The sequence below is a fragment of the Epinephelus lanceolatus genome, chromosome 3, assembly GCF_041903045.1.
Source record: "Epinephelus lanceolatus isolate andai-2023 chromosome 3, ASM4190304v1, whole genome shotgun sequence".
Classification (NCBI taxonomy): Eukaryota; Metazoa; Chordata; class Actinopteri; order Perciformes; family Serranidae; genus Epinephelus; species Epinephelus lanceolatus.
In genome coordinates, this window is record NC_135736.1 from 24,445,165 (window position 1) to 24,517,253 (window position 72,089).

Below are 72,089 nucleotides of genomic sequence, written 5' to 3' on the forward strand. Positions count from 1 at the left end.
AAAACTCCAGTGTCACTCACAGCTCTTCATTTTGTACATAAAAGCTGGCACTGCATTGTTATGACAGATGTTGTGGAGAAGCTGACATAACGGAACAGAGAAAAATGGTGGAAAAGAGAAAATGAAGGAGAGCAGAATAAGGAATGACACAGTGAAGGACGTAGAGGAGCAGAGATGCAAGATAAGAGTCAGAGGCTACATCCAAGCCTATACAAGTTGACATCATCATTTTTCTACCAGCCTAGACATGATTATTTAACTGCGTGACAATGTATATTATGACTTAAATGAATCCTTAGAAATGATCAGTTTCATACATAAACATTAGCTATGTGGAATGTGTTTATTTTGTACATATATATAAGTATGTAACATGAAAACAAACAGCGCAAAACAAGTGACCTGCATATGACACAGCAAAAGACAAGTGGTGGAACTAGTCTCATACAAACCGGAAAAAAAACCCAAACCAAAACAAGCAAAACAAAAAACAAATACTTAGAAGGTCTTTAAAAGTTGGTTTAGATTTTCTTATTGACGTTCACATGTGTTTTGGTGTGTCTGTGGGTGTGTCAGTGTGTGTTTGTGTGGGTGTATGGGTGGATCTAAAGGATATAAAACGGAGAGAGAGAGAGAGAAAGAGAGAGAGAGCAAATGGAGGACATTAATGACCAAAGGAAGACAGGAAGATAGATATGATGAGAAAAAAACAAAAACAAAATAAAACTTAACGACCATGCTCTTGGACTGCATATCTGGTTGGGCACTGAGGATGAAGAGGCACAGGGGCGGATCTGATGCAGGCCAGAACAGCTGGGTCAAGGCAGGATTTTATGTTTTTTTTTCTTTTCTCCTATTTTTTATATTTATTTCAAGAATAAAAATAACTGGAATTACCACCATGTGGTTGTATGCCTCTGCGCACCAGTTAAGTTGCATTTACAGTGTACGTCCATGGCAGTAAAAACATGGATGCTTCTCACACACCTTCCCCCGACAGCACAGAAGAACTATACAATCAGCACAGTTTGGAGTGGTGGACACCCACCATTAGTGTCAACCAGGCAATATTTGACAAAATGTCTCCCCTTTTGTTCCTGAGATATGACATTGCGTAATGGCCAGAAAAGTGTTTCTGCAGAACATAATGAGTGAAGTTTGACTTTTGACTCTTTGGATATAAAATGTCATCACTTCATAAGTGTATTCTATTACATATTTGTGTGAAATTTTGTCATAACTAGTATATGAATTCTTGAGTTATGGCCAAAAACACGTTTTGTGAGGTCACGGTGACCTTGACCTTTGATTAACAAATTCTAATCAGTTTATTGTTGAGTCTAAGTGGACATTTGTGTCAAATTTGAAGAAATTTCCTTAAGGTGTTATTGAAATATCACGTTTATGAGAATGAGATGCAAGGTCACAGTGTCCTTGACCTCTGACTACCAAAATCTTGTCAGTTCATCCTTCAGTCCAAGTGAACGTTTGTGCCAAATTTGAAAAGAAAATCCCTAAGGCATTCTTGAGCTATAGCCTTCACAGAAATTACATGGATGCAAGTTCACAGTGACCTTGACCTTTGACCACCAAAATCTGATCATTCCATCTTTGAGTCTAAGTGAACGTTTGTGCTAAATTTGAAGAATTTCCTTAAGGGTGTTCTTGAAGTATTGTGTTCACAAGAATGAGATAGACACGGTCACAGTTACCTTGACTATTGACCTATGACCACCAAAATCGAACCAATTTATCCATGAGTCCAAGTGAACGTTTGTTCCAAATATAAAATTCCCCTAAGGCATTCTTGAGATAAAGCGTTCACGAGAATGACATGTATGGATATATGTACAGAGGGTGGGACGGACAGACAGCCCAAAAACATAATACCTTCAGCTATGGCTATAGCTGGTTGCCTCTTCATCCTTAGGTCCCCCGTAGTGACACATCTACAAAGAATTATCACCAAACTCTGCAGTGCTACTTTTTAGCCTCTAGAATTCCATTCTCATAAACCCTACTTGCCAATCACAACAGGCAACAGTTTACAACAAGAAAATCAGCAGACAAATAAAGCACCTAGTTGTAGAATAAGGTTTAAAAGCTAGGAAGCAAAGCACAGGAAGGCTATTTCTCTCAGGAGTAGGCGGTAACTTAAACAGAGCTAAAGTTTGATTAAAGTAGATTTCATTCATCATACTGAACAAAAACACAGATCCACTTGAATGCTAATGCTGCTCCATGAGTTTTTGGCTAAGCAGATTGTTTGCCATTAGAGCTTTAAAAGGTGTGAGAGTTTTTCAGGTTGATGTGGAGTATCTCTGCTTTCAGGTCGCCCAAAATCATTAATGCAGCGACAACGCTATGGTCTCCCAGTGTCATGTACAAGATGCTAAGATATATGTTATATATAAAACTGACATACAGCACTGAAAACCAGACACAAACTTTATTGTCTATGTGAATCAGGTTTTCAGGTTCCCCATATTGAGGAGTCGCTCCTTTAAAAGTTGTCACCCTGTCAGTTACTTTCAAACTAATGACAATACTTCATGTTCAGCACATCTGCACGGCACAGTATGCGGCACGGCTTGCTATTTTTCTCTCTTCAGATGAGGAGTCAGCAGCTGTCGCACATCCAGAGGCAGCTCACACCAGCAGAGGCTGTAGTTGTATAATGAGTCAAACACTGTAATTACAGCAGCAGGACACGAGGATGCTTTTGGGCAATCAGAGTGCTAATTTCTCTGCCTATCTCTGCCTCTTGCTATTTCCTAAAGTGTGAAGCTGCAGTAGGTGGAACTTGATGAAATGTGGTTTCTAAAAGACAAACAGCAAATGTATTTTGCCTCAGGGACTCTCTTTAAAATGGAATCTGTCTTCCAATAACTTCAAATAGTAGACTTGATGAAATAATTATAACCAAACATTTTACTATCTCCCAGATAGGCTATAATCTTTAACAACATTCCACACATGCTTTTAAACATCCCCAAGATATTAGCAAACTATCCAATAAGATATTGGATGGATTGCCATTAAATTTGGTACAGACATTCATGGTTCCCAGAGGATGAAGTCTAATCACTTTGGTGATCCCATTACTTTTCCTTCAGTGCCACCAGGATGTTTCAAGGGAAATGTCTTGACAGTTATTGTATGGATTGTTATGAAATTTGGGTTAGACACTCATGCCCCTCTTAGAATGAACTGTAATAACTGCAATAATCATCAAGGCTGTTCCTTGCTAATTAGCAAATGTTAGCTTGCTACCACACTAAACTAACATCATACCTGCTAAACATCGGGTACATGTGTAAGTGTGTGTGATTCCATTGTCACATTTCTGCAACCAGCACAAATGTTCCTACATTTTGATGTATAAATTGTGTTTGTAGGGTCAGAATTGTGGCAGTGGGAGCAGTTTGGTCAGAAAATCTTCCAGCTCCTCCTCACTCTAGCGATGATGTCACCACTCTAGCGCTCTCCCATAGACACCCATTATAAAATCTGAAACGTATGTAAAACATCATGAAATGTAAACTGCATTTTCTTAAAAATCGTACTAGATATCAAAATGCCACTTTGGTCCAATAAAGTCAAGAGTCACGCGAGCTGTTTAAACTCTGAATCATTTTTCTACGTGGCGATTTGATGTGGCCTCAAAGAAGAGTAATTTTTGCTGTTTTCATGTCATTTTCTTGACAATCTCCCATTACTTTGAATGGGAATTTCTATGTAGTTTTTTTTTACGATTTTCGCAAAAACAGCTAGGTGAATCTCTCAGAAAAGTGATAGCACCCCATTCCCGATCACTCTGCACAATTTGGTGTATTGTTTGTGATCATGCTGGCAATGCTGCAAGATGAATTTCTCTGCAAAATTATAGTATGGAAGAAAAATAATAATAAGAAACTCGCAGGATTATATAGTTGCCTTGATGTTGCACAGTAGACACCAAACTAATAAAGTATATATGCATGTGTAATGATTTTAATAATTTCTGTAATGGGACCATTGTGATACACTGCAGAGTATGCATTGGTGCATGATGACGTGGGTGTAGTTGGATAATTTACTGAGGGGGAGGTGGGTTTACTCTGCCATATATTACAATAGCTTTTTGGCTGACAGGTGGGTATACTGTAAACGGCCAGTATACCCGTTCACCTGCGTAAACCCTCCCCTACACCTCTGAGAGTATGATCCATTGCTACAGGCAACCCTGATATTGAAGCATCTGATCTGACTCTTGGAGCTCATAGCCTCGCACATCTCTCTGCTTTTCCTTATCAGGGCATGGAGCGCAGGCAGAGTGGCTTACGCTCGTTATGCAACATACCTCTTCATGTTTCCCACGTGTGTCTTCCAAACACAATTACTGATAGACACTCTCTCTGGAACACATTTCTAATATTACTCTGCACTTCATCCACCTCAGTACCCTTCACTGGTGTTGGTAAGCCAGGCCTCTCCTGTGTGACTGCTGAGTGGACTGATAAGTGGTGTCGTGGCTGATGAAATGTTACATAGCTGGATGCTGATGTGATGTCTGCCAGAACGCACACTAGAAGAGCAGGATGGAAGATGAGACACAACCAACATAGACGCAACATAAAAGACAAGGAGTAAGAGCTGGGGAAAGAAGAAAATTGATAAAGAGCACAATGGACTGTGAGGGAGTGAGATGAGAGTGTGTACAGAGGAGAACAGTCTGAAGGGGACAATGAGAAGTGACGTGACCGAGAGTAAGAGCATCTTTAAGAGGATGTGATGCCAGAGAACTGGTGGATATGCCAGCTGGCTCAGACTGGGTCACATGAACCTGCCTTTCAGGCTCACGCTATCAGGTGTTTTGTGAGAAAACACGCATTCTCAACTAAGGAGAGAAGTTCTTTTTTCGGGGTGGTAAACTACGCTTAATATTAATCTTCGTTTTTTCCTTAAAGAAAAGTTTGTCTTTATTTAAACTAGCAAACAGCACATTCAGCTTTTGTGTTTTTATTCTAGGACCAAAAGTAAAAACAACACAACTACCATATAAAACAATCAACCACAGTGCAACAATACTACACAAACTATTGCAATACATGGTGCTGCATTGTTAACTCTTAATCGTATCTGCCTCATTAATCGCATGAAAAAACATAATGTATTTAGAAAGTACCCCTGAACATGACTGATGTATCGCAGTGACAGTCTAGTCCAGTATCTCCTGTCCTACTATATTCACCTGAATTTATGATCCGTAGCTGATGACAGTGTTTTAAAGCATCATTAAGCAGAAGCTGTGATTGAAACGTTATTCATCCTATGAAAAGTTACAACAGAACAATCTACAATACATAAATTCTACTTGAACATTTTGCTAACAAAAAGCTAAACTAGTGCCAAAGACGAATTTTACTTGAAGCTGGGGATGTTCTCTCACTCTGAGTAGCTTCCACACTTACACAACCAAGTAGTGACACAAACAAACAAACAAACCGAAACACAAGCAAACATGTAACGATAACACTGCGATCATTGTATTCTGGTGGAACATGTTTGTTTATCTTGAAGATAAAGAAGAAGTCCTGACAGTTTTGGACGTCCCACATCTCAACGCCTCACTTGAGATACTCAGGTGTTAGGGTTAGGTAAGGGATTCTGGGATTCTGAAATATATAAGCATTTGCCACTGTTGTGTTTTGAAGCACATTTCCATCCTTGAAGTATATGGAGTTTCAAGATGTTCTGAAGTCAGCCAGTAGAGGGCATCGCAGGGACCATCTCAATTGATTCATCACTTTTAAATTCTATCACCACTCCTATTGTAGCCTACTCCAACATACACTGAGAAAACAACTTTGGTGTGAATTTGCAACAGGACCTCCACACCTCAGCACATTTACCTAATTATTAAAATGATCTGTGACCCAGTGTTTCTGTCTTTAAGATACACAATTCAAGATTAAACACATTTCTTGACACCAATAACTGGACATTCTTTTTGTCCTTTTACAGGTTTATAACTCACAACAGCGCCCATTCTGATGTCTTTTTTCCTGTCTCTGCTCAGCAGTAGAGAAACCAGCTGGGGTTGCTTATACAGAGCTGGCAGAATCAGCCGCATTACCAGCTCTTTCCATCATCTACTTGCTAATGAGCCTGTTAGGAAAAGTATTTATGAAAAAAAAGAAAAGATCTGCATCAGAATTCTGTCCTTGATTTATTGTTAAAGCTTTAAATCCTCTTCATAGATTTTCAGCTTCTTCTTGGGCTTGTAATTAAGTAATGGCTCAATTAATCCTATCAGACCTGCATTGCCAGAGAGGGGGGCACGGGCATTCATTAGGAGGCAACAGGAGGAGATTAATGCAGACCAAACATACAATAGTGGTGGTACACTGTGTTCATGATGGTGCAAATAATGACGTTTAGAAATGTGTATAAATGAATAAACAGCCTGTCTCGACCCCCCTGAGACTCTGCACATTGATCTAACAGCAAAAATGACAGTCAGTCAGAGGAAAAACATTGAAACAGAATAATTTAAGAGTTAAGGGAATAAATGGGTTTAAGTTAGATGAATAACACTATTTACTTTCTGCTTCCTCCAAACAGGATGAGCAGCAGAGAAAATTACAGCTGTCACAGTCGCAAAGCTATCACACGTCTTTCACTACTCAGTTCCAGCATGCTGTGTCACAGCCAGGACATTTTTTAGCACAAACATTTCACAGGAAATGGCAATAATAGTTATATACAAGTAGCAAATTGTCCTGCTATCATTGGGGCAAAGCAATCTGTCCAGGCTGAGAATTTTTTAGGATGAGGAATGTGACCCATGAATCTCCCTTTTTCCTTCTTTGGTAACAGCTCTGCTCCACCACATCAAAAGAGACCTAAATCGCTAAATCAGTTTTGACCACATGACCCGGAGAAATATTTGTGTATTCAGCCAAAGGGGGATGAACTTATTAAAGAGAAGTGAACAGGAGAAAAATGTCACGGGTGTTTATTTACTCATGAAATCCACTAAATCCCTCTGAAATAATAGATCTTATTGCTTTATTTTCTTTGGTCACATTTTTGCTTCTTATATTTTTGGTTTGTTTCTTTGTTTGAGGATACTGTGCTCTGTTGGGCAATGCTGATATCGAACCAAAACCTACAAATCATGTGAGAAAATGCTAAAAAGTCTGCAGCCAGTTGTAATTAAAAGAATAAGTCTGGGCTTTCTGCGATATAATGACACTGCTGAATGAAGATGATGAGAAGCAGCTAACGTACTGTCCTTGACTTTGAACCATACAGAGAGACTTGCTGTGTATGGTGCTTCTAATTATCCTGTTTGTATGTTCAAAGGAACCATTACACCTCAAACATTCCCTCAACCCATATGGCTGTTTAAATCAAGACAGCACTAAGTCCCATCTGCTAACTATCACTGACAGGCTGTTGGTGCTGCCAGACTGTTGTAGCCGAAGCTTAAGGTGCTGGCACAAAGCTCTGCCTGCCTTCCACGCACTCCGTTTGGTGTTAGTTTGGTGTAATCTCCCTCTGAATAGGCCACTTGTCTCACAGCTTTTAGCACATGGTCAAAGCCTCGCAGTGTCAACTCTTTACACAAGATGTCCCTGCAAAAGCGGGGGACAATGCTGAAGGCACTGTCTGTAAACTGCAGGCACAGATCTCATCACATAGCCCTTCAAAGACAATGTGAGAAGCTAAGATTTAGTTAACATGACAATAGCAATTTGCAGCTTGTTCATTCCAGCATATTGACATACAGTACACAAAGGCCAAAACAACTTTTATATTGTCCTGTTAACATTTACTAGCATGAAACAAGCAAATGACGACTACAGTCATGCTTGAATCATTCCTTAAAGCAGCTCTAATCAATATTATTATATCAGCAATGAGCTATGGGTCATGTGAAATGTGTCAATCTGTGGTAATGAACCCACAGAGAATTAATATCAAGCAGTTGCAGCAGTTTTAGCCTGTTTTAGCTTGAATGTTTTGGTTCATGCTCGCTTCTCTCACCTGATATTGCCAATGAATAAGCTCTGAAAAACCAACAGTACACAACCTGCTCAGCACCAAACAGTAGACAAAACTAGTGACTAACTGATGGACAAAGTGGAGCATCCCATTCTCACTTACTTGTCAAATAATTAGTGACGCTGGCATCAGACACTGACACACAGAAGCACCTTTCATGGCGGTATCATACACACTGGGATTGTTAGTTTTAGAAGCAGCAGACAACAGCTCAACTCGTCAGATACCGCAGCTTTTTCAGTGGATGTCGGCTTCAGACATGGATGCACAGAGATGCATGGATGCAAAAGGCCTGCCTTTTCGGCAGTTTGACGTGCACTGGGCGGCGTCAGTTTGTAGCGCCTGCAACTAGCATAATGCTGGATGGGTCAAACAAACTCTGGACTTTCACCTGGGAGGCTGGTGTTCGTTTTCTGTGTGAACTGTAAGCGAAACCATGATGTTTTTTTTTTTTTTTTTTGTAAACCTAACCACATACTTTTGTTGCCCAAACTGGAAATAAACCCCAAAACAAAGTGTTTTACTTATGTTGTAAGCTTATTTTGAAAAAAAGAGTGAATGCATGTAATGAGCAGAAACTGAAGGCCACATGTCCTGTTAAAACAGAAGCATATTTTGAAATGACACAATGCATGTTCCATCCATCCATCCATCCATCCATCCATCCATCCATCCATCCATCCATTTTCATCTGCTTATCCGGGGCTAGGTCACGGGGGCAGCAGGCCGAGCAAAGCACCCCAGATGTCCTTCTCCCCAGCGACACTTTACCACTTCTCCTGGGGCACCCTAAGGCCAGACGAGATATGTAATCTTTCCTGCATGTTTTGGGTCTGGGCACTCTACCAGTGGGACATGCCTGGAAAACCTCTAATGGGAGGCGCCCAGGAGGCATCCCAATTAGACGTCCAAACCACCTCAACTGACCCTTTGTATGTTACAGCCGTAAACTGACATGCTGTCCCTGAATGTCCAAAGCAGATGCAGGAGGTAACTTAAGTGCATCATATTTAGATGTCTATGTCCACTGACAAAGCAGTATTTAACAAGTTGGGATGAGAACGTGTTGCGCGCATTTAGCAGCTAAAGACAAAATACCACAGAAGTTGGTGGCAACTAAAACAAAGCTAAAAGGAGAGTGGGTATTGGACTTGCATATGACAGATGTCCAAAAATAAATTTAATTTAAATTAATGCTGTGTTACTCCATATCTTCTGGATGCTGAATAAGTCCACTCTTGCTAATAAATCATCAACTTTAGAAAAGGATGCAAAGATAATTTTGTGTTTGCAGCTTGTTTCTGCTGCCCCCAGGTGGCCCAAAAAAGCAGTTCATGCAGATTTAAATCTCTGGTTCCTGTGTCTATACACATTATGTCTATTATATGTGATGCATCTACAAATATTTGCCCTGTTTTTCTGAATTAACAAGATTATCATCTCAGAATTCTGTGAAAAGTTTTTACTCAAAAAAATCTACTCTTGTCTTTGCTGAGATCTTAATCTCATTAATTCTTGTTTTTCTGAATTAGAAAAACAAGATTAGATTTTTCCCTGTGAAAGCATTTGTCAGAACTCTAAGTTAATAATCTCCTTAATTCAAAGAGAAGATTTTTTCCCCTCAAATAAATCCAATTTGTTATGTCATTACAAAAAGCAAGACTTGATATGTCTAACCTGGTGGTCGTAGCTTCATGTGATGATGTCCTTACCACTGTTTCATATAACTGTAAAAGCAGAATACATGTTATTCATTTAATTGTTGCCAAGAAGAAAGGGGAATGTTAAGGCTCCTCCTCACACTGGTGTGCTTAATTGAACAACTGGAATAAGTTAGAGACCTAATAAGTTTCTCATTGTATCTCCCATATTTCCAGCCACACTCCCCACACACACGAAATTGTCTCTCTTTGCATTTTACCGAGCTGCACTGCAGAGAGTTAACAGCACAGTAGTAGATCCATGCTGCTGATTCCAGTTCAGTATTGATGTCCTGTCACCCCTGGGGACCACTTATAGTGAGAAAAGTCCTGAGTCAGCACTTAGTGGGCACTAGCCAGTGATGAGAAGCACGTACCATCAGCTAATGCTCAAATAAAAGAATATACAATGCATGTGTCGATAACTGCACAACAGCTGCAGCTGACAGCGTATGTTTTCACTGAAATGAGGAAATGATATTTTTCAGTGATGTAGCAGGTCTTTTTTTTCTCTTTGTGTCATGTGAGTTTCATTGATCATGACTGGGAATTAAAGCTCCTAGTCGTCCATGTAATGTGTGTGTTTGTGTCTTTAATAAAGTACAAAATCTGATCTGGAACATGGAGAGTAGCACATCCATGTCCTGTTCTATATTCCCCGCGGCATGTGATTGCAATCAAAATGCACATATATTACTTTAAACCATTTGCCCCTCCCTTCATCTGGGGTGTAATAACCAGTGTGTTCAGGAACAAGCTGTGTGACAGTGGCTGACACCAGTAGCAGAGCTGGGCGTCTGACCTCCAAACATCATTGGTCAGCAAACTGGGGAGGGGGAGATATACTGCAGTGTCTTTTTTTTCTGCAGAGGGCAAAGAGAACATGCTACAACATTGCTGCTCCCGCCTGCAGCGCTCCTTGTATGCACATCACCCTTTCCCTCTTCTGCATCTAAAATCTCTTCATCTCACTCACCCTGTTTAGTCTTCGCCAGCCTCCTGTGATGATAAACAGGGATTTTTCCCCCCTTCTTCTTAAAATACAAGTGCAAAGTCAATCAATTACCACTGCTGCCCTGTTTTTTAGGAATAATTGCTCCAGCTTTTGTGTCTCCCACTTGAGCTGCACATATACAGTAGATGCCCATTACGTCAGACAGTTACAGAGCACTGCTGCGAGACTGCAACTAACTCAGTTAGCCTCTTCTTGATGTTTATGGGCTCGATACACACATAAACTCACAAGCACTCAATATGATTGTGTAAAATTCTCATGTGTATCAGTGTGCAGTGAGGATTTGAACATGATAATGAAGTTACTGTGTGCACAGGATTGCATAACATAGGTTAACATCCACCATATATAGCAGTCAAGAGCCAAGAGGGCACACTCACCTTTGGTTTCGAGGCATTCCACCACTCCAGAGATTCAGTCTGCAAATGAGGGAGAGGAGATTTACCCGAGCTGGTAAGATGAAGAATGTGGCACACACACTCCCATTGATGGAGCCGCTGCCCCCCCACTATAGTTATCCCTCTTGCATGAGTACATTCAATCACACGAACGCATGACACACACTAGCCAGTCTCGAGCTAAGTGAAACATATACGGTAATGCCTGTCACTTAGTCCACACTGCAGCACTGGTGCTTCTCTTTACTTTTAATCCCTCATTCCAGTGCCAGGTTGTTTCTCCTGAGAGAATCTGATGTGCATCTAATTCCTGTCAGCTTTCATTCCTGTGTTTGCCTCCTTCCCCTCCTGAGCCGTTCACAGAGCACTTCATGATTTGGCCAGAACGGAGCTGCAACAATTCCCTGCTGCATCATTTGCTCTGGTTCTCATCACGGCCCTCCATTCTCCTTTTGCTCTTTGCTCATTTTACAGCTGTGTTTCCTGCAGAAAGCCCCTGAATCTTATCTCCTGTGTTCATTTATCACATTACTAACTTGACCACCACCACCACGGTGCTGACCATGCTAGCTCTCTTTACTTTTACAGGTCTTCAGCTATCCAGCCATTGGCACAAAGCCCTGTAAGCTGCCTCGGCTTAGCATTGGGCTAAACCAATCAGGTGGCCTGAAGTCTATCCCAGGAAGGACCTGCTTTATTAATCTGAGGATAAAGAGGAAAAGAGAGGGGCTAGAAAGGTGTGTCTGTGTCTGTATGACTGTGGGTGGGGATGACAGAAGAGTTTATTGCAGTTTTTTATCCCTTGGGAAAGTGTTATGCTGCTTGCTTTGCACACTGTAGAATTACCAACAAAGATATGCAGCACGATTGTCCTCAGGGACACAGTTTATGTAGCTATCTGTTTATCCAGTAACATGCTGTGATTGAAGGTCACAGGGTCACTGTCCTCCTTCCATAAATCTACAAATAATCAATGATCTGTTAGCAAAGAGAGTGTGCACAGGAGCTGGAAAACAGGAGACAAAGCTGATGGGCTACATCCAAATGTTTACGAGACATGACATTAAACACAGGTTGTTGCCACTTTTGGTTAGACGGGCATGTTAGAGAGATTGTTGGTGCAGGAAATGCTAAATACAATCCAGAAAACAACCACAAATATTTGTATCCATCATAATTTAATGTGTGTGTATGATTGTGGTCATGTTTAAACCAGACGGAAACATTCAGGGCTGAAAAATAGAGCAAACACGGAAGTGCCACAAACTGCAGTTTGTCGAATGGTCACTTGAGGCTGGCTTCAAGTGAATCAATCCCCATAGACCCCACTGTTAAAATGCTCAACTTTAAAGCAGAAAAAAACAAGTTTACAGCCTGGTACAAAAGACTGTTTTGGGTACTATAGCTAATTCAACACTTATGAAAGTGTTGATAAGACAGAAGCACAGTAATGCTTTGAGCTAAATGCTTGAGTCAGCGTGCTAACATGTCGATGTTTCATAACTATAATGTTTACATGTTAATCATCTTAGTTTAGCACTAAACACAAAGTAGAGCAAAGGCTTTTGTGATTGCTGTTAGTTTTACAGGTAAAAATTTGGACAACTTAAAGTTTTGACCTGACGATGGAGGTTGGTGAAAGTTCAGGCAGGGGGTCAAAGTGTTTTAAATTCTTTGGGTACCAAGAATGTTTGCACAAAATTTCCCAGAAATCCATACTTGTCAAGACATTTATCTACAGCTTTATTCATTTAAAAAAAATCCAATAACAAGGAAGCAAATGTGTTCTTACTAAAATAAAAACTGGAAAAAAAAAACAAAAAACTGAAAAAAAAAATCTGTTGCAAACTTAATGCAAATCTAGCCAATACTTGTGAAGATATTTTCCTTTGATCCTGCTGCCAGGCTGTTAACCAGGTGCAGCTGGTCAGTCCACATCACTCCCATTTCAGTTTCTTTACACTGGCTTCCGTCAGGTTCAAGAATTCACTTCAAGATACTTGTTCTTATGTATAGAGCCCTTCACGGTCAGGCACCTGAACACATCAGTGATCTCTTCCATCCATATATTATCAGTAGGTCCCTTTGGTATTCAGAACAGGACCTACTGGCTGTGCCCCGCTCTGGACTGAAAACAAAAGTTGATCATGCCTTTGAAGTCGCGGCTCCAACACTATGGAGTCTCTTTAGAAACTTTTAAAAATCAACTACTCGACCTATCTCTTTAAAATCTCTTTAGCTTGGCTAAAAAAAAGGTTTCACATCATGCTGACTCCTTATCACAGTTTATTGTAGAATTCAGTGAAATAAATCAATCATTTCAGCAGCACTTTGACACAGTGCAGCTTTGAACCACAGCAAAGTTGGTTTGTATTAATGACATACTTGGGGATGATGGGACATTTGCTCTGTTGCACGACAGCTGATGTCAAACTAATTAACACACTGTGGTTCAAAGTGGCTGTTTGTATGATATCATTAAGGATTTTAAATGACACGGAGGATATTTCGGTGAAAGATGTGCTCAGCGAGTGAACTGTCAACAGGATATTAGAGCAATTATAAAACAGCAGTATTTCCGTTTGAAGTGAAATTCACTTAAACTGAAAAGACTGCCTTTAAAGGGTGAAATGACACATCTTTCACCCATCAATTACAACAAGTTAATTGCTTTTGCTTTCAGTGGAGCAGAGTTTGCTGATCAGCCATGGTTCCAATTTATGCCTCATTTAGCAGCAGCAGCAGGTCATTTCTGCTTTTACATTACTGCTGACCTTTTAAAATGGGTTTAGCCATGTGGTTGTCTTCACATTTATTGGTGTTTGGACTGTCTGAATAAAGCACGTACTTGTAGCCTGGAACTGTTGTGATCTCTGTACTGTTCAATAAATTAGCTTCACTCCATTTACTTGCAATGTACATCCCAGGGAATGTATTTAATCTGAGATTCATACATTTTAATAGCCAACTTATTGTTTTAAACCAGGCAGGAGAAGGAATTAAAATAATGGTACATATAAAGGATTACAGTCCTAGATGGCCCAGATCAGTTTGCAAAAAAGCTCAAAATTAATGCCAGATACCGACAACTGTTGCTTCCGAGTCACCCACGGAGGAAAGACGTGCAAAAAAAGGTCATCAACCAGACTCAAATTGGGGATGTCTCACCCTTGTCCACCAGGAAACCCCACTGTAATGAATTCAATAATCGTGTATGTCTATATCGTCATTGATTACTTATTGTGTCACTCTCAGCTGACTTTGACTACTTAGTGCTCAGCCTGGGGTGGAGCTGTGGCTCTTGTGTAATTCCCAATAAAGTAAGACTTCCAGAAGAGTCACATATAATGCCAATTACCATTCTAAATACCGAGAGAAACAAAGACAGAGAAACTTGTTGCGGGTGAGCAACAATATATCAGATCCAATGCTATATTGGTCATACAGTATCAAACAAAGTTAATCTGTGGTATCTTCTTGTAACCAAACCTCTTATAAATGAAATATGCTGCAACTACAATGAACACAAGAATTACACTGTAATCTAAAGTGACTATTGCTTAGATGGTGAGGGGCTCAATTACAGTATCTTACTGCCCTCTAGTGGCTGTTCCCAACTAACCCAGTTGTTTTTTTTCTTGTCATGCCTCACTTAAGTTTCATTTCTCTGGTGCTCTGGGTGGGGGCACAGAGTTATGTAACTACCATCATCAGATGACGAAAAAGACTTCTGTCTCCTCGACATAGAAGGAGTAAGTGAGTGAATAACACCCACCTCTGCCTTAGAATTTTTAAAGTGCCTTTGAGACTGTGTTAGCACAGGCAACTTGCAGATCTTCAATAAGTGCGGTTGCTTTCTGTGTCTACACCCATATGTGGATTCTACTAACCTGAGCACTAAAGAACCTATTCCTTTACTTCTGCATATAGAGGGAACTGCTTGCCACAGGTAAGAGACTCACTCACTTCCATCTGCTACAAGATATTGGACTATATAGGAGGTCTGGATCCTATGTGACTTTAATAAATGCCTGCATCAGTGTCCCCTTATTGTTAATCTTTGGATAGCACAAATAAAGTGATAACATAATTGCACCTGCCTGATCCTGAATAAAATAGCTGTTGAGCGGTATATTCTGGCAACCTTAAACAAATGTTGTGTGTCACAGCAGATACAGATCCAAATATTTTTTTAGTACAAATTCTTGGCAGACTCATTTATGCTGTTTGAATTCAATCCAAAATAATATGTGGGAATCCTTAAAGGGATAGTTGTCATACTTATCTATAGACAGTATATTACATACAGTAGATGTCAGTCAGCATGTCTCCAGTTTGGAGAAGCAGGCTGGAGTCTGACATGCAGGGCAGTAGTCACCATATACATTGAGGGGGACACGTCCCCCCCAATGTTCAGATATGCCCAAAATGTCCCCCCAATATATAACTGAAACTGAAAAACAACAACAACAAAAAAGTTTTTCTTTTTTAATGCTTTTCTATGATAGGCAACCACATACCCCCATCCGAAATAATGTAATCATCGTAATTATAACTAAACATAACAAATCCCCGTTATTATTACTATTGGTTCAAGTATTGCAGTTCTGCGTGTGGTTTGTCCAAGTGGAGTTGCTGTAGCAGAATGCCAAGGCTGGTTGCCATGGATGCCATCAGCTTTGTTGCCAGACTGCTGTAAGGTAGAAAGTGGTTTCTGGCACAACTTCACCAATTCACAAGGTGCATGGAGAGTGAGGAAACACTGGAAAATGTCAAAAGAGCTCCAGCAACACTTATGGTATGGAAAAAAAACTTTATTGACTGACGCGTTTCGGCTTGTGGCCTTCATCAGGGTCATCAAGAAACATATTGCACACATCATTTAAATAGGTTCATTTGAAACTGAAAGAGTAGGGAAAAAATGCATGCATGTGACCAATCCTTTGCATCCACATATATATATCTCAGCCAATGAATCACTAATAAAGGTGAGCGTGTTGGAAGCACATGAATCCTTTGCACCAACCAGAACTGCCAGAGAAGTAAGGGGGGTATCTAGCAGAGGTATAGAAAACACCATGTTTGGTCGTGAACTAGAGAGCAGTAGCATGAGGGGATTTAAAGTGCTATACAGAAAAAATGAACAAAAATTACAAAAAGGTAAAAAATAAAATAAATAAATAATAATAATAATAATAATAATAATAATAAAAATAGAAATTAAAAATAAAATATAAAAAATAAAAAAAGGGCGAGCAAAGACAGCAAAAAATAATAAAATATTAAAAGGTAAAAAGATAGTATCATAGTAAGCATTGTAAGACTGGTCCAGAGATATTATAAATACACTAGATAAAACACACATAAAACACTAATTGAAAAATCCTCATTCATACCCTGTGGGGAGAGACTTTTCAGATTAAAAAATCCAAAATGCTTCTTTCCTTTTTCTCATGAAGTTGACATTACCCCCCTCTTTGATTTGGTTTAATAACTTCAATGCCTAAGAAAAACAGAGAAGAGAGAGGATGATTCATTTCATTAAGTGAATTTGTACATATTTTGCTTTAGAATTTCAATGGCAGGAAGTAAGGGTGTGTGTGTTTGGGGGTTGGGGGGGGCGTGCTGACATGGAACGGTAAGCAATCTACTGCTGTGGAGGGATCAGCAACAAAACATACTTTAGCCACCTAAAAAAAATCAACATCAGTTGAAGGGTGCACTGTAATTAAGAGTATGCTTCACCTTAATGTCAGACAGTGATTTTCAATGGGAAAATAAAGATGTTCAGTTGTTTTCTTCAAAGCCAGACTCCATTGAGAAAACAGTAATTTTTGGTTGCTGAACACAGGAGCTGCTGGCCTACCGCTGCCTCGTTTAGTTAGTTAGTTTGTGTTATTGTGTGACATTGGAGGTTAAAAGGGTTAGTTCAGATTCACCAAAGTCACACAAAAACACAAACTAACTAACTGATCAAAGCAGCGGTAGACCAGCAGCTCTTATTTTCAGCAAGGTAAAATTACTGTTTTTGTCAATGGAGTCTGGTGACTTTGATAGGTGCATAGATGGGGTACTGAAGCTGTCAATAGCTCCCCTGTCAAAACTGGCCATCTGATGGTAAAGGTAAAAATACACTTCATATAGCGTTCATGTAAACTGATGTTGATTCTTTTAGGTTGGACTTTTTTTGGTGGTTTAAATACATTTTCTTGCCAACCCTATCCAAAGCAGTGCATTGCTTAGATTCTGTGTCAGCCTTCTCCAGCCTGCTTCTCCAAAGTAGGGGCTTGCCAAATTGACATCCACTGTATGTCACTGTCTATGGTTAAGTACCCCATACAACCCCACCTAAAAAACTGAACTATCCCTTTTGCTTGCAAGTAGACTCTCTGGAAGTGACTGAAAATTCTGTTGTCTCTGATTTGAGGTATAGTGACAAACTTAGGCCAAAGCAAGTGTAATTTTCAACATAGAAAGGTCAACTTGGGCTCAAAGTGAAGCTTATCAAATTGGGAAGTTTTCTGTGTACAAGTGAAGCAGTGATATTACACAATGAGTGATGAAAAATAATCATTTTTGATGAGAATTTGTCAAACAGACAGTTTTGTTTTTTTGGGGGGGGTGTTGTGTGTGATATTTTGAAATGAAATAGGAACAAGCCCCAGAATCTCATTTTGCTACTTCCCCCTTTATGTCAGGATACTCCTTGCCAAATGTCATACTTGTATGACTATTTATGCCATCGTAGTGCCCTAATTTTACTGCATTTACATCATTTTGCAAGAAACATATCCCAAAAAACGGTAATGACTTTAGTTGTTCTTTTATCTCAGACATGTTAGGATGTTACATACCTTGACATTCCTCAGAAGTGTTTCAAGTGACCTTTCAAGTGACCTTTCTGTCAAGGTATGTAACATCCTAACATGTCTGAGATAAAAGAACAACTAAAGTCATTATCAGAAACTAAAGACATAATGAACACCATTGAACTCCCAAAAAACTGGTTTTGAGCCCCCTGAGACCAAAAGGCCGTGTTAAGGAGTTCTAGAAAAAAAAAAAGGTAGCAGGTAACATCATGAGGGCTGGACCTGGCTCCTCTTTAAATATAGCCTTTGAGTGGACTGAGTGCCTGGCATTTCAGAGCAAAACTGGACTTACCTGTCCTCTAGAAATGGTGACACGTCATGTATTGAAGACAAGTTTATTCTTATTAACTACAGAATTCAGACACAAAGGAGTTTAGGTGTGGAGCACAGTCATGCAGTTTCCAGAAGACATCTCTTGAAGGGTTTAAAAATACCTGAAACACTATTAAAACAATACATAGCCAATAAGACAGCACATACACACATACGTGTATGTGTCAGGTGAATACATTTATTTCAAACGAGGCTTTATAGCTATTAAATAACACTATTCACAGCAACACTACAGCCAGACTTGCTGCTCCACATTGTGTTGCACGTCTACTCGTAAAGTTACGGTATTTATTTAAGTGCTGCGCTTTTGAAATCGCCCTGAACTTATTTAACACACACACATACACACATTACGGTACTGATCCAGTGTTTACCTTTCAGCTACGTGTCTGTTCCATTTTGTGCCTGCACAGCTTTGCCTGTTTACACCACACCTCACCAAAATATTCCCGATGTCTCGAGCCATATTACATCGAACATAGGGAATGTTAAATAATCAGAAGATGACCTTCTTAATGACAGTGGATTTAGTCTGCTTTGTAGGAGGTTAGTGTGAATTTCATTCAAACTTCCCAATAGTTGTCTTCATCCTCCTGCGTGAAACAGTTAAATTATCCAGTGGCTCGAGACAAAACTGTGGAAGTGAAACCGGACTCTCATATTTCTCATTTCCTTGTTTTATTGCCTTGTCGTTGCAGTGTGGGTTTCATAAGATCCCACTGAGACTCTTGTCGGCTCTCCTGAAGAACACACTGGATACTGTGGTGCTGGTACACAGTGCTCTCGTTTCCAAGTCTGTGACGTCTGAATGCAGCAGATCATATGCAAAGGCCGAATCTGGTAAGAACTCTGCAGGTATTATATCCTAAATGGGGCATTCTACCGAATGTGTGCAAAGTTAGGCTGGAAATATTTTGAAATTTTGTATGTTTTATTTCCAAAACTTTATCCCTATATATATTTTAGCATATGTAAAGGTCACATATCTAGTAAAATGACTGTAAATTTTTATATTGTATTTTCAGACTGTTTTGGAATGTTTTTCCTCTCCCAAAATTTGTCACTACCGAAACATATAGCATCATATACTTTAGTTGATAACTCAATAATATACTTTATTTTTTACAAAACACCCAGTGTTTCGGTAGTGACTGCACTGTTTTGGTGGTGACTGTCCTGTTTCGGTACTGACCATTATTCTGTTTTTAAGGTTGCATCATATTTCCTCAAATGTATGCCTTATGGTGGGAATATTACAAAGACAAATGTTTTGTGGTCAATAAAACAATTTAATTTTTGACAGAGCAGAGTAGAGCAGAGTAGAGTGGAACAGAGCAGAGTATAGAGTAGAGCACAGCGGAGCAGAATAGAGTAGAGCAGAGTATAGTAGAGTAGAGCATAGCAGAGTAGAGAAGAGCAAAGTAGAGTAGAGCAGAGCATAGTAGAGTAGGGCAGAGTAGAGCAGATTATAGAGTAGAGTAGAGCAGAGTAGAGAAGAGTATAGTAGAGTAGAGCAAAGTAGAGCAGAGTAGAACAGAGCAGAGTAGAGCAGAATAGAGTAGAGTAGAGTAGATTATAGAGTAGACCAGAGTAGAGTAGAGCAGAGCAGAGTAGAGCAGATTATAGAGTAGAGTAGAGCAGAGCAGAAAAGAGTATAGTAGAGCGAGCATAGTAGAGTAGAGCAGAGTAGACCAGGGTAGAGAAGAGCAAGACTTTGGACCACAAGTAGGTCATAACATAATCTTTGTAAACTTTTTTCCTCAACAATGAGTGACACATTGATTTTAAAATTCTGTATATGAAAGCAGCATTAATCAGTATTTGAAATATACAACAGATAAAATGAGGGATGCACCAATATGGATTTTTTCAGTCAGTACCGATAACCAATAATTACACCTGAGGGTAAGAAAGGCTAAGATGTTGTGAGAAAATATGGATGATTTAATATTCCATAGCCCTGACCTAACCAAATCAAACTGACATCACTTGCTAACACAACAAAAACAAAGAACAGCTGTGACTCTTCCATACCTGCCAACATTAGGCTGTGGAAAAGAGGGCGATTTTTGGGGGTATTGTCATATGGCCTACCCTCAATGCCCCTGCCCCCATATAACCCTAAAGGCCCTGACACACCAAGCCGACGGTTGGCCGTTGGTCAAAGTTGGGCCGTTGGTGAGCGTCTGTCGGCCTACTTTTTGCGGTGTGTCCAGCACCGTTGGCACTTTGACGTCAGTGTCGGCGGCTTTTCGGCCGATTGAGCATGTTGAATCGGCGGCGGAGCTTGTCGGTGAGAGAGATCACTCTGATTGGCTGTTCAGGTTTTATTTCCTCGCCCCTGTAGCGAGTAAATCTGCCTGTAGTGAACCCAGGGCTAACGGGTTCTTCCTCCTCAGGCTCCACTTCACTCAGCTGCCCAACAGATCCGCTGCCACTTCCCACCGTCTGTATGTAATAGTCCGTGGAGGTGCTGCAGTGCTCGGCTGCACAGACAGGAAACCTCTTCAGCTGACAGGATGTACCACTCCCTCACTCCACTACTTTGTTTATCTCATGCATTCCTCAGACTTCCGGTTTCCCTTTTTGCATTATTTCCTCTCATGCAGGCACAGAACGTACGTGCTACTTGGCCGTCAGATGTAGTCTTTGTAGTGTGTTCAAATGCAACTGACACAGGGCGACGTGAGGCGACGTAGACGACGCAACAGTTGGCTTTCGTCGCCACTAGTTCTTTGATGTTGGTTTGGTGTGTCAGCACCTTAAGTAACCCTAAGTCGAGCCTTTTAAAAGCTTGGTGTTGGATGTAAGCCGCTGCTGCTAATTAGCTCATGCTAACACTCTGGAGATGGTCCTTCAGCGCAGTGTCTAACCTGTGTTGGGCGGTCGGAGATCTGACCCGTGGCACAATCCTGTTGTCTTCCTCTGGAACTGTGAAAGACGTCCACACTGCAACATGTTTTGTCCTCTAGACAGCGTGCTGCAGTTGTTGTTGTTCTTCATCTCTGTTTATTAGGGGCTTGCAAACCAAGTTTGAATATACATGTAACACCACCCGCAGTCTCAGGGTGTGTAGATGCTGCCTTTCTTAGGTCAAAGAAAGCAGTTTGGCCTCGTATTATCAGTGCTATTTATCGGCTATAATTGTAACGATTGGAAAAATGCGTAATATTTAAAATGTCCTTTTATTGGCCCGATATATATCGTACATCCCTTGATAAAATGAAATTAAAAAAATGTAGCTTATAGTGATGAATCCATAGAAAATGATCACGCGACAGGACTCAGTTACCCTCACCATAGGGCTGGGCAATAAATCGATTTTATCGATTAATTCGAATTTGTAGTTTAGGTTGATTTGTTTTAATGAAAATCGAGTTTCTATTTAAAATCCGCCACCGCCGCTCCACACTGGGCTCCCGTAGTTCAGAGTGGGCTCACCCCTCCCCCCGTGCACGTGATACACAAACAACATGGCAGCGAGCGGGGAAGAACTCGCTCTCAAGAAAGGGAACGAGTTCTTCAGCGCTTTTGTGTGCTCACCTGTGTCTGTGTCTGTGCTCACGCATCAGGGCCGAACTCCGCCGTGTGCGACACAGAGAGCAGAGGAGGATTTTAGATGCGCACTGTGTAGGGACATAAATGACATGCCGTTGTGTAAATTAGATAAATAAGTATTACCAACGCCAAGCTGGCAGACCCCCGAACTGTAAGGGACCTCCGAAGACCATTAGCTCCTTTAGCTTGTGTTAGCTCGTTGTGGCAACAACACATAAACAACGGGACTTTGTCTGTGTTAAAGAACGGCACTTTATTTTCAGCACTGCAGGGATGATGCACAGCCTCTCTCATCAGTGTCTGACTTTTACATAGAGGGAAATAACTCAAAAACAGCATGCAGAACTGCGTAGGCTTCTTCACTGTGGCTGCTCGATGTAAACATAGCACATGCCTCACTTTCTTCCTGGGGCGCATCCGTCTGACGTCACACACCACACCCGGCCCGCTAAGTAATGTCTCATACCTTCTACATGAACTACACACACACACACAGCTCCACACACACACACACACACACACACACACACAAGCCACACACATCAGGCCCAGCCTGTAACATAAGGCTATTTAGTTTGTTTAATAAAAGGACAAGGTAGACCTGTTCAATAGGAAAGGTAACCTTAAATGACTTCTGTTGTGATCCAATATGATGGTAGGGGAAACACTGCCGTATGGTAAAAAAGGGGTCCGGTGGAAAGCGAAAACAGATGCAGTCGCAATGTATAGTACAAGAGATGTGGTGCCCATATATAGGCTACCATGGAAATGCTGAAAGTTTTGGACTCCAGGTATGTGCTACCAGGCAGCAAATATTATTTTTTTTTTAACTAGGAGGGGAAAAAATCGATTTAAATTGTGAATCGGATTTTTTGTGAAAAAATTGGAGATTTTTTTTTAGGCCGTATCGCCCAGCCCTACCTCACCACTATGAAATGTTTTAGCGTCTTTTAGCTCATTGTCTTGGTTTTATGGCCCAAAACTGTACTGTTTTGAGTCACTGCTCGCTAACATGTTTGCCTTATAAGATGATAAGATCTCGATGTTGTTCTTGTTGTGCTGCCCCTAAGTTGTTGCAAAAAAATGTTTTTATGGCCTACGTAAATTTTATTCTATCTCTCTTTTTTTAAAGGTTTTTGAAACAATGAGGGCCCCCTATTCCCTTCTCGTCTCGGCGGTGATCATCATATGTTACTGTATGACGGGGCCGCACAATTGTGTGACCTCCCAGAAGAAGACTTCCTGTGAAGTGCAAAATGGCCAAGCTGACTGCAGCCACCTCAGCCTTAGTGCGGTCCCTCAAGACCTGCCCAGGAACATCACCAGCCTGGATATGTCTCACAACAGATTGACAAAGTTTCCCCCTGGATCACTAACCCCATACCCAGGCCTGCTCCACCTCAACATCAGTCACAACAGTATCACCAAGCTGGACCAGGGTGTGTGCCAGACACTGCCTCTGCTGAAGACCCTGAACATGGGACACAATCAAGTGTATGTGCTGAAGAAGGAGGAACTGAGCCACTGCACTAATCTAACATGGCTGATTATGACTAGCAATAAACTAAAGCTACAAGGAGAACCCTTCTCTGCACTACAGGTACAGATGTCAGTTACATTGATGAGTTGAATCATTACCTGGATGGGAACTGATTAAATGCCTCATGAGCTAGGGTGCAATAATGGTGATGACGACAGAAATGAGACAATTAAGTAAATAGTAATTTCTCTTCTCCTTTCATCACTCACAGAGCCTGAGAGTTCTTGATGTTTCCTTGAACAAACTAAAGTCAGCCAAGCTCGGCTCTCAGCCTCAGCTGCCCAACCTCGTGAGCCTCAATCTGGCACGCAATGACTTCACCACTCTAGAGACAGATGACTTTTTGTTTCTTAACCATTCGTCCTCCCTACAAGTCCTCAACATGTCGCATGTGTCTCTAAAAACGGTGAGAAACTTACCTAGAAATGGGAAATGAAATTGTTTTAACAAAATTGTAACTAGTGTCAGAAAGTAGTTATTGTCACCTTGCTTTCAGTTATCTGTTTTGTTTCCCTTTTTTGTGTCACTGCATGATCTCTTTGTTATGTTTTGTTGCAGCTGGAGCCTGGTTGCTTTCAGCCCATTTCAGGCCTACGTACTTTAGTCATGGATGGAAGCAATATGGGCCCACAGGTCATTTCTAAGCTCTGCTCAGAGCTGTCACAGACAGCCATTGATGCTCTTTTTCTCCGGAAGATGAAGCTGGTCACCCTCACAAACACAACCTTTACAGGACTACAGAAAACAAATCTAACCTTTCTGGAGCTGTCCGGTAATGGCATGGTCAAAATTGAAGAAGGCTCATTTCGGTGGCTGTCCAGACTTCAGACTCTGATTTTGGTAGACAACAACATGAAGCATCTGACCAAGCACACATTTCAGGGACTCAAAAGCTTGGAAAAACTCCAACTGACTAATGCTCTAGCGAGCAGTCATCCCATCCCGATTATCGATGACTTCTCCTTCCAACCCTTAAGTGCCCTGGAGAGTTTGATTTTACAGAGAACTGCAGTTCGTAACATCACAGAGCACACATTCACAGGCTTGACAAGTCTGAAAGAACTCGATATGAGCTGGAGTAGTTATACATCACTCAGAAACATTTCCAACAAGACGTTCATCTCACTGGCGGGGTCGCCTCTCAGAAAGTTAAATCTCACCGGAACAGCTATAGCACAGATTAATCCTCGAAGCTTCTCCGTTTTGAGAAACCTCACCACACTTCTGCTAGATTACAACTTTATCAAGCAGAATCTCACTGGCGAAGAGTTCGAAGGCCTGGACCAAGTTGAACAGATTTACATGTCCAGTAACCACCAGAAAGTCAATCTGAGCTCTGACTCGTTTGTTAATGTGCCCAATTTGAGGGTCCTGACTCTTGGAAGAAGCCTTATAGCAGAAGCCATGAACTGTGATCCCTCTCCATTCCGTCACCTTCCAAGCCTCACCTACCTGGATCTCAGTAACAACAACATTGCTAACATCAGAGAGAATGCATTCGAGGGGCTTGTGAACCTGAAGGTACTGAAGCTCCAACACAATAACTTAGCTCGTTTGTGGAAGAGTGCCAACCTAGGTGGGCCAGTGTTGTTCCTCAAAAATACACCGAGGTTGTTAATCTTAGATTTGGATAGTAACGGGCTGGATGAGATCCCAGCAGAGGCTCTGAGAGGGTTGAGTGACCTCCATAACCTGAGCCTGGCCTCCAACCTCCTTAATAGTCTTCAGGAGTTCATTTTCGATGATTTGAAGTCACTGCGGGTTTTAAATTTACAGAAGAATCTGATCACAACTGTGAGGCCCCAAGTGTTCAAAACTCCTCTGAGCAACCTCAGCTTGCTTGTCATGGACAAAAATCCATTTGACTGCACGTGTGAGAGCATGTTGTGGTTCGTGACATGGTTGAATAACACAAATATGACCACAGTGCCTGGCCTCAGGGACCAGTATACATGCAACACTCCACTGGCTTACTACAACCACCCCATCATGAAGTTTGACGCCCTCTCTTGCAAAGATATGACCCCATTTCAGGCTCTGTACATATTGAGCAGCACTGCTGTCATCATGCTGATGGTCACTTCGCTTATGGTGCGCTTCCACGGCTGGAGGATCCAGTTTTATTGGAACATACTGATCAATCGCACATTAGGATTCAGCGACGCCACAGTTGAAGAGGGCAGGGAGTTTGAGTACGATGCTTACGTCATACATGCAGAGGAAGACAGCAGCTGGGTGGAGAGAAGGATGGTGCCCTTAGAGAACAACAACTGCAGGTTTTGTTTGGAGGATCGCGATTCGGTCCCTGGCATGTCCCAGCTTGAATCCATCGTGGATAATATGAGAAGGTCCAGAAAAATCTTGTTTGTGGTCACTGAAACTCTTCTCAAAGATCCCTGGTGTAGACGGTAAGTCAAACATACACTGCTAGATTTATATATTATTATAGATTATACAAACAAAGTGAGTTCTCACAGTTTCCCCTCTCTGCCTTTCTACCCTTATCTCTTTCCTTATCCAGATTTAAAGCCCATCACGCACTTCACCAGGTCATTGAAGCCAGCAGGGACTCTGTGGTTCTGGTTTTCCTGCAGGACGTACATGACTACAAGTTATCTCACTCACTCTTCCTCCGCCGGGGCATGTTGCGTCCATGCTGCGTCCTGGACTGGCCTGTGGAGAGGGAGAGGGTGCCAGCCTTTCACCAGAAGCTCCTCATAGCACTTGGCATGACTAATCGTTTAAAGGAGTGACTGCGTTCCATTGGTAGGAATGGGAAATTCCCTTGGTAACAATAATAATAATAATAATAATAATAACCAATGTATGATCAGTTCATTGGCTCTCTGTGTAAATATTGTGCTCAAAGGGATATTTTGCCGATTTTCAACCAGCTTTGTATCATAACAATTAGAGTAGTATGTGTGAATGAACTGTGGTAAACTCCCCTCCATCTAATCAGTGCCTGGATCTCCCTGCTCATCTCCAGGCTCAAATCTGCGCTGGCTCCAGGGCTGTTGCTCCAACTACAGATTTTACTTCTGCATTTTCGTTTGCACCACAGACACAAAGAGTATAGACGCAGAGTGAGAGAGAAAACCACCCCTCTCTCTAACTTTCTCTCTAAAGCCCAATTCAGACCATGGATTTGCGACTAGACAAAACCGTTTCAGATCGTTGCAGCGGTGTGAACTGGCCGATCTGGGATTGACTCAAACTGGCTGATGGTGTCACCTGCAACTCAGCTGGTCAAACTGCCGGCAGCTGGTTTTAGAACGGTTTTAGAAAGCACGTCACCTGTTTCTACAGCGAATCGGCTTGTAGGGAAGTCCCCCGGTGAAGTCCGCGGCCTTGCTTGCTCCCGCAGTTGCTTTGTTCCCGCCGAGCCCTCTGTTTCCACCCTCACGTGTCCTGGTGTCGGACGGTAGGCCACTGCTGCTGCTCGCTGTATGTGCTTATGCTCCCTCACACACACACATTCTCATTGACTGATTAATTGGCGCTGCTTACTCATATTGTTGTGGCATATTTATTATTGAATACAGTCCATCTGATGCTCGTTTTGTTTGTTTTTTGCCATTTCATCACAACTACAAATGCAAGTGCAGCCAGTATCTCAATATCACTATCCCCATTCATATTTTAAGAAGCTACAAATTGTATTCAGCCACAAAATAAGCCTGAAAAGCTAGAAATCAGAACGGGAGTACAGAGAGTTGTTGCATAGAGATGATACTCCATCTCATCTAGTTACATTGGTGTGGACCAACAGGTTTTTAGAACGTTGCAGTGTGGTGCATTGCATGTAGTTGTACATTTCAACTTGTCTCGTTGTAGATCTTTTGTCTGGACTGGGCTTTATGCAGACCAAACTCAGATCAAAAAGTAAACCTAGGCAGTGTTGATCAAATTAAAAAAAAAAAACAAGATTCTGTTACTGTATTGTCCTTTTCTCATCTGGAAACATCTTCAGAAACACATTTTGGTGCACTTTTTGACTCTAATATGGGAATTTGTGAACAGGACGTTGGGGCTGTACTGTTTCCTGTTGTAAAAAGAGAGGCTGAACAGTAAAACTAATCACTGCTGATCAGAAATGAACCAAGACTCTGTCACTGCATTGCCTCTTTCTCACCTAAGATGTTAACAGAAACATATTTTAACTCACTGTTTAACTGTAATTCAAGGTCATTTGTTACCTGCTGGCTGCAATATTGTTTCCTGTGGAAAAACAGCCAACTGACCTTACATCACCCACCAGTGGGAGCGTTTATTGGTCCGGTGCAGTGCAGTGCATTCTGGTACTTTCAGGTTTTCTACCTCTGGAGCAAAAAAATGAATACCACTGCCTCTGTTTTCTCTGTTCACGTAGCACCAATATCAGAAGGATTTGCGTCTTTCTGATGCATAGACAGCCCAGTTTTATGTTCTTCTTCATGTTCTTCAAGTATTTCAACTTGAATATTACACAGTTTATTATGACTCAGCAAATGTAGGCCTGCACGCTGATTCTGTGATGGTAATGAGGGAATGGTACACATTTAATGACATGATCTTTTTTTTTCTTTTTGTTTTTTTTGTGTAGATGTTATTTTTAAACATCTGTGTACAACAGTGTTGATGTTCTCTGATGTGTTACACAAACAGTCATTTACTGCATATGCAATGTACAGTGTAAAAAATCTAGAATTTAAAATGAAGTATTTCAAGTGCAGTTTTAATGATGTCATTTCTTAATAAAGTGTTTGCTATAGTTTCTGGCTTGTAAAATATTGTAAATGAACCCAATTAAATTATATATATCAGTCTTGTAATGTGATGGTAAAGCATGACTTAAACATATAAGTTAGCTGATGCAGTTATTTGTCTATTTTTACACAGTAATCTTAGCATTGCAGTGATCACTTTTGGGGAGGAAATGCTTATTTTTCTTCAAGAGCAAAGAATGAATTGCTCAAAATCTGACCAAATATTGTGTTATCATAACATCTAGTGGTCAGAGTGAGAAACTACACCATCACTGGCCATGCAGAGTAGACCGTGTTAATACTGAATGTCTTACTGCTAATGATTGACATACATAGCTGATGCACAAATGTGTTCAATACATATTGCACAATCCACAGTTATTAAGAAGAAACTTGTATTAAGTATTGAAGTACACATACACAGACATTGCAATAAAATTAATTTACCATACCTGTCTCCACTACTCATATCTTATTTAATTATTAACATTACATTATCTTACAGTTTCTCATATCCCTGTGTTTAAAATTTGAATTCAGCACACATCACAACAGAGTGGCCCCACACAAATGTAACATAAAGTATCTGCACTTTACTCTTTAAAGGGGAAAAAATGTCCATTTTGAAAAATCAAACTTGTTAGTCCTACGGTCTAAGACAGTCTAAAACATTTCAGTAAACATGAACAACTCTCACAAATCCAAAAGCTAAAATGCTAAAACTCAAATTTGTCATCAAGTGTAAAATCTGGAGCTGCTCCCTGAACAATGAATAGGGAAAGATGTTCTTGATGACGCTGAGAGCACCCAGAGGAACATTTTCTGTTTCACAGCTGAGAACACTGCAACACAACAAAGCTCATTTGGATATGAAAAAGACAACAAACATTCTGTGTGTCCACAAAATCAGGCTCCAATTCATTGTCAGTGGAGCAGCTGCAGAATATATTTGATGACATCACTAGTTTGAGACTTTCTTTTCTGGTTTTCGGCTTTAAGAGAGAGTAGCTCATGTTCCTAAGACAAGGGAATAACACCGGAATTCTTTGTTTAGGCGATGTTGTACTGATCTTACTCCTATTGTTACTCAATTAGGCACCAGTTTTGCTTTTGCTACTTGAAAACACCTGATATACCTATCTTGTATATTTGTATATTCTGACAGATATTTAATACTCAGTTGTCATAAAACGTGGCCCAGTGAGTGAACCTGACCCGGGGAAACCACTGGTTGTCTGGTTGTTACTGGTTGTGAGCGTTAAATTGTGGTTACTGTACTTAGTGTTACTGTAATTTGAAGCATTCTGTAGCACAAGAATTCCTTCAGGATAAATAAAGATCTGTTGGATTGAATTGAATTGTTCCACTTTGAGAACTTAAAAATAAGTTACCTCCAAAAGTAGGCTACATTCAAAACAAAACACTACACATTCAAAAATACAGTCACAGTATAAAGCACCAACAAAATTTAAATTAATGTGATCAAAATACTCTATTGACAAAACTGTGCAAACCTTCAAATTTACAATTCAGATCTCTTCCATTTCTCCTTGCTATGTCAGCAAGATAAAGGCAATATCAAGGTCAGAGCCAAACTCAAAGTATTTTAGATGTTTGAAATACTGAGGTTTTGAGTACTGCAAAAAAAAAGTTCAATACACTTGCTAAAATAACTTTTCACATTTTAATTTGTTTACTGTTCAATTACACTTTGAGCAATGTCCCAACATGAAGGTCTGCATGATTTGTTAAAGTCTTCGCCACAAAGTCAGGAACAGAGTTATCAGGGAGGGAAGCAGACACTTTTATTGGCCCTAACAGCTTGTCCAATACCTATCGTGTGAGAATGAAAAACACACACATTAATTTAAAAATAGTGAACAATTACTCTCATAAATTATTCACAAACATATAAACTATATATATATATATATATATATAGTGTGTGTGTGTATAGATATTTAGGGTAAAGATTAATTTATAAGTTTCATAGTATACATTCATTTTATTGGAATATGTTTACTTATAAAGCATACCTGGCACTAAGATAAGGCTGTTACTTATTAACCAAATAGGTCAGATGATACATAACACAGTGCTGACAGATACCAGAGGCCATGGTTAGGCCAAGTCAATTTTATAAGTTAATAATTAACATCCCAATAAGTTGTGCCAACTTTTACTGGCTTAATCTGTTGTTTTCTTTTTCACATTTTAAATTCATGTTTACCCACATCCAGTGAATCTTCTCTTTCATAGCAATCTATACAATGCCCAAGAGCAATAACTGACAATAAATACAGTGCCCCCACCTTTCACCCAGTACGCTGTCGGTGGGTTGTCTGCAGAAAACGGAGGGGCAAAAGTCCCATTCAATCACATTTAGTCACAGGAAGACAGTCTGCTGCTGCCTTTAAAAACACACAAGCTGTGCACACACACAGCAGAAAGATGGCAGTTTTACTTGGTGGTTACTCGACGCCCTTGCTTGGAATCAGCATCTTCATAGCAGCTCTGACTTACATCACCTACAAGCTGCTCAGCAGTTACCTGCACAAATGGTTTATGTTGAGGCCTGTCCCACAGGCAGAAGGGACGTATCCCTTTATTGGAAATGCACTGCAGTTCAAAACCAATGCAGGAGGTAAGAAAGCGATCAACACGCTGCTGCAAGAGGCCACATAGGCTGGAAAATTATTTTCTGATTGCCTACTTAATACTTCATTACTGTTTACATAGATTTTTTTGCATTTGTTTCAGATTTCTTTCATCAGATTGAGGATTTTACGCGTGAGTTCCGAGATGCACCGCTGTTTACACTCTGGGTTGGACCTGTCCCATTTGTGGTTCTGTTTCATGCTGAAACTGTTGAGGTACACCGACTGAAAACACCACCAAGTATTCATACAGACGGTGCAACTTATGAAATGTAACATGCCTAATACTGAAAATATGCCGTTGATGCAAGTTCTCTCAGTAACATGAATAGGAGTAAGTATTATCATTTTGATTCATGATGATATGTGAAGCTGTTACAAAGTGTTTTCTACAGATATAAGCTATAACACCAAACTATAGAAGGGTTTTCATGCATTTGAAACAACTTACTGTCACTGTGACTGCTAACTAAGTGTTGCTCCTCATCATTCCAGAGTTCTGCTTTCCTGTTTGTTTATTTCCTCTAACTCTTTCTTTATTTCTTGTCATTTTTAGACAATTGTGACCAATGCTGTTCACATGGAGAAAAGCATGTCATACAATTTCCTCCACCCTTGGCTTGGAACTGGCCTTCTTACTAGGTATTTACCTGTTGCTCTCATGTGCAATATTAAAAGTCTGTCAGTGATTCTCAGAAAAAGATGAAAACGGCAAGAATAAGCATAAACTCAGGCAACTAGACTACATATAATAATGGACACAGCCACCGTGGCATCGTCCATGGGTGTGTGGACTACTGTTATGAGCCCTGGAGTTCAGTATTTTGGCTGTCACCATCTTAGATTTTTGGAGTCAGAAGTGAGCATATTTAGATGAGAGAGTGGAGCTGACTCAAGACTGTGCTGATGCCTCGCAGACAGTCTGTCACTCAATGCAGCTGCACCCCTAATTATGCATAACTTTAAGCTTTTATAAATTTAAATGACATTAAAATGAAAATGTCATGAAATTAGCTATGGAGCCCAAGCTGTTTTTTTTCTATTTCTTTTGCTTACTTGGCTGTAAACACGTTTGTATCTGCTGTGAAGTTGGGCATTTTAACATGGAGGTCTATGGGGATTGACTGACTTCTGGTGTCGGCCTCAAGTGGCCATTCAATGAACTGCAGTTTTTTAATCACTTCTGTGTCGGCCTTATTTTCTAGCCCTACTTAAATACAAAGTCAGTGCAAACTAGGGTGACCAGCTGCATAGCATTTCAATCCCTTGTCCCACATCCCACATACTGAAACGATGCCCCACAATTTCACTGGTTCCAGTTTTCAAAGGTCAAACCACTACAGGACAGATGCCCTTCAAAGATCTGGCTTTTATCCAGTGGCTGTGAAAAAGCAGGGAAGTGTGTTATCACAGAGTGGCTTTCGATGTCTTTGCTACGCTACCTAATGTGGTGAATTTTGACAAAGTCATAAACTATGCAGAGTTAGGCAGAATAAGTTTGAAACTACTACAAGGGAAAGGAAATGCAGCTACAACAAGAATGGGAAACTACGTATAACTGAATAACTAAGATGATAATCAGCGTTTTTTGTTTGTTTGTTTGTTTTTTCAAAATTTCCACAGATATTTTTAAATTTTACCCTGGGCAAATGCCACATTTCAGACATAATATCAACATTTTAGACTACCTTTCAGCATTGGTAACATGTCCCACATTGCCCCACAAAACATACTCTTTGTCCCACATTTGGCTTGTTTGGATCTGGTTACCCTAATGCAAAGATACAAACAGACATGAATACATGTGTCCGCTGAGTTGAAATGTTTAAACTGAAATGAGGCTATGTCGCAAAAGCCGATCAGCATTGAGATTTTCCTGACGTTACATAGAATTAGAAATGGAGGACAAACTGTTGTCGCTGTCTCGTCTTATCGTCAGTGGTCACCTGAAACTCTGCTACTCAATGTCAGTACTGTAGACCAAACAGAAAGAACAAAAAAGTTTACTTTACTATGAACCAAGTTAGCGCTAATTTTATCATTAGCTGCTTTCCCTGGTTAGTTAGCACAATTGTTAAGGCGCACTCCCATTGGGTGTTAAGGACAAATATTCACAGGTTGCGAAAGACTCCAAAACACACTCCAGCTGCTGTATTCGAGGAAGTACGCAAGGTGAAAATTCACTTCACGTTTGGTCTGACCACACCTTTACCCTCTAATCCTCTTCGATGTCTTATTCTTTTGATCAGCACTGGGAGTAAATGGCGTCAGCGGCGGAAGATGCTGACTCCCACCTTCCACTTCTCCATCCTGACAGACTTCTTGGAAGTGATGAACGAGCAGTCAGAGATACTGGTGGAGAAGCTGGAGAAGCAGGTGGGGAAGGGTCCGTTCGACTGCTTCAGTTATATAACGCTGTGTGCCCTGGACATCATCTGTGGTAAGTGTACGGGAATGTGAATGTGTGCATATATGGATGAGCCTAACATACATAACAGATGCTGACTTATCTGTATACAATAAGAAAGGTGTCCAACAAATGATATCTTTTCAGAAACTGCAATGGGAAAGAAAATTTATGCCCAGAGTAATTCTGACTCAGAGTATGTGAAGTGCGTGTACAAGTGAGTTCTTCTCATTTTCTTTTCTATCACCCAAATAATAAGTGAACATTTATCTGATCAGTTATGACATGGTTTTGTCTTCTTCCTAACTTTGTCTTTAGAATGAGTGACATTATCAGCCACAGACAGAGGACACCTTGGTTTTGGCCTGACTTCGTGTACTACTTTTTTGGTACGGGCCGAGAACATGACAAGACACTCAAGATCCTGCACTCCTTTACATACAAAGTGAGTGACGAAGCCAGTGGTTCGAAAATCCATGGATGCTGAGCACAAAGCAGAATCCACACAAAAGAGATGAACACTCAGCGTTAAACTTGACCTCCGTTTTATCTCAGGTGATACATGAAAGGGCGGAGAACATTTCCAATACTGAATCAGACAGCGACTCTGATGCGGGCCCAAAGAAAAGACGAGCATTTCTGGACATGCTCTTGAAGACCACAGATGAAGACGGCAATGGGATGAGTCATCAGGACATTCAGGAGGAAGTGGACACCTTCATGTTTAGGGTTGGTGGTTAGAAATATAACTCACTTTTATTAATTTTTCTCCTTCTCACACTACCTGCATATTCACAATTCACATTTGTTAGGTGGTCAGAAACCCATCACAAAGTCGCTACTAACATTGTTTCATGTCTGCTCAATGTAAACTGTAAACAGGGAAACATTTGCTAACTACAACCCCTATTCCAAAAAAGTTGGGACACTGTTTAAAACATAAATAAAAACAAAATGCAATGATTTGCAAATCCCTTTTGACCTATATTACGGTCCAAAGACAAGATATTTAATGTTCAAACTCATAAACTTTATTACTCTTTTAAAAATATACGCTTATTCTCAATCTGATGCCTGCAAGACGGTCCAGAAAAGTTGGGACAGTGGCATGTTTACCACTGTGTAACACCACCTTTTCTTTTAACAACACTCAGTAAGCATTTGGAAACTAAGGACACAACTGTCTATGTTTTGAAAGTGAATTTTTTTGATATACATTAGTTGTTAAACAATCCAGGGCCTCCATTGCTGCACTTTGTGCTTCATAATGCCCCACACCTTTTCAATGTGAGATAGGTCTGCACTGCAGGCAGGTCAGTCTGGTACCTCTTTTACTATACGAAGCAACGCTGTTGTACCACATGCAGGATAAGATGGAAAGTCTCTAAAAAAAGGCATCATCTGGATGGCAGCATATGTTGCTCCATCTTTTAGCATTAATACAGCTTTCACAAATAATCAATTTAGCTACGCCATGGGCTCTATCACACCCTCATACCATCACAGATGCTGGCTTTTGGATGACTTCCAAAAACATTTTGAAATGTGGACTTGTCAGACCACAGCAAACTTTTCCACTTTGTGTCAGTCCATCTCAGATGTACTTGGGCCCAGAGAGGTTGGTGGCGTTTTGCACAATAGATTCTTTAACTTGCATTTGTAGATGCAGCAACAAACTGTGTTTACAGGCAATGGTTTTCCAAAGTGTTCCTGAGCCCATGTAGTAAAATCCTTTATACAGTCATAGCAGTTTTTAATGCAGTGCAGACATTCAATACTGGTTTTCAGCCTTGTTCCTTACATGCAGAGATTTCTCCAGATTCTCTGAATCTTTTCATGATATTATGGACTATAGATGGTGAAGTTCCTTAATTCTTGCAAGTGGACTTTGAGAAACATTGTTCTTAAACTCTTGCAGTGTTTGCCCCTGTATTTTTTCACGTAGTCACCATCACAGATTGTGAACAACAGAGCCTTTTGAGGATGTCTCTTTCATACCTTTTTATGATACTATCATTTACTACCAATTAACCTGTTTACCTGTGGAATGTTCCAAACAGGTGCTTTTTGAGCATTTCACAGCTTTTTTTAATCTATTGTTGCCCCTGTCTAAACTTTTTTGAAACGTTTTGCAGGCATGAACTTCAGAACAGGTGTATATTTTACAAAAAAAACAATGAAAGTTATCAGTTTGAACATCTTGTCTCTGTGCTGTGTTCTATTGAATATAAGTCAAAAAAGATTTGCAAATCATTGCATTCTGTTTTTGTTGATGTTTTACACAACATCCCAACTTTTTTTGGAATTGGGGTCGTATTTAAAATATGATAACATTATATTTCCTAGTTCAGTCAGTAGCTTTTTCCCTTAGTCCCCAAGTGGCCAAAAAGGAGATGAAAAGAAGTCACTTAATACAGCTCTAAAATTGTAAATAATGTGTTGTTTGTCAGTATTTAACTGCCCTCATTATACAGGGACATGATACTACAGCAGCCTCTATGAACTGGGCCATACATCTGCTGGGCTCCCACCCTGAGGTGCACCGCAAAGTTCAACAAGAGCTTCAGGAGGTGTTTGGTAACAGCAACATGCCCTCTCCCCTGTCACCGCACGCCTTCTCGCTTTCCTGACATCATTTGTTTTCCTACCCGAAAGGCCTTTTGACTCATCTATGCTCAGATTCATTTGTTCTTTACAAGTCGAGGGGAGCCTGCACAGAAATAATAGCTGTGAAAATCCTTGCCAAAATACATAAAGAATAATCAAATTATATCCACTGCTGCATGGATTCACCATGGCCTCCATGCATGTTTTCCATGACGTGAGTTAGATAGCCTTGTTGTAATAACACATGCTAGGTGTGCGCCATCTAAAGTTGTCCTCCATTCATTTTGTGACATTCAATCTTTCTTTTTCAATTTAGATTTATTGTTTGGTTGACATTACCTTGCAGTTTTATAATCAATTTGTTCAGTTTATTTCATTGTTAATTTAGGTAGGATTTCTGTTTTCTAACAACGCCAACAGAATCCACTGCAGTAAAGACTCTTGACTCTTTCTCTCAAAGAGATAAACACAGCACAGTCATGGGGTGTGTCACCTAAACAGTACAATGCTAGAAAACTCTTATCTGCTGTGAAAGGAGAGATAAGTATAATACATCAAGTACATGAAAGTAGGAGCAAGTGCAACGGCAGGAAACTGCAGCACAATTTCAATAACAACTGTCTGACCTAAGAAGTAGTTCACACTCTGTTCTATCTGCATTTAGCGCCGAGGACTTTATCAGTGTTTCCTGTTTAATGTGCAAAGGTGAATCTGACCGGCCTGTTAACACAGATGACCTGAAGAAGCTCAAATACCTCGAGTGCGTGATCAAGGAGTCCCTGCGACTGTATCCCTCTGTGCCTTTCTTTGCCCGCAACATCGGTGAAGACTGCCATATCAGTGAGTTACACATGAGTGATGACACAAGAATGAAACATTCATTTGCTGAGTGCAAATCCCCCAAGGCAGTGGTATTTTTTATGAGAAGCCAGGGGAGGCCAGGCTTCCTCTGTCATTTTCATTTGAAAAATAGGTTCCTTTGTCACATAACATTTATTGTGTGTTGTTATTGCAGCTGTCTTTTCCACAGTTTTTATGGTTTCATCAAATTTATAACACAAGGCCCCTATGGATTGCAACACGTGGCAAATAGTCAGTTTATGTGGCAAAAGATTGAATGGTGTTTTACAATGGATGATCATGTTGAATTTGGTAATAGAAAGCCAAGAAAAATTGGTCTTTGATTAAAAAGTGGTGGAGTTACTAAAGGAGTAAAGTATAGGAGCTGATGTGGGAGTAAAATAGAGTCATTAGAATTATGGAAGAATCGATGAAACTAAGACACCTGAAATATGGTATCACTACCGGAATAAAATCACGAGAGTGTGGTAGAGTAAGCGGTCATAAAATTCAGTTCAAGCCGTCTTAAGCCAGTCTTTTTCTTGTCTTGACATTCTAATAAAATTAATGGTTCATACGATATCCTACAAATTGGTACCCATGAATGACGTTAAGTCCTAAGAGTAAAGTTATGTAATAAATTTAAAGTTACGGATGTTAGATTTAGGCAAGTAAAGTTACTGCGGTTAGGTTTAGGAAAACAAACTAAAATGACTCAAAGTGCACACGGTTCTGAACACCAGTCTCCCAGGGAAAGTCCTGTGTTTTGTGACCCATCCACCACCCCAGCCTGCCTCTGCCTTCTTTACTCCCATAAGGTCATTGATCACGTGATCACAGACTTCAGAAATAGATGGGTAATGCACAAATTACTGAATCATCGTTACATGGGATATGTACAAATTTTTGTGCATTACTTTCTGTTGGAAAATATGCAAACAGTGTGTGAGAATAGCCTCAAACCAAGACAGTAAACATGGAGAGGACATAATAAGTCTCGGTTCTCTTGTACTGGAAAAGAAGGAAAAACTGGTGGAGTTGTGGAGTGAACAAGAGTTGTTTAATTTGGCATGAATCTGATCCACCAACCAACTCTTATTTTAGTGAGACATCTCAGTTTTTGAAACAATTTGCCTCTCATTGCCACAGGACCCTTTCACTAAAATACCACAGAGGCTGAAAGCGAGATGAGGTGACAAAATCCGAAATGTAAAGTTTGTTCAAATGTAATGAATGAAATGAAATGAAATACAGTTCAGTCAGGAATACCTGAGTCAAAGAAAACTTTATTTTCATTTGGCAGCATGGCTCTGTTCTGGGGCCTCTCTGTCATTCCTTGGCCTATGCAGAAAGCCTCTTCAAAGCAATTCCTAAAGCCTGATTTATGGTCCTGTGGCGTACCTACGTCGTTGCTGTGACACTGTCGTGAACCCTTCGAACTTCTCCGTCGCTCCATTTCTTTGCGGTGCAATTCACCGCCAGAGCGGTAGGGGGCTGCGTTCCTTTCCTGAATGGTAGAATCTTGCTGGAGTTGGAGTTGTTGGATGTCGAAGAAAGTATGTTAATACTGCAACATCTACATCGCAACAGAAGATGTTTAAAGATGGCGGGGATGGCGCAATCTGGAAATACGGAACCGGATATGTGTTGCTACCAAGCAAACCAATCACAGCCCTCTCGGTCTGCCCTGGGTCTGCGTCGCCTCAACGTGTAGTTACATTTTTTAGGAGGTGCACGTCAGGCTACGCCAGGGGCTACGGCCCTACCCTACGACATAGGTTCGTCGTTGATTTAACGCAGGACCATAAATAACGCTTTAGGCAGAGAGAGCACACCTCTCTGCCCTTCCATGCATGGAGAGCAGCAGCAAAGACCTCCCCTAGGAACAGAACAGAGCCAGCGTCAATGACAAACAGAAATGACATTGATAAGTCAGACACAACATGAAAAGGAGGAGCTGGGGTGGAGGCGGGTTGCAAAGTGGCTTGCAGAGGAAGCAGCAACAGTAGGCAGGCCAGAGCAGTTTAAATAGGGCACACATAAGCACATAAGCAGACATGTAAGGACATGTTACAGCAATATGTTATATTTCTTACATTTCTTACAGGGAGTTTGGAAGTAAGGGTGTTATATTTTCCACCAGCAGCAGGATGGGAAATAATCTCAAAAGGAATCTATTGGTAGTCTTGCAAATAGTGAACCTGAAAGATCCCTAGTCTTTGCATAATCTTATGGTCTGTGACTAAAAGCTCACATTGACCTTAGATGTGAGAGGGCATCAGACAGTCTTTTCAAAGTCTAGGAATGATGCTCAAACTACAATATTAAGACCCAAATTTTAACACCTTAGATTTATCTTTGTACTGACCCCTGCTTTCCTTGGTACAGCTCTCATCTCTCTGCCATGATTCCTATTGGCTTAAGCTGAGGCAATAAAATTCATAATGATCTTATGTGAAACAAAACATGCTTTGCAAGTTTTTTCCTAAAAGTAAGATTGTTTTGTACCTGTAGATGGTTTCAAGGTGCCCAAAGATGCCACTGCCGTCATCATTACCTACGCTCTCCACCGTGACACACGATACTTCCCTGACCCTGAGGAGTTCAGGCCTGAACGCTTCCTGCCTGAGAATTCAGTGGGAAGGCCTCCATATGCCTACCTCCCCTTCTCCGCCGGACTCCGCAACTGTATCGGTAAGAACAGGACGGGGTTGATATGCAGTTTACCAGACCTGTCTGTCATGCATACTTTCCTCAGAGAAGCTTTCTCCAGAGTGACTGCTGTGTCTTTAACTGTTATCCTCCTCAGGTCAACGCTTTGCACTCATGGAAGAAAAGGTGGTCTTAGCATCCATTCTGCGCAAGTTTAACATTGAAGCTTGTCAGAAACGTGAAGAGCTGCGGCCAGTGGGAGAGCTGATCCTGCGGCCAGAGAAGGGCATCTGGATCAAACTGGAAAAAAGGAAACCCCAGACTTTATCAAACTAGCACCTGGTCCAGTTCATCAAAGTTAAATTCACATTCCTTTGTGGTCTTTATTTACTGCTTATCCTTCCAAATTCCAATGGTGGTGGACACTGTAATGGTTTTAAATACTGTGTGAGAGGTCTGGGAGAGTAGTGACCTTGGTGTTAAGGTTCAAGAATGATCTCATCCTTATAGTCATCATAATTACAAAAAACTAAGACTTATAAAAATACATGTTTTTGGGGGGGGAGAATAGCTGCATGATGATGTAATAGACTCTCTATATCAACAACTCTGCACCATTATTGTGACCCAAGAACATTTAACATGAAAAATAACTGTATAAATGTGATCTCATTTGACATATTAAAATGCTATAAAAAGCTAAGCTATGATAGTATGTGGGAATTACATGAAAAGCTTTATAAAACAGAATACACACAACACGTTATTAATTATTAACTGGGTGAAATTGAGATGAATGGTGCTACTGCACTGGAATCAGTCACTGCAATCTACTTTCTAGGTCGCATGCTTTTCAAGACAACACACTTTTTAAGAGAACATAACACTTTGCAGGGACACATTCCCACACAAAACTATTTTATGACCCTTTTAGTGAGATTGTTGTTGTCTCTTAATAGTCACTTCTAATTCCAGAGGAAATAAAAGCATACTTAAAATGCTAAACATGTTCTGTTTTTGATTACATTTTTCAAAAGAGTGTGTGATAAATGGATAAATATGAGACGATACATATTCTAGCTATTGGCTGGTAAAGAAATGCTTGAACCCTCTAACTCAGAGGTGCAGAACAAGGATTAGTAACAATCTCTTTTAGATACCTATTACATTTACAAACACATAACAAAGATAAGTCTTTCATTTGCAGCAGTTTTTCACTTGTATGACCCCTCACTAGATCTCCTACAGTTTATGACCATATGTTTGGGGAATCATCTGTTTACTTACTTCTTCTATTGTATGTAAGTCTCACTTTGGAGGACAGTCTGTGTGACTGAAGAAACAAATTCTTTCATTTATGTAAACATATTTCACAATATTAAATGTCCAGGCTTTGTCTTTCCAATTTAATTTGGAAGCTGTATTAAAGGGATAGTGCACCCAAAAATGAAAATTCAGCCATTATCTACTCACCCATATGTTGACGGAGGCCCTGGTGAAGTTTTACGCCGGATTTCCACTGGATGCGTGTCCGTTGCGGAACGGCAGCGCTGGTTATCCGCTGCGTGCTCCGCCGTCCGTCAATACCCATCGGCTGCGTTTGCTGTGCGGTGCGGTGCAGCTCCGCCGGAAGACATCTCGGTGCACTGCCATGATTAATATCTCCTCGTCCATGGTGTTCACGGGGTGAAATGACGTCTGAAAACCTCTGACCTGTTGACTTCAGGCCTGACTCTGCCCATTATGTAGTTTTTAAGGTGTAGTGCAGGGAAATATGATCTGCCGTGAACACTGTGTATTTTATTTTGAAAATTAACCGGATGTTTTATCGTGTTTCTGTGCACGACTTCCTGCCCCGCACGATCTGCTCTGTGCTGAATTGCTGCGTTGTGCTCCGGCGTCCGGCAAAAATAGAAGTCCTGCGTATCTGTTCCGGAGGGCTCTGGAGTGCTGGAGCTGAGACGGAGCCGGAACGCAACACAGCCGCAGCCGGTGGAAACACACACATTGACTAGAATGGAATCCTATCGGCTCCGCTGCCGTGCCAGAGCGGAGACGCAACCAACACGCATCTGGTGGAAATTGGCCTTTAGAGTCCTCACGTGAACGCGGAGCACAGAGAAGCAGTCAGAGCTACAGGCTACAGTGAGGCTAAAAACAGAGTTCATATGACGTTTTTCGAAACAACTTCTTATGTCGCGGCTTCAGGACACTTGGATCACTATGGATGGGCATGTTGGAGATATTTTGTGGTTTCAATTTTGTGTTCTTGGTTAGTTCTTATGTTAGTCTGGGGCGCCGTCTGCCATTAGGTGTGCTAGCCGCTGCCCCCGCCGATCTCCGCAAGGGATGTGAGGACTCTAAAACTTGATCAGGGCCTCCGTTGGCATATGGGTGAGTAGATAATGGCTGAATTTTCATTTTTGGGTGCACTATCCCTTTAATGACTGCAATGGGGTGGAAAGAATCCAATTATTGACTTATGTAAAGTTGCTATGGCTGATCTGTGAGCAAAAAATGCCTGCCTACTGTAACATCCATCAGACACAGAACAGCATCATCAACCCAATAAAGGTCTCGGAGACACATAAGGAATCTAGTACCTATATTCACTGGAATTTGAAAAGAAAAAAATAAATCTTTATCTGCATCTTTCTGCTATTTCTGCTAGTTTGAATTTTGTTTGTCTAAACATTTTTGCTGGAAAACAGCTGATAATCTGATATGGGGAAGTAAGATCTGAGTCCCGACTACACAAGTAATGCTAAGCTGCACAACCAAAATAATTAACCAAAAGAAGCTAAAATCTTTGTTGACCTACAGAGTTGTTGGGTGTCCATCTTGTTCTTGGCATGCAGGTCACCCCATCCACATTACAGTCATTTGAAATAGTGTTTATATAAAAATAGGTTTCTTTAAAATAAAGTGATCGAAACTAATGCTGCAGATGTCCTGACATTTAGTTCCCAGACTGAATCAAACCCATGAGTATATACAAATATGGGTGCTGCATCTCCACTTATTCCCACTCGAAAAACATGAAGCCAAAATATCCCGAATACGCCCACTGCCATCTTGCACTGATGATGTTAGAACCAGATGGTGTTTCTTACAGTCAAGGAAATGGCTGAATTTCAAAGAGGCTACATTATCGAATCGAATCCTGCCAAAGTACTGTTTCAATGTCAAGGATCCTTAGAATTCCACCAAGACCTAAGACCCCTCCCCCAAAGAATTTTCAAGGATGTATATGTGTATCCTCAGCGGGCATGAAGTACCCACGATTCTTTGTGCAGAATTTGCTGGAATTGAAGGTGGGGTCTCTTAATAATGGACACCTGGGCACTTGCTAGCCTGTTACAATGTGTGTTCACTGAATGCTAGGAAAAAGTCTTGCCTAGCCTGTGTAGGACCCAACTTGGAAGACCTGTTCTACCAGGGAAGCATCCTTGATTTTGAGGGGGTGCTTTTACACCTGCCCTGTTTGTTTGCCACCAAAGTGTAGTTTGTTGGGCAGGTGTGAACACGGTGTGAACACTCAAATACACACCAAAACAACCGGACTGAGACCTTCTTAAAGAGGTGGTCTGATGTGGTTCTTTTGTAGTAGGAGCGTGTTCTGACCTCGACTTTGATTCAGATCAAAGCAAGCAAACTCTCGGTCTAAAAGACCCTTGAGAAACACCAAGAGTCGGGATCATGAGCATGACAAACAAAGCTGTCAACTGCAATGTCAAACCTCCTTTTTAGAGGACTAATTAAAACCACTCACCAATAAAATAAGCTTGAAAACATGTTAGTGTGATAAAAACTACATAAAATGACAGAAACCATCTTTGGGAAAAGTGTCTTTGACATGAACTTTGAGGTTTTAGTTTGGCCTGGTGTGACCTGTGACCTATACTGCAGACAGCCACCAGGGGAAGTTGTTTTAACTTCAGTTTTTGGGAGCTGTCCATCTGTCCATCTTTATACATTTTTTGGGTCAAACGCCAAAAACACTAAATCTTGCATTTCCCATAATGCAGCTGGACAATAATTCTCATTGCTCCCCCTCACAACTGCTTTACTAACACCCACATCTTTCACACCCCCCACCCACAGTTTGTGACACAATCTTTCTGCTACAAACTTGAAATCCAGTCCAAATAACAGCCCTAATGACACCACTCTGACATCATCAGGGTTATTTTTAAGGCCATAGAAGACATTTTGTAACTGTTTTCATTGCATAACATAGGGATAGCCCACTCCTTTCACACAACTGTAAAATTCAACTTTTTGTAAGAGTTTCAGGAACAAAACTACTCACATTTACCTTAAACAACCTTGTGGGTAAAACTCCTGACCTCTCATCACCCTGCTGCCAGGAACCCTTATGAGAATTCATTCAGGTTTATGCTTATAATGAGAAAACTCTTTACTGACTGAATCACATTGAGGTCAGAAGGATCCATTGTAACAAAGTAGTAATCATAGCATGACACAGTTACAAATGACCCCATCCATAATGTCATAGGATGATTTAGCTGGCATGCCTTCAAGGGTCATTGCCTAACACCGAAACGACATGACTGATGACGAATTGCGTGCTCTTCTCCAGCGCTATTATTTGAATTATTGAACACATCTCTAATCAATGGCTGGATAGAGCTGAGGCGCCTGAGCTCCAAATGAAGTAGGGAAGAGTTCATTTATCTGAGGATCTCTAATAAATAGCTGGGATAAAGGAGCTTTTGTGCTTCAGTAGGTGGATTTCAGGACATTATGCTTGTGCTAAGCTAGTTAGTTTTCTACTTGCAGCATCAATAAAGTACTTAGTAAAAATGTTGCTAACACTTTCTATGAAGACCACATCTATAATGCCTTATGAGGACATTTATAGTGTATTGTGAATGCTCTATGACTGCACTCATAACTACACATAATGCTTCCAGATGCACTATATCAACAGTAATAAAACATTATAGATGTGACTTATAATTCTTCTTTTTATTTATCTCATTATCTCACAATACATTATCAGTGTAAATGACCACTATGGTCGACTAGGAATGTTCTTCGTCGGGTGCAATCCTAATTAAAACATGAGTTTACAAACTCTAACACAATTTGTGCAATAAAAGTCTCATTTATCCAGTCATATGCTTCGTACTTCCCAGTCACCCCTTTTCAACAGGCAACTGAACTGAAAGTGAACTTATCTATTCCCTCTTCAAAGCCAGTCTCTACTGACAAAAACAGTAGGCTAATTCTACCTCTCTGAACATGGGGGCTGCTGGTCTACCACTGCATCAATCCATTAGTGAGTGTAATTGTGTGAGTTTGGTGTTTTAAAGGGGTAGCTTCTGTCCCACTGCACAAAAAATCCACCAACACCCGCTAACGTCAAATGGCTGCTCCATCGGTTGGTTGGCTGTTTGAGATGAGCAGATGTTGGATGTGAGCTGAGCTTGACACTGTGTCCTGCCTGAACTAATGCTGTGCTCAATATGTGGTCTTCATAGAAAGTGTTACCAAGATGTACATAGTCTCGAGTATCTAAACATTACTAAAAAACAATGCATGGACGTTAAGAGAATAATTTTCCTGTATAAGTTGAATATCCACTTCCCTTTAGAGTAAATATTTAATGAATTTGTTATTTTGTTGTGTATTGTTTGTTTGTGAGGAACTTATTATCCCTGCAGACATAATTTCCTCTTTGGTCACTGTTTTTTATGGTCAACTCTTTGTTTTGTTGAACTTTTTTTTCAGTGTAAAAACAATAAATGGAAGGAAAAAAGAAGACTGAGTGCAGAAGACTGACCCCATTAGTTGGCTGAAGGTCTGTCAACTCTCCCATGCCTGATGGTTTTATTTTATTGTGCATTGCATTTATGTAATCATTTTCAATAACAGTTACTGTACTTGGGCAACAAAGGGAAAGCTGCATGTGTACAGTAGTAACAGTTCTTCAGTTACATATGGAAGACTGCATACTTCATTTAGATAATTGTTTAAAGCCTGTGGAAACACAGCTTGAAATAGTAAAAATGCATATATTATATCAAAGTCGAGTGTCTCATTAATCATCCACAAAAGTCTGAGTGAAAATAACCATTAATAACTATTAGAAAACCTGGTTTAAAAACAGCTCATTTTGCTGTTTAGACCACTTGCCAGGACAGAGTGGGCGTGGCAGATAACGCTCTGATTGACAGCTCCCTCATTTTGATTGACATCTCCCTGGCTCAGCAATGGCTGCCACAAATTTAATCCAGCCGTACATGTTTGAGCCCTCTGATGATTCAGAGGACGAAGCAGAAGCTGAAAATGATTCCTTTCAGGTGGTCACTGAATGGTAAGTTTCAAAATGTGATTCATATTAATGTTACTTCGTAGAATAGTTAGCATAACTTTTACATGCAATGTTACGGCCGGGCTCCACCGGCTGCAAACATACAGCGTAGCGTCGCGGCGTATTCATTTGGGCTCCACTGACTCCACGTAGAGAAGCCAGCGGGGTTGTTTACCGTTTGCTGAGCCGAGAGGCTGCATGTAGGCTGCATGAAATGTTAAAGCATTTTCCACCTAAGTTATTACATATATTTGAGTTATCTACAAGTTTACTGTACTGTTTGTCATCTACTCGCTTTCAAATGTCCGCCACGGACATAGTGTCACAGATAAACAATAGAAGAGCGGCGTAAAATAGAGAGTTGTCGTGCCGCTCCCGTTGCCGGTGGAGCCGCTGTAATTGATTAACAGGGGGGCGAGCTGCTACGGGACTCGCGCTGCAGACGTGCCCGGTGGAGCCCGGCTGTTAGCTGATATGAATGACAACGGGAGGCTAGCGCTTTGACTTTCTTCATTGAGATACGTTTTCATTGAAAACATAAATCTGCTCCGTTCTTCTGATAATAGCCTTTTTCATTCAAACACATACAGTCTTAATGGATTAAACATGTCTTTACTCTGACACACACACACCGACCGTCAAAGCGGGAGAGACCGGTGCCGGCCGGCCATCTCTCTGGCGTTGTGTAGAAGTATTTGCCCGCCTCGAACAATGCTCCCCTCCGGCTAAAATTGTGTTGTTTCCCGCAGCATCACCTCCGCGACTGGGGATATGTTTATGCGTAGCAAAGCTAACTGCTTGGGGTTGGGGTTAGGGGTGAGGAAAGGTGCACATGACGTCCCCTCCCCGCGAGCCGACACCGGCACCGGGCCCGGGGGGCAAGCCCGGCCGCTCATAAGCCGCCTCTTCCTGCAGCTCCATAGCTGCAAAGGCTCGGATTGTCCGGGCTCTGGAGTCGGTCAACCTGATTCGAGTGCTGCTGGGAGCCCGCCGGAGGCAGAGCCTCCACTGGGTCACAGCTGAGCGGTTCAGCCAGTTTACGATCTGTATTTTCTAAATATCAGACTAGAAAGACGAGTTGGCTCAGACTCAAAGAGATCTAGCTGGAGCAGAAAGGTTTTGTTGTGCTGCCACTGGGGGGCGGGATGAGACAACTGACTGATGATTTATGATTGGTTTGGAATTTATTGCGTAATAAATCTCAGAGATAACCACGGCCAAATCAAACCCAATTTCAAGAATGTACAAAAACTTAAAAGACAGATATTTCGAATTTGGATGGAAACTGATTTCTAATTGTTTTACATGTTTAATATTATGTACATAAGACCCTAAATTACATAGTTAGAAGGCTGTTGTGGATTTGGGTTTCCAGAGGCTTTAACATTATACAAGGCATTTTATGATTTGCAATGTTAATACTCTTATCAGTGCAGATTTAGCAGTTGGCAGAAGTGCCAGGGAAAGTTTCCAAAAGTTTGACAGCAGCCTGTTCAAAGTCTGTGGGCAGTTTCAAATTCCAATCAGATACTGTGTGACACACTTGAGCACTGGCAACCTCGGGGTCAGGTCCCCACAAGGGGTCACGAGATAAATCTGAGGGGTCATGAGATGATTAACAAGGAGATGGAAAAACATGAAAAGCATGCATATCATTTTATTTTTAAACTTAGCTAAATTTTTCTTTTTTTTTTTGTAATTCTGGATACATTTGAGACTGTCCTTCAAAACACAACCACAATATTTTTTTGTTAGGTGGCAACTTTTGGTGACCCTAGTAATTATTTCGGGAGCAAAGACGGGAGTCAAGCGACATAGCAAAAAGAGCAAGAAAGTCAATATAGGCTCTGTGTGGGAGGGTGGTGAGGTGGATGGGTCAAACAAGCACATGACTTTCATCCAGGAGACAGGTGTTTGTGTAGCGCGTGAAATCAAATCAGATTTTTTTTAGTTTATTAATTTATTTCTTTAATTTTCTTGACCTCTAACTTTAAAGGAGCAATGTGCAGGACTTAGCGGCATCTAGTGGTGAGGATTGCAGATTGCAACCAGCTGAAAAATCTCCCATGTGACAAGCTTGAACTCCAAATTCGGATTCCTTCAGTGTTCATTGTTCAGGAGCTTTGTACAGAAAGCTGAATTATTCACAGAGGACTCGTCCTCTCCAGAACTAATTGGCCTGGGGACTGAAACTGGTACAAACACTGATGCTGTTTGTCCTGCGTGGGCGGGCTGCTGACTATGGTGGCTGACATGAAAACGTAAATGGTCCTATTTAGAGACAGTAGCCCTTTTTAGATAGGGGTTGTGCAAATTTGCAGGAAAGCCCAGTCAATCTTTTTTCAGCATTGGCAGTATAAAAACAAATCTGGAGAGATATTGGTTGCACTGGGTGTTGATGTTCTAGGACGCTATGTCAAGTTAGAATGGTGAACATGCATCGTCTTCTTTCAAAATACACTTCCGTTTTCTTAGGAAATTTACCATTTACATATTTTCTCTTTCAAAATAAATGCTGCAAGTTACTGCCCAAGCGCCGGATTTTGGGTGGGGTGGGACAGGAAGTTGGGATCGGCAGAGCGGAATGTGCGGGTGGGAGTGTGACGATGGAGGAGCTCAGACAGGTAGGGTGCAGCCTGGTTATTGAGGGCTTTGTATGTTATGAGGAGGATTTTGAAGTGGATTCTCTGGGGGATGGGGAGCCAGTGGAGCTTATGGAGAACGGGGGTGATGTGGCCCCGGGTGCAAGAGTGGGGGAGTAGCCGAGCAGCAGAGTTCTGGATATACTGGAGCTTATTGAGGGTTTTTGAAGATGAGCCATAGAGTAGACTGTTGCAGTAGTCCAGACGGGAGGTGAAGAAGGTGTGGATGAAGGTTTGTGCAGCTGAGGAGAAGATGGATGGACGGTGGCGGGTGATATTCTTCAATATTTCCCCCTAAACCCTACACACTGGACCTTTTAGGACATGGAGTCTAAAAGATGTCAAAATCTTTAAAAACTGACTGCTGAGCTTTAAATTCTAAAATATGAACTGCACTTCAGGTTCATATTCCCAGGAGAAAAACACAAAGGCCATGACCTCTGTGTATTATCTGTAGTGTCACCTCTGCAGTGACAGATATTGACTCAGCAGCATAATGTTGCAGTTTTAACAAGGATGAATTTCTGTCATTTAAGTGTTGTACTCCTTTAAGATGAATGTGAAACACTATGAAATAACAATAAAAACAACATGAAAAGGCTTCAATCAGACTTTTGTGTCAGCGAGTTCCATCTGAGACACCCGTACGCCCTTGGGCTCTGTGATGAAACTGAATGAAACCATTTCAAGATGCCAAATGATGATAGATTTCCCATTTCACTTCCAGAATTGAAATTTTGTTGAACGGTTTATGACTCCCCAGAGGGAAAAGTCAATCATATGCTCTAAGGATACAATGAGGTCTTGACATATAAAAGAGTAAGTAGCAGTAGATTATAAAACGACCGTCATTAAACTGTGTTGCTTTTAAATGAGGTGCAGTTCAACCTGTTGTCCAGAGAGGGGCAGCAGTGTATACGTTTCTGAATGAGTGGAAGGAGCGGACATTCATGAGTTCTTGTATGTTGTACAGTGTGTGTGTGTGTGTGTGTGTGTGTGTGTGTGTGTGTGTGTGTGTGTGTGTGTGTGTGTGTCAGACAGAGAGTGAGGGGGGTGGAAGAACAGCACAAACAGCAGAATGTATCTACAGTTTTTTTCTGTCTCAATGCCCGGCAGCTTCGTGTTGATGTGAGTGACAGCTGTATTCAGCATGTGTACAGTTTATAGCCTGTGAGTCTCAGATTTTCAGTGCTCTGACACTTGAATGACACATGATAAATGTGCAATGTCTCTTTAAAAATGGTTAATTAACACGTGTCCTGTCTTAGGAACGCCACAGCTCAAATTCCACCATGTTTCTCGCATATACAGATTATCTCATCCTGTTTAAGAGAAAACTTAAAATTGACATTGATTTACATGTGACAAGATCAGTCGGACCATGAGACAAACACAGTGTAAACAAAAAGCAACCCACTGGCTATCATTTGCAAATGGATGCATAATGTCTAAAAAACTCATGTTGTGTTGAGGAAGCAGACCTGGAGTGACTCGCTACCCGTACAAAATTAACTCATCCCCCCATAAAGATTAGTTTTCATTTTCTCACAGCTGACAGCTCACTCTGTGCAATCACTTGGATCAGTGGTTCTCAACCAGAGATTCGGAAACCCCAAGTGGTCCTCGTGGGAGTTCTGAGGGGTTTCCAGAAAAATGGGGAACAGTTTATTTTCACTATTTAATTCACTATAGAAGTGAGCCCAGCGTGAGTAAAGCCCCTTTCCCACTGCACAGATAATTGCAGTTGCTAACATCTGGCTTTTTAATGCAATGGGAAAGGTTTTAATCAGATTTCACACAGTTGTCACGGGTATTTTTCACCTCTGGTTCCAATCGGCATTGATGGCAACGCAACATCCGGGTGGACGACGAGATGCAATAACGTGCCACCACAAAATATTGTCGGTCTCCAACCAGGTAGCTCTTAAGCATCGATCCAAATTAGTCTTCACCGAGTTTGAAAGAGAGACTCAGTAAGTATTAAAAGAAGAAACCCCTGTGAAGTTATCACATGACTTCAAGCTCCTCTCTACTGATTACCCGTTCTTTGGCCTGTCCGTGACGTCAAATGTGAAACACCAAAAAAAAAAAAAAACCAGAAAGGCATACTTGTCTGCTACAGAGCCGTGTGCACAGCTCTGGTCTACCAGCCATGGGAAAGGAGTCTATCGCCTATTTTCATTGGGTTTAAAAACCTCTGTACACAAAGTGTACAGGTGGAAAATGGGTTTAAGAGTCGTAAGAGTTACTATTCTGATCATAGGGTTCGCTTCCTCCACAGTTATCTCCTCAACTGCAGCTGACAACTATTAGAATTATAGTCTTAATCATATTGAACAACCAACATCTTTTCAGATGGAGGTCCCTGAAACAAAATCTCATCAAATGGTGGTCAATGACCTAATGTGTCTCGGTTTAGGGGTCCTTCATCACATGCTTGCCACATGTTGGTGCATTTCTCGTTTGGCTCCTGTTGGACTTCCCTATTTGCTCCATAAGCCCTGATCTGTATGGAGAATAACTTTACCCCCAATATAACCTAAACAATCAAATAGAAAGTTAAAAGGTGAGGCTGGCGGTTTACTATGTTTTAACTATTGCTGAAAATTGTTAAAAACACAAAAAACAACCAAATCCAACAGTGGCACGGTGGAGCAGTGGTTAGCACTTTCGCAACCCATGGTGGGGGGTTTGAACCCTGAGGTGGGGGAGCCCTTCTGTGCAGAGTTTGAATGTTCTCCCTGTGTTAGCGTAAGTTTTCTCTGGGTACTCCAGCTTCCTCCCACAGTCCAAAGACATGCAGGTTAATTGGTGACTCTAAATTGTCCGTAGGTGTGAATGTGAGCGCGATTGGTTGTTTGTCTCTATGTGTCAGCCCTCTGGTGACCTGTCCAGGGTCACCTGGGATAGGCTTCAGCACACCCGTGACCCCTAACAGGATAAGCGGTCATGAAAAATTAATGAATAAACAACCCCTGCCAACTCCAGAGCCTTCTGGTTGTCTTTTTACTGTCCTCTAAGTGTATACTCTTTTTGTATGATTGTCATTCAAAAGATAAAACACACAATAAACAAAGTTAAAGTTGAATTTGACCGAGAGCTTATTGATTCCAATTAATATTTTAAAATTTTCTATTACTATAATATCATTATCATGAACTCTTTTGGCCATCATAATCATGTTGTGAAAATCTGTTATCATGCCATCTCTATGAACAAGATATTTGAACTTTTGTTTGAACATGGCAAAAAAACCAATCAAATATTAAAACTTGATGGTCTACAAGTGGTGCTGTCGGTTTGAATTTGTTCGAACTTGACTGTTTGTAGTATTAGTACTGTCTGTGTGGCCATAGCACATAATTGAACCACACTATGACGCTGTCCAACACGTGCCACATGGTACAAAAAGAGAAATGTTAACACAAACTTTTGGTCTTTAAAATGAATTTGGTGACAATAAAGACTTCAGCTTTATCCTTTAAAAAGGAAAATAATCCATTCTTTTACTGTACTGCAGGGACGATTAAGCCATAATTAAATGTTCAAAAGAAAAACAAAAACACAAAAAAGAAAATTGGACAAATGAATATCTTAAAATGGCAATTTCAAAATGGAAAATGAAATCAAAACATTTTAACTCTGGGTAAAGTCGTCCTCTATAATCCATCCGATCAACAAAAACAAACACTGGTGTATTGTTTGTGCAGTTTATTATTCATGTTTTTTTTTTTTTTTTTTTTTATGGTGCTTTAAAGTCCAGTCTTGTATGTCACATTAATATTCCAGTATTGATGTTGTTAGCTTAAAACAATAGTCAGATCCCTGTTAATGACCCTTTAAGATCAATAGAGTAGATTGAAGCTGCAGTTGCCTCAGGACATTAGAGGAAGGTGTAGCTGGGACGGTGTCGTATTTATATCTACATCTCTGTGATGTCTTATAGACCTTGCCGGCCCACAGAGCACAGAGACCAGTGTTGAGGAGGATAGGATGTGACAGTATCCCTGGATCTGACTGAGCTCCATGCTGGAGCTTCACGACACACTGCTATCTCTATTGGTTGCTTTTAGTCACTCTCCTGCACACATGCATGCGTACGCAAACACACACACACACACACACACACACACAAACACCAGCTACTCACAGTTAAACCACCCACATGTTCCCAGCCCCTCTCCCTGTTGCTCTCCCCTCTCCGCCAGCCTTGAATCAGTCTATTTTCACATCAGATGAATGCCCCTATTAGAGCCCAAACTCAAATCACGATTGTGTTGTCCAATATCAAAGGAGGCAGGGAGACGTGGACGGAGAGAGTGAAGGAGCGAGGAACAAAGAGGGTACAGGAAGTGACTGAGATTAGACAGAAGGAAAGCAAATGAGGTATCAGGAGGAGTGAGAGCGTGAGAGCACAAGTCTGAAGGACAAATTGAAAATGAGGATCAGTGAGAAGCAATGATCGCACAAATGGGATAATCTGAACTATCAGCTGAGGATATAGCAGTGGCAGCACAGAATGGATTTCTCGGGGTTAAAATAAAACCATCTGCTTGCCATCTTTACTGTTCCCATAGAAACATGTGAGCCAGTTAGCCACAAACTTTGAGGTGGACGGGTGCGCATTGCTCAAGGCGCCGAGGCCACGCATTCTTCACTTCCTTTGAAGTACACCAATACTTAATCTCACAGCTAAATTGTTTGAAATGTAGGTCATGGCTCCAATTTGACTACAGTGGGGTACGACTTAAAAAACAGCCACAGCTCAATATATCAGTGCTTAGTCCCTCTTGTACCTTGACTCCAAAATAATCTTTCTACATTCATTTCTCATTAGGCGGACGAGTTTCTGGACATGCTTCGTGTTAAGTTTCAATTATAAGTAGCCAGGGGTAAACAAAGGTGGTGGATTGGGGTCAAAACAATTTATAGAAGCAGCTGATGAGAAGGATCAGACAGCTTGATGGAACGTTTGAGCAGCTGACTGTCATATAATCCTCTTTTTACTTTTTCGTCTTTGTTATTTATTTTTTTTTTAGATCAGCTTATATATAAGATCATATATTTTTGTGCTACGCTGTGCTTTTATGGAAATTGACTGTTTCATTGTCATTTTAGATATTTTTTTAAACTTGTGTAGAAGTGTGTGCTTCGCTATATTGTGTGTCACCTCTCCACATGTGAAGGTCAGTCCAGGGATACCTGCTCTCCTTCTTCACTGGTACTTAGTCTTGTAGAACTTGAGACCAGTCTTGGTCTCCACAGCATTTTTGCTTGATCTTGTCTTGGTCTCACAAAAAGAGGACTCCTTATTTTATTTCAGGACCACAGCTGCGGGGATATGAAATTGCCTGTGCAAAAAGGAACGCTGAATAAAGACAACGCATTCTTATTCAAACTCGTTGTTTTGTCAGTGGACTTCAACGTCTACCTATGACGTGCTAGGTATCCTCCCGCATCTATTGTTGATGCTCCGGAATGCCATGTCAATTTACACTTGTTACATGCATTGTAGCTTTTCAAAATACACTGCTGTTTTCACATGAGATGTGCAGTTCCTGTTTGTTAGATATGTACAGTCTTTTCAAAATAAACTTAGAACGTCTGTAAAACATTGTGTATTAATGTTTATTTCCTGGCGCAACAAAAGCACGTGGTTGGGTTTAGAAAAAAAACATAATGGTTTGTAGAGTTTGTGTGTATTTGTTTGCTCATTGAAAACAAAGGAAAACTGACTGGAAGGTGCTAGTAAGCTAACTAAAGGAAAAGTCTGATTGTGGAGCTGAGGTGCAATATTCAGCTATCTTGACCTTTGTATTCTCAGAATTAAATACAGTATGCAAACAAAACCATCTGCCTAGCCACAAAACCGGAAACAAACATATTTAAGCATAATAAGAAGATTCAGAATCAAGTTTATTGGGCAGGTACAGTATGGCCATTTGGGGTTCAGTGTCTTGCCCAAGGACATGTTGATGTGTGGACAGGAGGAAGCAGGGATCGAACCATCAACCCTTTAATCAGTGGTGAGGCCTGATCCTCAGACAGCTTAACGCTTAACACTGCTACAAAGGCCATATAATATGGAGCAGATAATTTTCATACTCATAAAACCATACAGTGATCCCCAGTGTCTTGTACAAAAGCATCTACATTCAATATGTTTCTCTGCTTATTTATTCAGGTTATTCCTCTTTATTTGTCACCTCTCTGTACATCTGTTACCAGATAGGAAGGCATGTTATGTTCTGCTTATCATACAGGAAAGCCATGGGATATCAAGGCCGGTTTAACCGCAGGGTGACATGTGGAAATAAAATTCACCATCTTCCAAGTTTTTCATATTCAAGGCTGAAAAAAAATAATCAGTACTGTGTTGAAAATGTCCCAGCATTGCCACAAAAGCTCAGTCAGTGTAGCTATCAGTCAACCCAGTCATGCAGCTGAATACAGAATAGGACAAATACAAAGAGACATCTGATAAGTGACCTCTGCGCGAGTTCTCCCTACTGTAGTGGCAGAGAGACACAGACAGACAGAGAGAAAGAGAGGGGTTTTACATGTTTCTCAAAGTCTGCACCTTATCAGACTCTCCATGACTGGCTTCTCCACGAGCCCTTGGGGTGCCCAGTGGGCTAAAGAAAGAGGGAGAGGAGGTGATGAACTGCATGCAGAATGGAAAGTGCGGCATCCAAAATTGCCCTGAACTAGAGAGCAGTGAGTGATTACCATTTTGAGGGCAGAGGAGTGTGTTAAGAGAAGCAAAGTGGCATAATCATTAGCGGGGCCTGACATGCACAAGAGGACCAAGGTGAAAGCCTCGCCAAGGTTAGAGCAGGACTGAATCCTTAGCAGCTCCAGCTCCATATATGAAGAAGGCTTTAAGTGATCATTCAAGTAAACACCACTCCTTTCCCCTCCAACACATTCTTGTCCAAAAGCTGAATATGTTCTCCAAAGATGGATATTAAAACTTCAGCTTCAGGGTCCTTGTAACCAGTGACTTTGTTTTTCTGCCAAGCAATTTGTTTTTCTTTAATCACAGAGGTTGAATTAAAAAAACGGCTCCCATGTTAGGCTTCTTGTCCTCCGGCTCTTCACTCTCTGCTGAGCTTACTTATGTTATTTCCAGTCTGTGCTGGACCTTGGAAAGGTTCTGTTTGGGTGAAGACAAATTGTTCAATAATAAAATGTTACTTACTACCGAGTCACAGTATCCATTCTGTTTTTCTTGCCTGTATTTGAAAGGATATGTTGGCAGGGAGAGTTGCAGGATGACGTTTGAGCGGTCTAAACTGCCTGACCAAACAACCAAAACTGCCATGAAATATTTACTCTGGCAGCTGTGTTTGCCCAAATATTAACTGTGCACGGTGGGAAAGCTAATGTGCCCTGTTTATTTGGACTGACGCAGATTCACCTTGTGTGGACAAAATCAGAGTGACCTTAACTGAAGCCACTTGACTCACCAAGTTATGCTCATTTCAAATTACTCCACTTGGAAATATCTATTATTACGATATTAGATATACATGATGAAAAATATCCATCTGCTCATCTGCACATGAAACATTACGCCAACTAAATTATTACAGAAATTCAATTGCTACATTCCTAACGTCATGTCCATCTCCACTTCTCATCTCAGCTCTCCAGTGCTCCAATCACCTCCCCATAAAAGGCAGTGTTTTATAGTGAATCACAGTCTGATGCAAAGTCAACATAGCATTCATATATTCCTAAAAACAATGAATATTTATGTCAAGTATGTTTTGCATTGAAATAATACTATGCAGGAAGCATCAGTTTCCAAACACAACATTCATACTTGACGCTTCCTCCCCACACTGCTTGTACATACGGTGTCAACCCATTGTTGGGACGACCCAAAACTCCGGAGCCCCATTAGTCTGAAAAATGTCCCATTGGACTGAAAACCCATTTCTCTGATGGCCTGTTATCCCAAAAACAAACGCCCATTGCTCCATTGGTCCCATTCGTCCAAAAATACACACTCCCTGCAGTTAGTTCCAGTTTCCCAGAGGAATTCGACCCACCAATTCTTGTTTTTACCGACCCTTTGCAACATTTCTTTTTCTCCTTTGTATTTTTTTCAGCAGCTTATTTATTAAATCGTATATTTTGTGTTACGTGGTGCGTTTATGGATACTGAATGTTTTATAGTCATTTCAGACTTGTTTTAAACTTGCATAGATGAGCGTTCTTGGCTATATTGTGTGTTACCTTTTCACAAAGGTCAGTCGAAGACACTTCCAGGGAAGCCTGCTTCCCTTGTTCACTGTTACATAGTGTTGTAGAACTTGAGACCGATTCTGGGCTCCACACCACTTCTTGAAGGTTTCCTCTTGTCTTGGACTTGACCGCATTTTTGCTAGATCTTGTCTTGGTCTCAGATAAAGAGGACTCCGAATGATTGTTCAAGACCGGTCAAGACCACAACTGCGGGATATGAAATTGCCTGTACAAAAAGGAACACTGAATAAAGACAATGCATTCTCATTCAAACTCGTTGTTTTGTCAATGGACTTTAACGTCTATCACACACTGTCTTCTCAAAATATACTGCCGTTTTCACATGTCATGTGCAGTCTCTGTTTGTTAGGTATGTAGAATCTTTTTCTAAATAAACTTACAACGTCTGAAAAACACATCGAACTTGCGTTTATTTCCTGGTGTAACAAAAGCACTTGGTTGGATTAAGAAAAAAACATGGTTTGGTTTTGCTTCACACAGGAAGCAAAAATTGGGCTCCTGGGTGAAAGTCTGGGGTTTGTTGACCGTGGCAGCATTTCTCAGGAGCAATTGAGCCACCAAACCTGAGTGTTTTCCACCAGTCCCTCCCTGCCTTTCCAGGGTGTTTTGATCCACCTAACATGGGTGTTTTAAGCAGGATCTTTTCTTAACCATAACCAAATGGTTTTCATGCCTAAACCTTTACACAAGGTTGTTGACAAATGTAATGAATCTGTGGTTTACAGAAATGTACAATGAGATTTTCTGAAAAGGGGAATTTGGAGCAATGGTCATTTCTTTTTGGGATAAAGGGCTGTCAGAGGAATGGGCTTTTGGTCCGATGGGACATGTTTTGGACTAATGGGGCTTTGGAACTTCGGGACGTCGGAAACCAACTCAGCATTGCTCTTTATCCTCTCCTTCAGTGCTCACCAGCAAAAGTAAAAGTGAAAGCTAACCCCAGAGTCACTCTTCTTTTGGGACTTGCTTTGGCCGCTTGAAGTTTCACCTTGCGGTTTTTCACTGCTGCGTCCACAATTTTTTGTAGCTTCCTCTTAGATACAGGTTGCTTACAGTCCGCAAACTTTTTATATTTCCTGATGTCCTACATGCCCATTAACATCCCAAATATAGCAAAAAAAGAAGAGAAGAAAATACAGGCAGTTAGGAAAAATCCTGCATAGTATATCTTAAAAGTAGCAGTTTGACATTTCAGGAAATGGAATATTCACTTTATATTTCCTATACATACAAGAGAGCAGTATTTACAGTATCTTCTAACTCTCAGCAAGAGAGCGAAAAAGTGCATTCCCTGAAATGTCAAACCAGCCCTTTAACAACCACCACCATGGTGTGACTGATCCTTTGTCGGCCCTGTACTGAAAATGTAAAGATAACAGGAGACCTTGCTCTCAGTGTGCTCCTTTCAGTACAAATAAATGTGTTAATAAAACAGATAATTTTACACATTTGTTTCCTTGAAATGTGTGACATTTGAAAGCTGTTCTTTTGTGACAGAAATATAGTAACTCGACTGTATTCACCTTGATGGATAAAGTGATTCACATGTAAAAGCCACAAGATGCAACTTATGGGTTTCCAGAAATGTACTGCCTATTTTCTATTTACACCTCTAGCATATACAGAGCAACAGAGGCGTTTGTGTCTGTGGTTGCAATGTCACTTGTCATTCGATTAAAAAGTACCCACCACTGAGTCTATCAGGAAGACCAAAGCCTTGTCCCGAAACTCGCCCTCAACCCTCTGCCTTGCTCTGGAGTTGTCCTCGGTTTGATGTGGTCTTCCATAAAGAAAGAGCACTGGTAATTGAACTCACCCTTGAATAAGATGCCACGCAGAAAGAAACCACCAAAAGACACCAGCAACAAGGGTGTGTGACGAACGCGAGAGACAACTTGCTCCAATATGATGAGTGTGTCATAAGCCGAAAGTTTTTTTCCACCATTTTTCAGACCTTTTTTCTTGTTACGCCTTACACATGCTGTAATCATCACAGCCTAGCCTCACGCTGACCTCATATTATATCCCGATATTAATAAAATTCAATTCTGAGTGATTCATGCATGTTAAGCCACATTAAGCTCATTTAGTCGTATTAATTGTGTTTTCTAAATATATCTGTCTTCCTTTGTTCAAGAGTGTGGCTTCATGGTGAGCTGCCCTTATTTTAAATTTCATTATCACCCTGACTATGTTTCATATGACTTAAATATGTCAAAACACATTAAAGTGATAGTTCAGGTTTTTGGACATGAAGTTGTGTGAAACACTGACCATCTGTAGCTCTGATGTGACGGTGTCACTACTCTCAACGAGCCTCCTGCTCTGAGAAATTGCCCATAGCTTACCGGAGAAAAAGTAGTTCTGAAGATGTACGGGGGACATGTAACCAAAAGGTTTTAAGCTATAAAAAAGTATGCATGTGTTTTGTTAGACTATTTCAATAATTTTAAAACATCCCCACACTACGTCAGACCTTGCTATCAATTGGGACTATTTTCTGGCCAGTATCACTCCGCCGTGCAGGCCTGCAAGACAGCATGACAACAGAAATCAATTAGACAGTTCATCACCACGCCGTGCAGGTGCGCAGGATAGCAACGGCTAACGAAAACTTCATCGGCTGTTTCCAACAGAGAACCAGTAGGCTATTATTAGTGAGGAAAAAGATGTACTAGCCCTATATATACCTACTACTACAGCGCAAACACCGGCTCAGGCTCACGACACACCCTCGTCAGCTGCTGTAGGTAAACAGAGGAATACCAAAATGGTGCGAACAGCTGTGGGAATAAAAACATCGCCGGCTCCCAATTCCATCGGTTTCCTGTTACAGATGTTACCCGTAGGCAACTTTGGCTAACCCACCACCAGAACAAAGCAGAGACTGGTCGTAATCACGTATGAATTCACATTTCTATGTGATTGATTACTCATGTCATGGATTTAGCAGTTCGCCTAATATAATAAACTAAATGCCGACGGTAAAATGAGGCCGCGTATAATGTACTCTCCACAACACAACAGGCTATTAGTTCAATCAAACATTTTGTTTTACAGACAATCAGTTACAGACATCGTTATATAGACTGGTATTAGGTAATATATCTCCCTTTGGGCACAGCAGTGCGGAAATTGTGTTTTCTCTGTCCGTCGGGATGTGTGGGCAGCTGAAGTGAGTCTGACATACGCGCAGTTGCTTCACCCTCGCCGGCTTGGTAGCGAGGTTCATCCCAATTGACACAAGCCAAAGTTGCCTATGGGTAACATCTGTAACAGGAAACCGATGGAATTGGGAGCCGGCGATGTTTTTATTCCCACAGCTGTTTGCACCATTTTGGTATTCCTCTGTTTACCTACAGCAGCTGACGAGGGTGTGTCGTGAGCCTGAGCCGGTGTTTGCGCTGTAGTAGTAGGTATATATAGAGCTAGTACATCTTCTTCCTCACTAATAATAGCCTACTGGTTCTCTGTTGGAAACAGCCGATGAAGTTTTCGTTAGCCGTTGCTATTCTGTGCACCTGCATGGCGTGGTGATGAACTGTCTAATTGATTTCTGTTGTCATGCTGTCTTGCAGGCCTGCACGGCGGAGTGATACTGGCCAGAAAATAGTCCCAATTGATAGCAAGGTCTGACGTAATACGGGGACAGGGGTGTCATGCAACCCCAAAATGTGAGGGGACACAGTGGATTGGGTTTGTGCGCTATGCGCGCGCACAAATTTTTTTGGGGGATGCCCTCAAATCACTTATTTTGGGCCCCTGCTGCACAACGCCTTGAGGTTGGATAGGGCCCAAACTCAAAGCCGACTCCCCCCGTCCAGACACACACACAAACACACACACACACACACTTAACGCATCTACACCTTGCCATGTAAACTATTTTGTGTAAGGAGGAAAGAGTTTTTCTCAAACAAACCCTAGCAGCTAGGAAAATATTGCAAACATAGCTAAGCTTATTGTATTGCATAAAATATTTGGCTACACACTAACGTTAATACACACAAACATGAACCCAGGCCGGTTCCCACTACTGACAGCAAAATGTAACATGACGTAGATAACGGTAGCCAATGTTATTGGCAACGGCGTGCCAAGGCAATAAAAAAGGACACAATCATACACACTCACCCATCTTGTTAGGTGGCCTAACGTTGAAACACAGATACACCAAAATAAATCCCGTCCCAAGTTTTTCTGATACTTCCATGGATACTCCCTAGGCTACTAGTAGCTGATTAGTCAGGCAAACGTTACAGCCCAGACATTATAGACTAACGTTAACCCTTAGGTTAGATCGCCGCCATCGCCGGCGATACCGGGGGGGGGGGGGGGGGGGGGGGGGGGTTTGGGGGGCGGGGGGGTATAGTCATACTCTTTCGCGTCTATTTCCGGAACGGAAAATAAAATCTTTTTTTAATGAAAGCAGGACACTTCAGCCTTTACATCGATCCCATCGGAGTGTTTATAGCTTACCCGGAAGCCTAGATGTCAAGCTGGTAAGATCGGCTGTCCAATGGGAGACCTGGGTGGCTAAAATCCAATGCGAAAGCTGTGAGCGGTCACATGATCGGCCAAAGATCGTTTATTATCAAGATGGTTGCTCTGTTGCCGTGTGTGATCACTACTAACAGGAAATCTCCCCTAAATCCTAATAAATAATGCGTAAATTACCATTTATGCATTTTATGCAATTACGGCCACTAAATGGGCCTGAGATGAAGGAGATTATTTAGAATACATTTCACTCAATATGACCACTGATCATAGCTAGATGGTAAAATAATAAGTAAGGTAAAGTAAGTAAAATAAAATTGGTTGAAAAAAAAAAAATCATCCCTCAAATCTGAGGGGGCACGTGCCCCCTCGGTTTCTATTGACGTGACGCGTCTGTGCGGGGATGTTTTAAAATTATTGAAATAGTCTAACAAAACACATGCATACTTTTTTGTAGCTTAAAACCTTTTGGTTACATGTCCCCCGTACATCTTCAGAACTACTTTTTCTCCGGTAAGCTATGGGTGATTTCTCAGAGCAGGAGGCTCGTTGAGAGTAGTGACACCGTCACATCAGAGCTACAGATGGTCAGCGTTTCACACAACTTCATGTCCAAAAATTAATTCAATTAACGTTTTCATTCAAGCAATGTCTGCCATTCCCTGCCCTAAATTTAAATTGATTTCTTGTCCTCATTTAGATGCTTTTGCATTAATCTTTTTAGAATCCAGCATGTTGATATATTCTTGCAAACCTTGGAGTCCTGACTAGAATTTAAACTGAAGCTCTGTGGTCATGTGCATGGCCACACAACATGCGTGTGCAATTATGAACTATGAGTCTATGGGGGTTAGCAATGTTACAATGCTAAGCGCTTTGGGGTTGCATTTTTAATGTATGAAAGGCGCTATATAAATAAAGTTTGATTGATTGATTGATTGAACCTATTTTGAACGTCAACAGTACTGTATCACACACACACACACACACACACACACACACACACATCTGAAACTGTGGATCTGACTGATTATGTCTCCCAGTTATAAATATGCTCACAGCAGAAGATTAGGCGAAGATGGGCTTTCACACATAATAACTGAGATTATCCTGCTGACTCCTCTGACGTCAGAACTTCTGATCTCACAGGAACTTGCACGATTCAACGTGACACCAATCAAAACAGCAGAGGAGACAAACACCCACAGTCAGATTACTCCTAGCTGAAAAGCAGCTGTTACAATCGGCCTGTGCACTTGTAAACTACACGGCAAAGGACTTGGGATTCACTGGACCACACAGACACATACCTGTAGATTTATCTGCATGATACGTTACACCTTTTAGTCTGACCTATCGTTTATGGTCAGGACTTTAATCACAATATTTTTAAAAGTAACACAGCAGCGCAATGCTGTGTCATACTATTATATTTTGGTTGATACCTTTTAGTTGCAGGTAAAATACAAAAAAAAGCTGCAGTTTTCTATATAAACGTTTATTTATACTGTCCACTGTCAAAACACATTGTAAAAGTAGAATTGTTATAATTGGAACTTGTATTCATTTTGTCACAATTAGCATATAAATTCTTCAGTTATGGTCAAGGTCACAGTGACCTTTGACCACCCAGTTCTTACCAGTGTATTGTTGAGTCCAAGTAGACATTTGTGCCAAATCAAAAGAAAAAAAATCCTCATGGTGTTCACCAGATATTGTGTTTACAAGAATGAGACAGACGAGGTCCCAGCGACCTTGACCTTTGACTACAAATCAAATCAGTTCTTCGTTCAGTCTAAGTGGACGTTTGTGTCAAACGTAAAGAAAGTCCTTCGAGGCGTTCTTGAGATACTGCATTCACAAGAATGGGATGGACAGGCAATTGGATGGACAGACAACCCGAAAACAAAATGTCTCAGCTATCACCACATTTTAAAGATATAGTCTACTATGCAGGATTTTCCTAAGAAACAATGTATAGAATCATGCAGTAAGTAATCCATCTCAGTTATCACTTTTGTATTTTTCTGTCTGAGATGTTTATGGGCATGTACCTTGTAAAAAAAGTAGTGACCAGAATAGTAGGTATCCAGGAGACACAGCATCGAAATAAACACATTTATAGCTAGGCAAAATGCCAAACAAGAGTGAATCTGGGAATGGCTTTTACTTTCAGTTTTGCTGGTGAGTGTGTTTACAAACAGTAACCCACAATCCTGGGTAGGATAACTTTGATACTGTACGTGGAGATATTCTAATTGTTTTGAATTTTTGCTACATAAAGATAAGAATATAACCAGTTCAGAATCAGTTCATCTTTTAATCAAATCTATCGAAGCACCTGATCAGAAATATGGTCACATGAATGTAAGAATTATTACTCTGTAAGGGGTAATGGTTATAGTGTCTTAACCGCTGCTAAAAAAAAAGAAGCTAAAATCATGAAATCTAGTTTAAGGTTGACGAAACAATGATTCCCTATTGGATCATGAGATAAATCTAAGGAGTCATGAAATGTTTAACAAGTAAAGAAACCATTTTATTCCTGATTTGTCTAAGATATTACTCTGTATCATACCCTATATTTCCTTTGCCATCAATGACTCCCATGAAAAAACAACAAACAATGAAGCCATTCTCCTGACAAGTATTGGCTGTGTTTTCAAAGCCTGACAAAGCTTATTCTTATGTCCTAAAGACCTCCTTCATCACCATGACCATCGGTCCTGCAGTTTGATCCTATTCAACAAGAGCACGCAAATGTGCATTAATCCATGTCTGAAACTAGTTCCCAACAAATGAACAATTTATTCCTTCTTGTATAATATATGCTCAGCTATTTTAAATTGCATGGCCTTTGTGGGAATGAAATTTTATTTTAGTGACCCTGCTTTAAAGATTTACATCTTCGGAGGAACAAATGTCCTTGGGGCTGAATGCAACAGACAGGTCAGGGAAGTCAGACAGTACTGAGAGATAGAGTGACACATTGTATGCTTTGGTCTTTGCATGAGATGTGTTGACAATAACAAAAATACTGGGTATCGCCAGCCATATTCTTTAATTATCATTATTAATACTGTGAAACTTTCATTACTTTGACTGTATTGTATTCCAAAGACACTGCTCAAAAAGAAGCCATTACTTGATCTGAGGGGTCGAAAGCCAAAAAGACTGAGAATCACAGGTCTAAGCTCTTGCCCCTATAAGACCAGGTCTAGTCTTATAGGGTCTGGAAAGAGGAGACAGAGACAAACAACTTTATCCTCTTTTCACTCTCACACGCAAGCGTTCTCTCTCACGTTGTCTCACACAGACACGTTTTTCAAGCATGAACACGATCACTCCATAACCTTCATCATGTGTGTATTACTGTATCCATGGCAACTGAGCTTTCCTATCATTACAGAGGAACTATAATACTGCCTATTTACTCTGCTGTATCCTGTATATTGTGTATTTGTACGTTTTTAATGGTGTGTTGTGTAATGTGCTTGTATGTATCTTTGCTGTGTGAGAGAAGCCAAAGACAATTAGAGCCACTGGACAGGTGGACACTAAAGTTTATATATCTATCCATCCATCCATTTTCTAACCGCTTATCCTCTTGAGGGTCGCGGGGGGGCTGGAGCCTATCCCAGCTGACACTGGGCGAGGGGCAGGGTACACCCTGGACAGGTCACCAGACTATCGCAGGGCTGACACATAGAGACACACTCACAGTCACACTACGGACAATTTAGAGTCATCAATTAACCTATCCCCAATCTGCATGTCTTTGGACTGTGGGAGGAAGCTGGAGTACCCGGAGAGAAAAAGTGATGAACAGGGGAAGTTATTGAATTCAACTGTCCGTAAGTGGTGTTGTTTGTTAGGTGGGACAAGAAGCGTGTCCCCTGGAAACAAGTTGTCATCGTAGAATTTTTGTATTTGGTTGTGTTTTCTGTTCTTGCTTTCATCTTTGTTGCTCAGTAATGATCATACTGTCCCCTGTAATGAAGTAACAGAAAGGTACCTGTTAGTTAAAAAAAAAATACCAACAGTTTAAAATACTTGTAAGTTAGATGATTGTTACCCCTTATCCCCCAATCTTAGTACCATCAGCTATCGATGATGATAAGCCTTGGGGGGCATAGACCAACGTTTTAGGAGGTCTGGTGCAGTGAATTGAATATCCGCATTCTGCATGCCTACAGTATGCAGATATCTGAGTACATGAGCCCGGTATTACTCCGAAGTCGTAGAAATCTGGCGCTTGGGCAGTGACTTGTGGTGTCGGAAACCAATGACAAAAGGCATCCTTTGACACGGCCAGTTGCCATTATAATTTAACAGCGCCCAGTGGCATCAGTGGGAAACGCAGTGGGACAAGGACGAAAGTTAAGGCTGCGAAAGTCCGAATGGAGCAGGTGGATGGGTCCAACAAACGCTGACTTTCACCTGAAAGAGTGGCGTTAGCATCCCATAAGATTCTAAAGCCAAACCCTCTTCTTTTTTCCAAACCCTAACCACTTCCTTTTATTGCCTAAACCTAACCATGGGCGTACAACCAGTGTTGTACTGACGTAGTACGTTTATTTTGAAATAGACTGTAGGTCAACGTTGAATTTCCTGTGAAAATGGAAGCGTATCTTGAAAGAAGAGATCTCGACACAATGTCCCAGAACGTCAACAACCAACGCACCCAGGGTACCTTGCATGTTGTATGTGGACATGGAAAGTCAATGACCAAATGTCAATATGTGACGAGGTCGGAGTGAGCATCTGTTGGATTACAGAACTTAATTATTCCCTGACTTCACATCGTGTTACCTTGTAGCTATCTGTTTGCAGGACCGCCATCAGGGGGGGTCAAAGGTTACAGATGACCCTGCTGCAAGGCCAAGGGGGGGTGGGCCCATGAAAACATCTACAGTTAACCCTTAAGTGGGATCAAGTACAACAATTTACTTACTGACTTAAATCACTGACAATACAAGCTATATGTATTTACATGATAAATAAATGTCATTTTATAATTAAAACACATTTCAACGTTCCATCTGATACTATACTATACTGATACTAATTAGGTTTGACTGGAAAAATGAGAGTTGACAGCCACATACTCTTTACACTGTTTCAGTTCTGCACACAGTTTGACAAATATTGAATTAAAGTAACCTTCAAGATGTAATTAATAGGCCTAAGTGAAGAGAGAAATGTTTGTTCACTCCTGATTTGATTTTATGATGTAATACCTTGCAGTAATTTCCTAAATCAATGTTTGAGTTTACTTTTCTGTAATAATTCACTGAAGGGCATTTTTTCGGCCCAGGACACACATGTGACTACCTCTGCTTTTCAAAATAGGAAAACAAGGTCTTTACAGTAGATACAAGTACAAGTGGTTACAAAGTACATGTGGAAATATGATTAATTGGATTATATAAAGCAGGATATATAAAAATGTATAGGGATCCCCCATGGGTGTGGATGAGGGGCCCACTTTTGAAAGCTGGGTTCATTTGCAATGAGAGAGGACCTACGGACAGAATATTAAGTGTTAAGTGAAAGAGGGCTGATAAAATGATTACAAATTTGCACCCCAAATTAAAATGTACTCATGTGTGCATAATATCCTCTTCTGGTTGTATTTAATGTGCAGTTTTTGGTGAGGTGAGGCGCAAGCTGTTGTCATGTGACCCATTGATCACTTAAGGGTTGAATGTATGAGCCCATATCTGATTTACTGCATGAGAACTCAAGCCTAAAGTTATGATGAAGCAGACGCTCTTTACTGAGGATGAGCTCACTCTCCAATAAGACTGCAGGGCCTCACAGAAATCCATACGTGATACTCATCTCCACAGTCAGTCAGAGAGTTTGTGCTTCAAGGTCAGCCATCCCTCCCATACTGAGAACACACCACAACATTTATGCCTATTGACTAAGCAAACACAGATGCTCCCACTCAACAACGATAAATCCTAATGGGGTACCAGATTTAAGAAAGTCTATTTATGAACCTATTTAACCGTTGTTATTCAGCACTTTATAATGTCAATAATCTCTGAAGAGAGTCATGCAGAAGCACTGTATTCCTAAAAGGTGAATTAGACAGCTGGTGGCTTTGATCTGTGTGCTTTGATGAAGTGAGACTCCAGGAGAGCTTAAAATTAGAAACACAACCGATTGGTCCTCCAGTTCCCCCACACTTCCTAAACAAACAACGTACAGGCTTCAAGATGTACTGACATATGTGCATGTGTGTGGATATGATTTTCTTTTTAATTTGATTATAAGGTTTAAGGAACTTTAGATAAACAAAGTCTTTGGAAGTATAAAGACACCAGAAAAGGGCATAAAGAGACGAGAAAGAGTTATATTGTTTAAGCCATGAAGCACCCTTTTCTTTTAAGTTAAACTGGTGAGTAGCTTACTCATCAGCAGAGGCTGCGATTAATATACTGTATGTTTTGTGAAATGAGCACAATGCCTTTGCCAAGTCTTCAACATGAAAGGATTACGTGAAGGAAATGGGACCAGAATAGTGGAGTGAAATACGTCAGTAGAGACTATTGTTGATAAGTGCAATACTTTAATTATAATATCCTGGTTTATTTTTTTGCTATCTTTTGTTGTGGGGAAGTTTTGTGTGATGTCTTTCACAAACTATGTTTCTTTTGAGCTTGGGAATATGAGCCCCACTATAGTTCAGCATATAGTGGAGGGGAGTTAAAGGGCTCTGGCATGGTTGTCCAACTTCCGATTTAAATTCTACAAACCCAATGAGACCGATGCTACACACACGAGGCAATAGCTAAAGCCGTTCAGCATCAGTTCTGGTTGACTCTGTGAGCCAACTGAATGCTGATAACAACACCCCTCCCTGCAGGACCACCAAAGGTCTAAAGTTAGGTTAATATGATAATATTATAATGGGCCTGAGGCAGCTACAGAAGGCTGTACCACAAACCAGTTTAACAGAGCCAGGCTCTCTTTGCCTGAGCTGGCTTGACAAACCCTAAAGCCTCAGTCACAGATAACAGATAACACACAGATAAGTCCCACAAAGGTGATTATCAACTTGCTCTGTAAAGCCAGGCTTTCTTCTTCAGGTTCTTCTTTAGATTTCTCTGTGCATGTTCACTTACAAATTTGTATAATGTGTGCCGTGTGTTATTTGACTCTTCGAAGAATATTAAACTGTATTACAGTAAAAAGCAATACTGTTGCTTCATTTAAGGTGAGAAATGAGTGTTTGCAATAATATTATTAATCATGTAAACTCATCCATCCATCCATCCATCCATCCAAAGTATTCCAGACATCCCTCTTCCCAGCAACGCTTCCCAGCTCCTCCTGGGGGACCCCAAGGCGTTCCCAGGCCAGACGAGATAAGTAATCCCTCCAGCATGTTTTTAGTAGTAGTAGTGATTTTTATTCCGAACATGCAAATGATATATAACGTATATGAACAAGTAAAACAGAAATAATAATACAAAATTTGACAATCAAGACAATTTTAGAAAAAGAAAACAGCACAATAATTTCACTTACATATCCGAAAAGGGGTGAGAAGAAGTGCAACTTATTTAATCCCGCTCCTTCTCCATAAAATATTAATAATTGTTATTTATCTCCCTCTTCCTTTTACATTACTCTTTTCTTGCGTTTTTGGTCCTCAATTGGTCCTCAATTGACCCCTTTCAACCTGAAGGAGCAGCGGCTCTACTCTGAGCTCCCTCCAGATGTCCAAGCTCCTTACCCTATCTCTAAGGCTGAGCCCAGCCACCCCAAGGAGGAAATTCATTTTGGCTGCTTGTATCTGTGACCTCATTCTTTAAGTCACTACCCAGAGCTCATGACCATGGGTAATGTTGTGACGTAGATGGACAGGTAAATCGAAAGCTTCCCCTTCTGGCTCAGCTCCCTCTTCACCACAATGGTCAAGCACAGCGGCCGCATGACTGCACCAAACCGCCAATCCATCTCATGCTCCATTCTACCCTCACTTGTGAACAAGACCACGAGATACTGCTTGGGGCAGTAACTCTGTCCCAACCTGGAGGGGGCAATCCAACATTTTCTGGCAGAGAACCATGGCCTCAGATTTGGAGGAGCTGAGTGTCATCCTGACCGCTTCACACTCCACTGCAAACTGCCCCAGTGCTTGCTGGAGGTCACGATGTGATGACGCCAACAGAACTACATCATCTGCAAACAGCAGAGATGCAATTTTGAGGTCCCCGAACTGGACCCCTCCCTCCCCCTGGCTGTGCCTTGAGAACTTGTCCATGAAAATCACGAACAGAATCGGATACAAGGGACAACCCTTGTCTCCGACGTATTTGACATCGTGCCAAGTATGCAGACACAGCTCTAACTTCCCCCATATTCCCACAAGACTCCCCTTGGGACACCATTGTAAGCCTTCTCCAATTCCACAAAGCACATGTGGACTGGATGGACAAACTCCCACGACCCCTCCAGCAGCCCTGCAAGAGTTTCATGACCAGGACAGAATCCGCAATGCTCCTCCTTCTCCTGCTCCAAATTCGAGGTTTGACAATCAGTCGGTTCCAGCACCCTGAAATAAGCTGTCCCAGTGTGACACCCCTACAATTGAAGCACACCTCCTGGTTACCTTCTAACCAAAATGGCAACCACCACCTTGTTCTGCCATTCCACAGGCACCGTACCTGACCTCCACCCGACACTGAAGAGGCGTGTCAGCCAAGACAGCCCAATGTAAACTTATAAGTGAATATATTTATTTTACCACTTTGTTTATTCTTGACGAGACAGCTGTACATTCTACATCTCTGAAACTTTAAACATGATGCAACAGATATAAACATTATACTCAAGAGCTGTATTTACATATACTGGCATTGTGTCTTACTGAAGGAGATGTGGAAATCACTTAAATGTGAATTACAGTAAAGTGAATATTTATCTGTGATAAATACCTATACACAAGCATTGTAAGATGGCAAATCAGGCTAGCATAAAAACACAATCCAAAGTGCTAACGTTATTGTATGGTTTAAAGGAATTATGTGCATTTGTAAAGTTGAATATTGTATCAGGATATAAGCAAATTAGTAGCTCAATCATTTTAACTCATAGGACATGTCTCAAACTTGTAGCTACTTCCTCCATTGACTTTATATGCAGTCATGACACACTAACACATTGTCTTGTTTGTACTCCATACCACAATTGTGGTGAAGAGTTAATAAATATGACTACTGTAAATATGACTAAATATATAAAATATGCTCCTTATTTATTTCATTCTTAACACATCCTAAGAAGTTCTGCTTGTGCACACGTTTACATTTCCTGACAAGTGCGACATCAAGCTTCGTATTTCAATATTTAAAGGGATAGTTCGGGTTTTTGGACATGAAGTTGTGTGAAATGCTGACCATCTGTAGCTCTGATGCGACGGTGTCACTGCTGTCAACGAGCCTCCTGCTCTGAGCTTACCGGAGAAAAAGTAGTTCTTAAGATATAAGCGGGACATGTAACCAAAAGGTTTTAAGCTACAAAAAAGTATGCATGTGTTTTGTTAGACTATATTTCCTATACGTACAGGAGAGCAGTATTTATCTTCTTGTGTAAGTCTCAGCAAGACAGCGAAAAAGTGCATTCCCTGAAATGTCAAACCAGCCCTTTAACAACCACCACCATGGTGTGACTGATCCTTTGTCGGCCCTGTACTGAAAATGTAAAGATAACAGGAGACCTTGCTCTCAGTGTGCCCCTTTCAGTACAAATAAATGTGTTAATAAAACAGATAATTTTACACATTTGTTTCCTTGAAATGTGTGACATTTGAAAGCTGTTCTTTTGTGACAGAAATATAGTAACTCGACTGTATTCACCTTGATGGATAAAGTGATTCACATGTAAAAGCCACAAGATGCAACTTATGGGTTTCCAGAAATGTACTGCCTATTTTCTATTTACACCTCTAGCATATACAGAGCAACAGAGGCGTTTGTGTCTGTGGTTGCAATGTCACTTGTCACTTGATTAAAAAGTACCCACCACTGAGTCTATCAGGAAGACCAAAGCCTTGTCCCGAAACTCGCCCTCAACCCTCTGCCTTGCTCTGGAGTTGTCCTCGGTTTGATGTGGTCTTCCATAAAGAAAGAGCACTGGTGATTGAACTCACCCTTGAATAAGATGCCACGCAGAAAGAAACCACCAAAAGACACCAGCAACAAGGGTGTGTGACGAACGCGAGAGACAACTTGCTCCAATATGATGAGTGTGTCATAGGCCGAAAGTTTTTTTCCACCATTTTTCAGACCTTTTTTCTTGTTACGCCTTACACATGCTGTAATGACTGTAGCGAGGTTCATCCCAATTGACACAAGCCAAAGTTGCCTACGGGTTACATCTGTAACAGGAAACCGATGGAATTGGGAGCCGGCGATGTTTTTATTCCCACAGCTGGGCAAATCACAAGTTCGCACCATTTTGGTATTCCTCTGTTTACCTACAGCAGCTGACGAGGGTGTGTTGTGAGCCTGAGCCGGTGTTTGCGCTGTAGTAGTAGGTATATATAGGGCTAGTACATCTTCTTCCTCACTAATAATAGCCTACTGGTTCTCTGTTGGAAACATCCGATGAAGTTTTCGTTAGCCATTGCTATCCTGTGCACCTGCACGGCGTGGTGATGAACTGTCTAATTGATTTCTGTTGTCATGCTGTCTTGCAGGCCTGCACGGCGGAGTGATACTGGCCAGAAAATAGTCCCAATTGATAGCAAGATCTGACGTAATGCGGGGATGTTTTAAAATTATTGAAATAGTCTAACAAAACACATGCATACTTTTTTGTAGCTTAAAACCTTTTGGTTACATGTCCCCCTTATATCTTAAGAACTACTTTTTCTCCGGTAAGCTACGGGCGATTTCTCAGAGCAGGAGGCTCGTTGAGAGTAGTGACACCGTCACAT

The 72,089-nt window shown here is 41.0% G+C and overlaps 2 protein-coding genes across 3 annotated transcripts; both read left to right on the top strand.

Moving 5' to 3' along the window:
- The first annotated feature begins 14,827 nt into the window (after window positions 1-14,827).
- Window positions 14,828-27,392, top strand: tlr3 (toll-like receptor 3). Of its 2 annotated transcripts, none has more exons than XM_033624876.2 (6): window positions 14,828-15,114; window positions 19,066-19,207; window positions 23,058-23,525; window positions 23,677-23,871; window positions 24,024-25,873; window positions 25,987-27,392. In XM_033624876.2, exons 2-6 carry the CDS (start codon window positions 19,190-19,192, stop codon window positions 26,216-26,218), a joined length of 2,763 nt encoding a protein of 920 aa, XP_033480767.1. In that variant the 5' UTR covers window positions 14,828-15,114; window positions 19,066-19,189; the 3' UTR covers window positions 26,219-27,392. The 2 variants fall into 2 exon arrangements, with proteins under 2 accessions (XP_033480767.1, XP_033480768.1); XM_033624877.2 differs by lacking the exon at window positions 14,828-15,114 and adding an exon at window positions 18,777-18,913.
- Window positions 27,393-30,577: 3,185 nt separating this feature from the next.
- Window positions 30,578-40,381, top strand: cyp4v2a (cytochrome P450, family 4, subfamily V, member 2a). The gene is made up of 11 exons (XM_033623023.2): window positions 30,578-30,857; window positions 30,974-31,086; window positions 31,427-31,512; window positions 33,120-33,310; window positions 33,425-33,494; window positions 33,596-33,722; window positions 33,833-34,006; window positions 35,752-35,854; window positions 36,590-36,724; window positions 39,239-39,418; window positions 39,534-40,381. Exons 1-11 carry the CDS (start codon window positions 30,665-30,667, stop codon window positions 39,710-39,712), a joined length of 1,551 nt encoding a protein of 516 aa, XP_033478914.2. The 5' UTR covers window positions 30,578-30,664; the 3' UTR covers window positions 39,713-40,381.
- The last annotated feature ends 31,708 nt before the right edge of the window (window positions 40,382-72,089 follow it).

Bases quoted from the DNA above. Each gene is read 5' to 3' on its own strand.
- cyp4v2a (XM_033623023.2), top strand. From the start codon at position 30,665: ATGGCAGTTTTACTTGGTGGTTACTCGACGCCCTTGCTTGGAATCAGC. The intron at 33,495-33,595 runs GTGAGTTCTTCT...CTTTGTCTTTAG, and splicing joins TATGTGAAGTGCGTGTACAA to AATGAGTGACATTATCAGCC. The intron at 33,723-33,832 runs GTGAGTGACGAA...GTTTTATCTCAG, and splicing joins TGCACTCCTTTACATACAAA to GTGATACATGAAAGGGCGGA.
- tlr3 (XM_033624876.2), top strand. The intron at 23,526-23,676 runs GTACAGATGTCA...CATCACTCACAG, and splicing joins AACCCTTCTCTGCACTACAG to AGCCTGAGAGTTCTTGATGT. The intron at 23,872-24,023 runs GTGAGAAACTTA...GTTTTGTTGCAG, and splicing joins CGCATGTGTCTCTAAAAACG to CTGGAGCCTGGTTGCTTTCA.